Source organism: Cibotium barometz, chromosome 12 (assembly GCF_041138505.1).
Source record: "Cibotium barometz isolate CiBa-2024 chromosome 12, ASM4113850v1, whole genome shotgun sequence".
NCBI lineage: Eukaryota > Viridiplantae > Streptophyta > Polypodiopsida > Cyatheales > Cibotiaceae > Cibotium > Cibotium barometz.
In genome coordinates, this window is record NC_141057.1 from 16,803,799 (window position 1) to 16,867,438 (window position 63,640).

Consider the following 63,640-nt stretch of genomic DNA (forward strand, 5'->3'; position numbering starts at 1 on the left):
TACATGTGCTCTTATGTGCGCAGTTCATACTACCTACTAGCATCGACCATTGTGCAAATAAGAGTTTGAAAAAATGTATTTATAAGATGGGCGAGCTTGTGAGGTATGTAAAATCCATGTCAGATCACCCTTCATTATACCTTGCAAAATGAACGTGCATGAGGTATAACGTACTATTCATTTATTTTTCAGATATGTCAATTGATCCAGCCACGTTGGATGATCCGCGTGTTATGGCAGTGGAGGTGGTTTGTTTGGTAGAGCGAACCATTCTCACAAGTCAACTACATCTCATTGTGCATTTAGTGGACGAAATTGCTTTATATGGCACTGTGCATGCACGTTGGATGTTCTTCCTAGAGCGCTTCATGAAGATCTTAAAAGACTTTGTGAGGCAAAGTGCAAGGCCCGAAGGAAGCATGGCCGAGGGTTGGTTGATACAAGAGTCTCTTGTATATATTTTAGAATTTCTTGGTCAGGTGGACAGCTCTTTGCCACGACTATGGAGCAATGAAGAGGACTTGAGGATGACCTCTATTGTGCCTCAAGGAAAAGGACAGAGTAAAGTAATTGACAGAACATTGATTGATGATCTCAATTTCATTTGCATCCTTAATAGTGATATGATGAGCAGATGGGTTACAAGATATGAGGATGCAAAGATAAAAAGGCAAGCAGAAAGAGCTCTCTTTCGGAGGTAATATGGCTCTCGTAAGGCGTACCCTAAGCATCTAGCAACACTTCTGAATGATATCCATGTTGATTGGTTACATGAAGAAATGGAGAGAGCAGAGAGTGGCGAGGGGCTGCATATCACGGCGGAAGAATGAAATATGCACGAGGATGCATGTTAAAGGTACATAGAACTAATGTTTTGCATTAGTTGTAAGTGATTTGCTTTTAATATTTATTCACATTGCTTACATAAATATTGCTTCTATTTTGGTCCAGTGCACTATGTTCAATGCTATATGGTGTGAAGGCAAGCATTTTCGAACACAAAGAATTGATGAAAAGAGGAATACACAAGATTGCGGTGTCATTAGTAGCTTTGAGGGAGCTAATGGAAAAATGGATGATTATTGTGGCACAATCCAAGACATATTTAGGCTTGACTTTCGTCGTTTCTTTGTGTATGTTTTGGATGTCAAATGGCAAATGAATATGGTGGAAAAAGGGCCTAATGCAACGATAAAACGCCATGCAAGTGGCTATGTAACTATTGACTCTACAAAGTTTTGGCAAACAAAGAAAGATAGGCTCATATTGCCACAACAATGTGAGCAGGTATGCATTTTTTTACTAATGTATTTCATGTACATATATTTTTAAGCTCGCGTACCCCTTGACTTTTGGTATATATGCTAATTACTGCAGTATGTGTATTTGAGTAGGTTATCTATCTGCCAATGGTGCATGACATTAAATGGTGGCACGTCATCCCTATTGCACCACGTTCCAAAGTGATGTATCACTGATATGGAGCATATGGAGGAGTAACAAGCCGCAATGAAGATGATGTCGAACATGCCAATGAAGATGTTGTGATCGATGATCAAGAAATAAGAGATGATTATGATAATGAAGAGGATGAGCGTGACATTTCTCATGATCATGAGAATGACCCTACCATTGAGGATGATGGTGATGTTGATGAGGATGATCAGGGCATCGATACCATTATCAATGGACAGAATATCGATAGTGGAAGAAATTTAATCGTAGCCTTACAAATTGATCAAATGGATACTGATGCTGATCGTTTGGCAAGGATGGATCTTATTGAAGATGAGATCCAATCCATCACTGTATCGTTCTAAATTGATGACATTTCTATTGTATATGCTGTCTTTTAATTATCATCTCATGATTTATTTTTGAATATATTTCATTGTTGTAAATGCATGTAGTGGGATTGTGAAATGATATATACTGTAATGTACTATGAGATGGTTTAAAGAAAATAGTTTTTAATTTTGTAAAGGAATGGAGTTTTTCTTAATAAAGTTCTCGCGTGTGATAATGCGTGTATAATTGCGTGTATATACACGCGCTGATACACACGTTTTTGAAACCAGTATACACGTGAATTTAGATGTAAATATACACGCCCTGGTAGACGCGTTTCTGAAACTTCAATACACGCGAATTTAGATGCCAATATACACGCGCCCGATACTACTCATATACATGCACGACCATACACACGCCTGTAACTTATCGCATGTATTGAACGCGTGTATGGTAGCAGTGTCTTGTAGTTCACCCCGAGGGTCAGCACATGGCAGTTATCCATCTTTGGATACCAATATGGTTGATCTGGATGTGGGTGATCACAGATTTGTGGATTTGCATGCACATACTTTATTAGAATCACGCACACAGCGTATTAAGAAAAGTTTACTTCTCCTTTCTCAAAGTTTACAGACCATGCAAGAGTCTCTTAAGCAGTTGGTCACTAGCTCACAGTTTCAGAGTTCACCGAAACGCCCTGGAATCAGGAAGTGGAAGCTATGCTTAAGAGCATGAAGCCTCCTGTGTTCCGCAGGGAAGAGAAGGAGCGTAATAAAAATACAGTGAATACTTTTTTAACGCTTGAGGGCAAGGCCTACAAGTGGTGGATGAGTCTTAGTGAGAGTGATTGACCTACGACATGGGTTGCTTTTGAGGCACTTTTTTCAGAAAGAATTAATGAGAAAGATCGCAATTAGGATACTTGGGACAATTGTAAGATGAAAGGTCTTACGTTAACCCAACATATTTCCAAGTATTGCGAATTCTCAAGCTTGAAGGTTTGGATGATTTCGAGAAGATACGAGGTTTTCTACGTGGTCTAGATAATGAATATAGGACTAAGGCTAAGACTCAATATCGTAAAACTTTGGAAGAGGCCATAAAAAGTACGTAGATCTTTGATGATAATATTGAGAAGAAACGCACAAAACAGAAAAACTCTCTCATACAAAACTTTGCCTAATTCCAACTCTAACCTAATAAAAAACCACTCACAAAAATGACTACCTAAAAATGACCAAAACCAAAAAATTTCTACAGTACAAAATTTTGTCAAAACATATTAGATGTTTTAACAAAACATTCTACACACTTTCTACAACAAAAATTTGTGAAAATATTTATACAAAATTATGAAGCGTCACAGTTTACGTCCTTATCCTATGCCCTTCTGGCTTTGGCAACATGTTCACCACGACTGAGGACACGCTATGTCAATATCCTTGTGGATCCCTTTGGTTTGAGGTAGTGGAAAATGGCTCTTTACCTCTCCCCATGTTCCCCATTCGTCATCTGAATTGAGTCTGAATAGAGAAGAACTAGACCTTATTCCATGGGTGAAGATGCTTTGGACTCCTGTGGAAAGTGGGACTCCTACTTGCACTTCTTGTGGTGGAAAGTGGGACTCATGTTTACACTGTTTGTGCTTTCTATTGGTTGTTTTGTGGAGCACTTCTCCCTAATGGTACATCAAAGAAGACATGTTGTGCTTGTTGTAATTGGACTTGTTGGGGTTGCTTGTTGATTTGGTCAGCTTGAGATAGCTAAGCTCAGGACTGACACTAAATGTTCAAAATATTATGGCATCCAACATGATTTACCACTTCTCGAGGGAGAAAACTTTGAGGTTCTGAAGCTCTGCCCAAATGTAGGCAGTTTAGTGTCCTTTTCACAAAGTTTATGGCATTGTTTGTGAAGCAATGTTTACAAAGCCAGTTGTTGGTGAATCTCGAGCTCGAAGGACCATGGTGACTCTTGTTTCTAGTTGTTTCAATTTTTCTCCTCTCACATTTGCATTTCATTGGCTCATATCTTCACAAAACTCCGGGCTTAAGGTGGATCGGAAGGAGTCTAGCCTTCTTAATAGGGGAGTACTTTGTTGAGTCCTCTTTCTAGGTATCCTGATGTTCCTCCTCTCACATTCATGTTTCTTGGCCCATTTCTTCACAAAGCTCTTCGCTTGAAGTGGATCTGAAGGAGTTTAGCCATCTTAAACAGGGGACCACTTTGCTAAGTGCTATGGTCATTTGTTGGGATCGAAGGCTAGGTGGGTTTGAGGGAGTGTGGTTTGATGCACTAAATTTCACTCTGATTAAATGTTCACTCTAGTGCTTCTTTGAAGTAAGTCTAAAACTGATTTAGAACATGCATATTCTGCTCAATAGCTATATATATATTTGTAACACACTATTCAAAAGTAGGTATTTTTTAAAGTTTCTTGGTTTTTTTAACCTTTTTTTTATACTAGAGTTCACACCTCTAGACTCACATATACACATTTTCATCCACCCATAGGCTTACGCCTCTAGACTCACATATGTAGGTTCACGAATGTAGGCTCCCACGCCTATAGGCTCACATCCTTTTTGTATGAACTAGACTCTTGTATTTTATTTTTATGTAATAGGCCTATTACAAGGTTGGTGGGGGTGCATTATTCTACTTTAATGTCCCAATAATTTATTATAGAGAACAAGAACTAGGCTCTCGTATTTTATTTTCATGAAATATGCATACTTGGGGCATTGACTTTTATGAAATAGGCATACCTAGGGCATAGATTTTTATTATGCAATAGGCCTATTACAAGGTTGGTGTGCAATTGGGCAATCATTGTACTTCAATGCTCCAATAATTACAAAGGATAATAATTTTTCTTGGAAATTGTAGCTCGGTATATAGATTGTATGATAAGAAAATCCTTCAAGGACATGGGTAGGTATGTCATATACGTCATTACGACAGTAATAATTCATTGATACAATATTAGATATACCTAACTCTAGACTCAGTCACAGTCTCACATCTATAAGCTTATGTGTTTAGACTCACGCCTCATGTCTCCAATGCCACATAGCTTATGTCTCTAGATTCATGACTGTAGGCTCACGTGTACAAGCTTACGTATGTAGGCTCATGCCTTTTTTCGCGGGACTATAGACTCATGCCTCCCAATTTGAGAGGTCCTTTTAAAGGTTTTTGGGACTTGATGTGGAGTGATTAAGGGTCATAATCCTAGTTAATGGGTTATGTAAGTAATTAAGTGTTTTTGATTTTTGGTTGATTTTGTATGCTTTTAAAGCTACCAATTCAAACAATGTATGAAAAAATATAAAATGAATGGAGCTCACATATATAGGCTCACGTGTCTAGGCTCACAACTCACATCTCTAGGCTTATGGCTCACATCTCTAGACTTATGTGTGTAAGCTCTTATCTTTTTCTGTAGGACTATGGGCTCACGTCTCCCAATCTAAGAGCTCGTTTAGCCTAGTTTTTAGAGTTTTTGGAGGTTTTTTTGGACTTGATGGGGAGTGACTTAATCCTAGTTAATGATAGTTATGTAAGTAATTAAGTGATTTTTAATTATTTTTTGTTGATATTGCATGCTCCAAAGCTACCAATTCAAACAATGCATGAAAAAATATGAAAACATGAACAAAAGTTAAGTATCCTATTCTAACCCACACCTAATGGAGCTTCATGATTATTTTTCAAACTAGATTTCACTCCTAATCACAATTCTAAGCTATTCTTTGCCTTAATACAATTTCAAAGCCTTATGGGCTTAGAAATCATGCAAAAGGCCAATCAAAAACCCTTCTAAGATATGAAAATGTAATGCCCTAATGCGAAAGGCCAATGAAAAACCCTTCCGAGATGTGAAAATAAAATTCCCTAATGCAAATAAACTTCAAATCAAAATAAAAACAACAAACTAAACACATCCAAGACATTAAAACCGTATGTTTTTTGGAATGTGACCTCCAAATTAGCACTGGGCAATACCGAGTTGATCCTAATAGCTTGGAATGGATAGATGAATGAAGCTAAGCCCCCGTATAATGGCGGTAAATATGTTCAAGTCAAGAGCTTACCTTAGCCTTGCCAAATCATATGTCATTGGGTCTTGTCTTAGAGCTTGCAATGCAACTACCCGTGATGTGGGTGCGCTAACTCGTCCATTGCATCCTCACTTCGTTGTCACACCGGATTGCTCCTTACTAAGGAGTAAAGAAAGAGCTCTCTTCGTCTAGATGGAGGCAAAAAGAGATTCATCTTAATGGTGGTTCTCTCTCACAAAAGACAGAGATTCATCTTAATGGTGGTTCTCTCTCACAAAAGACAAGGGAAGAAGAAGTAGCTAATGTAAGTGGGAAACCTATAAACAATCCTATCTAGCAAGCATCCACCATCAAGCATGCGAGATTCAATAAAGCACAAGCAAGAAAGAGTAGAGAAGAAAGGAAGCTCATGAGTGTTCAATTGCAAAAGGGAATGATTGTGTATTGTTTAGTGTAAAAAATGACATATACAAATGGCTAGTTTTTACACTAGTTTGGCCAAACTTAAAAATGGACTGACCTCTATGACTAGTCTATTGTTGCAAGGGAATGATTGTATATTGCTTAGTGTAAAAAATGACATATACAAATGATTGGTTCGTACACTAGGCTAGCCAAACTTAAAAATGGACCGACCTTTATTAGTCTTAAGCAAGTATGTACATAAGTCCGTTTCCTGTTTGACATTAAGCTCAAGGTAAGACCACTTTATATATTCTAATGTCATCTTACAAAAGGTAAGTGCCCGTTTGGGCAAGTAAGATGGCAAAATATCTTACTGTAAGTCAAGAAAATGAAACCATGTTAACCTACAGAGTGGTTAACATGTATAAACAAGGTATTTAATGCTCTATAGTCGATGCGCATGCGATATATTTTGTTCTGTTTCCAAACTAGAAGTCTTGGGACTCTAAAGGGTAAACTACTAGTTGTATGAGGCCTTAGTCTAAGAGTCCTTTGATTTTCCATTGAATTAGTGACAAATCCTGTGCTAAATCTACTAGAAAAGCTACCAAAATTTAAGAAGCCCGTCGAAGTCATCACCTGATGCCCATGGATTTGTTGTTGCTGAAATCCTAATGTAGGAAGGATGCCCCATGGCATACAAGTCTCAAAAATTGAGGGCACATAAAAGGAATTATGATATCCATGATTTAGAGTTACTTATGATAATGCATGCCTTAACACTTGGCGACACTATCTTCTTAGGAAGAAGTTCACATTAGTAACTAATCATAAGATCTTAAAGTAAATTTTAGCTTAAAATTATCTTAACATGAGATAAAGAAAATGGTTGTAAACTCTTCAAGAGTTTAATTTTGAGATCAAATATAGGTCAGCAAAAGAGAATTTGGTCGCGCAGATGCACTTAGCAAGAAAGCCTCCTAGAGCCTCCTTACTCGCTCTATAATTACAATTTCAAATCCCTTACCCATTGAGATTAAGGAGAAGATTGGGTCATATAAATTCTTTGCTCTTATTATTGCCTTGCTCAACTAGGAAAGCAAAAAGACCCAAGAAATAAACAAAGTTTAAGGATTGAGGTTAAAGGCTACTACTTGTACTTCAACAATCAACTATGTTCTCGAAGGACTTTTTATAAGGACAAGGATTCTAAATGAGGCTCGTGATATCCATATTGTTGAAAATACAAGTGAATAGGGTGTGTGCGGGAACAAGCCCTTGGTTAGAGGCTGTAAAAGAGGATGTGTAAATGTGAAAGAACCTGTGAAAAGGTGAAAAGAATCTACTGGGAGAGAATAAAGGGTAGCATGAGAAGATTTAGGAAGTGTGGAGATATTCTGGGAGATATTTTGGGAAAAGTGAAGAGGTGGAGAGAATCAGGAAAAGAGGTGGAGAGAATCAGGGAAAAGAGGTGGAGTGAATCATGGAGAAATCAATGGGATTTGATGCTTGATGTAAACTCTATAAATTGAGGCATAGCCCTAATGAGAATTTGCTGGTTTTTGAGTATCCATGTCTACATTAATCTATTTGTTAATTATCTACTAATTACGTCTTAATTATTTACTAATCACTTTGTTAATGATGTTGATTCTAGTGTTTGATCCACCATAGCTCATCACAATGCTCAAATTTCAACATGGTATCAGAGCCATGCCTAGAATCCATCAGATTTATGAGCCCATTATCTAATTAATTAGGATTAGTAGATAATTAGAAAATAATCAAAATTTTAGTTATTTTTCACTTCACTCCTTCACCCCCAACCAGTGGAGGATCTCATTCACCTTGCACACTAACAATTAGCTTAAACCCTTCTAGCATATGGTAGCCAACCCATTTGCCTTCAAGCTCATCAAAACGGCGCAGCAAACCGCCAACGCGTTGAGGAGAAATCGACGATTTTATAGGCGCATTTTTTCTGAGGAAAATAAACATTGCAGCTTCCACAAATCAAAGCTCTCTAATTCCTCTTAGCCCAAGGTGTTTTCAAGCATGCTCTACAAGCTGGTGAAGACAAAAATTAGTTTCATTAAGTCTACAGTGAGATCCAAGCTCTTCATCAAATCTGCAGGTGACTTTGGTAAAACAGAGATTAAGCTTTCAATATTTGGTCAAATCTTGTGTTTCTTGGCTTAATCCTCTACTAGACTCATTGCTATTGATGCCTTTGAAAGCATTTGAGCTCATTTGAAGTCTAAGGCACCAGATCTGGACTCCCCGCATACTCTATTTTTTGCACACAAAACAGAGCATTAATTTGCTAATCAGTGATTAATCAATGCTAATCACTATATTTTGATACAATTGAGGGTTCAAATTAACCATTAGGTATCTGATACAGATCCCTATAACTTCAGATTGCAATTCGGAGTTGGTTTGATACTCCAACCATTCCGTACAAGTTGGTTACCCTTGATTTAATGTAATTTCTGGTGATTTTATGCTGATAAATTTGTTGTAATCATCTATTAAACACCAGATTGAGTTGTAAAAGGGTAGACACTGCCCTTGAATCTTGAAATTGGATCAAGAGGTAAGACCCCCTTCACATCACCATGAGTACAGCACAGGAAATAGCCAAATTTAATGGGGAGCAGTTTTATACATGGCAGACAAAAACCATGTATTTGCTCATGAGAAAAAATCTATGGGGATTAGTTGAAGGGAGATATGAATGCCCAGAGAGAGGGGAAAATGAGTGGAAGAGCAGGAATGAAAAAGCATTGGGATTATTGCACTCAGTTTAAATGATGAAATCATTCATCACATCACAGGGATACAATGGGCAAAAGATACATGGGATGAACTCAATAAATTATTTGGTACACAAGCAAAAAATTCAAAGTCTGATAAATTTGTTAATGCAATTCTACAAATTGGACATGAAGGAAAGTGAACCTTTAATCACACACTTGAACAAATATAAAAGCATTAAGCAATAACTGGCAGCTATTGGCAAAAAGATCGAAGATGATGAGGCACTAGCAGTGCTTCTGAAGAGTGTGGACAAAGGTGATTATGAAAACATTGTAGCAACACTAAAGAATGTACCTAAATTGAAGCTACACGAGATAGAAGCAGCTCACCTGTGAAAAGGTGAGAAGAATCTACTGGGAGAGAATAAAGGGTAGCATGAGAAGATTTAGGAAGTGTGGAGATATTCTGGGAGATATTCTGGGAAAGTGAAGAGGTGGAGAGAATCAGGGAAAAGAGGTGGAGTGAATCATGGAGAAATCAATGGGATTTGATGCTTGATGTAAACTCTATAAATTGAGGCATAGCCCTAATGAGAATTTGCTGGTTTTTGAGTATCCATGCCTACATTAATCTATTTGTTAATTATCCACTAATTATATCTTAATTATTTTTTAATCACTTTGTTAATGATGTTGATTCTAGTGTTTGATCCACCATAGCTCATCACAATGCTCAAATTTCAACACATATAGTAAGATATCTTGGATATGCGAAGACTTTCATGGCTGTAAAGTTTCTTTTGGCCTAAACTTGAGAACGATGTTGTACATGTTCACCAATGCTTGGTTTGCGAAAGGACAAAATAATTAAAAATGCAAGGAAAGCTGCATCCCTTAGACATCCCACATACTAAATGGGAGTGCATAAGCATGGATTTCATCACCCTAATTATCTTCAATTAATATAAGGTATGACTCCATCTTGGTCATGCTAGATCGTCTAACACAGTGAAAAAGATCTATACTGCACTTGATGTTGCTAAAATCTTTTTAAAGATAGTATTCAGAGTCCATGGATTGCCTAAAAGGATAGCCATTAGTGATCGAGATGCTAAATTTATGTCCTGATTTTGGATTGCTTCTTTGAAGCTCTGGTGGATAGCTCTCTAGATCTTAGTCATGCCTATCATCCAAAAACTGATGTTGCTAGATAGAGAGGGTGAACCACGTGATCAAGGATATTCTTTGAGCATTCTGTGGAGAGGTCCCAGGAGATGGATGAATTATCTACATCTATTAAATTTGTTGATAATGCATCTCATCATCATCAAAGCATTAGGATGAGTCCATTTAAGGCACTTTATGGATAAGATTACATAATGGTATTAAATTGGTCCGATCATTGATCATAGTGAAAGTGTCAAAGTTTATGCTAAATGAAATGGATCATCAAATGCAATCTATAGAGAAGAACATTAAAGTTTCCTAGGATAGACAAAAGTAGCATGTCGATATGAAGCAAACTACCAAGGAGTTTAATGAAGGTGATATGTTTTTTCTTCGTATACAACCCAAGAGAAATCTTTCCTTGGGTAAGTATAGGAAACTATCACCCAGATATTATAGACCACATGTGATTACGCGGAGAGTCAGAGATCAAGCTTATAAACTGTTACTCCCTCCATATTTGAAAATCCACAATGTTTTACATATTAGTCTGCTGAAGAAATATATCCTAGATCCTGTTCTTATATTGGATGATGAATAAGTTGCTTTTCCCACTCAAGGACAAGTAGAATTAGAACTAGAAACAATTTTGGATCATAGAGAAAAGCCCCTTAAAAATAGAATCTGAATAGAATATTCAATCGAGTGGAAGTTTTTCCCAATTGAATTTGCTACTTAGGAGAAAGAGGAAGAATTAGGGAAAGATCCCTAGTCTATAACACGAGGACTATAGCCTTTTATGGTAGTAATGTGTGGATGTAGGCTAATAATGGGACGATGCACTTTTTCCCTCCTTAGGAGGTTTTCTTCTCTCTGTCTCTCCTTATTTGGTGCATCTATGTGTGTGTTATTACCTTCATCTTTACTCCATTAGAGCGGGTTCTCTTGGCCCTCACCCTCTTGTCATCTTCTCCTCAAGCTACTTTGAGCGTTGTGCTTCTCCCTATCTGTCCTTTTTTAGTGCATCTATGTGTGTGTTGTTACCTTCATCTTCACTCCATGAGAGCGGGTTCTCTTGGCCCAAACCTCCTTGTCATCTTCTACTCAAGCTACTTGTCTCAAATTGAGCTATCCTTTTAGGTAGAGAAGGTATACCCTATAGTGTGTTGTAACTATGTTGATAGTAACTTTAACACATTTTGGTGTGTTTAAGGCATGTTATAAGGTTTCCATAAACATCTCGGAGGAGTTTCAAGTCAAACTCTTCCATTTTTTATACACTTGTAGGTTTCCTTCATCATTAGTGATCTACTGGTAGCCATCTCGATTGCATTTAGTGGGCATTGCTGCATGGAGCTATAGTATTTGCATTTTGTATCATTCGCTATTTACAAACTATATGGCACATGAAGTGATGTATTTAGGATGCTTTCTTGCTAAGGATAAGATTGATGACACTAATTACTCGTTGTTGTCCTATATGATACGTCATGTATTGGTTACCAAAGGGCTTTGGAATGTTGTTACTAGCATTGAGGCATGCCCTATCTTGCTATCACACGATAGTATAGGTTTTTTGGATGGTGATACAAGTTCAGATGTAACTATGGCATTTGGCTTTGCACCTTACACAATGGAACAAGCTAGGTGGGATGGAAAGGATGTATAGGCATATGCATTAGTGGCACTTTTTGTGAAAAGGAGCATTATTCCTCATATTCATGCATGTAAAATTACCGAGCAAGCTTGGGATGCACTAGTATGCTTTACCAAGTACACAACAAGGCACGAGGGGCCTACTTGTTAAAATTACACCAATGTGATGAGCTATGGTGGATCAAATGCTAGAATCAACATCATTAACAAAGTGATTAGATACTAATTAAGATGTGATTAGTGAGTAATTAACTGACTAATAGCTTAATGTAGGCATGGATAATCAAAAACCATCAAATTCTCATTAGGCCAATGCCTCAATTTATAGAGCTTACATCCAAGCATCTAATCCCACTGATTTCTCCTTGATTCACTCCACCTCTTTTGCTTGATTCTCTCCACCTGTCCTAGAATATCTCCACACTTCCTAAATCTTCTCATGCTACCCTTTATTCTCTCCCAGTAGATTCTTCTCACCTTTTCATAGGTTCTCTCACATTTACAGATTCTCTTTTACAGCCTCTAGCTAAGAGCTTGTTCCCGCACACACTCTATTCACTTGTATATTTCAACACCTCCCCTCAAGTGAACACTCCTAGCACACCTGGACTCTATACCAAGTTTCCCTCTTACTTGATAGTCCGTGACCAGTGCCTAGCACACCTCCCCTCAAGTGAACAATCTTAGCACACCTGGACCCTATACCAAGTTTCTCTCTTACTTGATAGTCCGCGACCAGTGCCTCAAGTCCCTAAACTCATAGCCCTTGACACTCTCTCTCTCTATGTGTCCAAGGCTACTATAAGTGCCCGTGACCTTGACTAAAGTGCTCACACATACATCTACCACATGGCCTACATCATCGGTGGCTCAGAGGTGGTTTTACTTTGTTGGGGCAGGTTACATTGGGTTGTGGGACCTCTCTCTCTCTCTCTCTCTCTCTCTCTCTCTCTCAGAGATTTTCACATGGCTCCTCACTCTTTGGAGCCTCACATCTTCTCTTGTCTTTAGTCTTCTTGTTCTGGCAGCTTCTCTTTACGCATCCATGTCTTCCTCTTCTTTCAATCTTCTTGTTGTGGCAGCTTCTCTTCTCGTGTCCATGTCTTCCTTCAATGCTTCCTCTAGCTCTTCTTCTTGGAGTGGATCCTCCTCTTGGAAAGAGATGTTCTTCTTCTTTCATGGCTGGGGCCATGAGCTTGTCCGTCAGTTCTTGGTCCATGTGAGCAACATGTTTAAATGTTTTGTTGACAGTTCTTTTGGGTTTTTGATGTTTATCTTGTGTCATTATGCAATGCAAACCCAAATCTATGTAGGAGGTCTTACCTCTTGCCTTATTTTGGACAAGGGCAGTGTCTGATCCCATTTTTACACTGATGTAATGTGCCCAATACATAATGCATATAGCATTCATTCTTATGCACATTCCCAAATGCAACTCTAGTTGTGAATAATCTTGAATTTGAGTGTGATTTGCAGGCATTAACCAAGGGTTAAATGCAAAATGATGATTACCACAAATTTATCAGCATAATTTTACCAAAAATTACATTAAATCAAGGGTAACCAATTTGTACGGAATGGTTGGAGTATCAAACCATCTCCGAATTGCAATCTGAAGTTATAGAGATCTGTATCAGATACCTAATGGTTAATTTGAACCCTCAATTGCACCAAAATACAGTGATTAGCACTGATTAATCATTGATTAACAAATTAATCCTCTGTTTTGTGTGTAAAAAACAAAGTATGCGAGGAGCCCAGATCTGAGGCCTTAGAGTTCAAATGAGCTAAAATCCTTTCAAGGCCATCAATAGCAATTAGTCTTGAAGAGGATTAAGCTAAGAAACACAAGATTTGACCAAATATTGAATGCTTAATCTGTGTTTTACCAAAGTCACCTGCTGCAGATTTGATGAAGAGCTTGGATCTCACTGTAGACTTGATCAAATAAAATTTTGACTTCACTAGCTTGTAGAGCATGCTTGAAAACCCCTGGGGCTAAGAGGAATTAGACCCATTTGATTTGAAGAAGTAAAAATCATTAATTTGCTATGCAGAAAAACGACGCCCACTAATAAGTGAAAATTGGCTGCGTTTCTTGGTGGTTTGCACTTCTGATTAGCTTGGCTGGAGCACCACTGAAGTAGCTATCTATGGCTAGAGAGAAAAATTGATTATTTTCTAATTATCTACTAATTCTAATTAACTAGATAATGGGCTCATAAACTTGATGGATTCTAGGCTTGGCTCTGATACCATGTTAAAATTACAGCAATGTGATGAGCTATGGTGGATCAAATGCTAGAATCAACATCATTAACAAAGTGATTAGATGATAATTAAGATATGATTAGTGAGTAATTAACTAATAGCTTAATGTAGGCATGGATAATAAAAAACCAGCAAATTCTCATTAGGCCAATACCTCAATTTATAGAGTTTACATCTAATCCCACTGATTTCTCCTTGATTCACTCCACCTCTTTTGCTTGATTCTCTCCACCTCTCCCAGAATATCTCCACACTTCCTAAATCTTCTCATGCTACCCTTTATTCTCTCCTAGTAGATTCTTTTCACCTTTTCACAGGTTCTCTCACATTTATAGATTCTCTTTTAGAGCCTCTAGCTAAGAGTTTGTTTCCGCACACACCCTATTCACTTGTATATTTCAACACTACTTGTGCAAGCAATTAGAGTCTTTGCATATGAATGAGGGAGATTTAATGGATGAATTTATCACAAGGATCAAAGATCTTAGGGAGCAACTTACGGATAAGCCTATCCGACAAGACAATTTATTAGTGTCTACTATTCTCACACCTTTACCAAATCATACTAGGTTTTGCATCCACACTTGAAACCCCAATGATAAGTTGGTTACAATGATCTTGCAAGAGAGAAGGAATCTTGACAAAAATGAACTAGTATGTGTATGAGAAATCATGCATTCAGTGCCAGTCAAAAAGATAAAGGCAAAGCCTTTTCGTAGGGCAACGACGATAAGCTAAAGACAAAATTAGCCTGTTCTTTTGAAGGGGGTTGATAAGCCTAAGAAGAAAGGAAAATGCAACTATTGTAAGAAGCCAAGGCATTAAATCATGAATCTAAAAAAAGGCTAGAGAAGGAGAAGAAGAAAGAGTCAGGCATAGCTATGGATGATGTATCAGTGCAACAAGCACATATTATAGTTATGACCCTTATGTCCATGATGTATGCATAGTGACATATCAACATGTCTAGTATTTTGATAGTGGTGCTAGCAAGCATATTACTTCTAGATTTTATTTGTTTTCCTCCCTTGAGACTACTTCTCAAAGGAGACACAATTACATGTGCAAACAACTCCTCATATCTAATGAATGGAGTTGGTAAGGTAATAGTCTCCCATCTTGGTGGAATAATCACTCTCTCATAAATCTTGTTTATGCACTTATTGTTAGTCTCTGCCATATTATTAGGGTAGGCCTAGTGGTCAGATTTATCGATGTGACTGGTGTACAATTCATGACCAGAATTCATGACCAGAGTGATGGACCTAGCATTGTGGTATTTGGTACTCTAAGCTATGGGCTTTCCATGTTAGACAGTTATGAGAGATTGGCACATAATGCTTGTTCAATCATTGCCACACGTGCTAAGAGTGATGTGGGGCTATGGCCTTCTACCCGATTTGGTCACTTAAATGTTGGCAATTTTTTTTGTGACTTAAAAGGCAAGAGATGGTGTTAGAGTTACCAAAGCTTGAGGCCCCTGTCAAACATGTATGTGAGGGGTGCATTTTGGGAAAGATGCAATGAGCAACATTCCCAAACGATGGATCAATAAGAGTTGTCCAAAAATTATAGCCTGTACATTTGTACAATGCCAAACAACCATATGTGGAGGAAATGAATACGCAATAAGGTGAGACAAATCAGCCTATATTATCAGCTGAAAAACAGCTCAAATTTTAGCCCACAGATCAACCTAGTGATGAGGCAAGATGTAGTGGATGAGGAAAGGGTAGCCATGCCAAAAATGGTTAATGCATACATTATGAGATAGCAAATTAACTACTCCTTTGCTTAGCAGGACACACGCGTGTTCTCATCATGCATCTTATTCTTTGGTGGATCATGCTCTCATTGTGAGTATATTCAATGAAGAGGAACTTGTTACCTTTGATAAAATGATCATTAATTTGGATGCATGCCATAAGGATTATTCTAACAGGAGCTGATGGAATAGCCAAGTGTTAGGATATTATGAGCTCCCTAGTGAGTTGATACCCTTAGTGTAATCTGGCTGCCATATTATTATATAAATAGAGGGGTAGGGGTCTCACACTTATGATCCCTTGGTATGATAAGAAATCATTCAAGTCACTTATATGTGTAAGAAAAAATATTTATATTAAATAAAAATAACATGTTTTGCTGATATTAAATTTCTCCAATTCCCTTTCTAATATATATATATATATATATATATATATATATATATATATATATATATATATATAAACTCCAACGAGAATTTCTCAATTCCCTTTCTAATATATATTAACTCCAGTGAGAATTCCTCAATTCCCTTTCTAATATATACTAACTCCAATGAAAAATTTCTCAATTCCCTTTCTAATATATATTAACTCCAACGAGAATTCCTCAATTCCCTTTCTAATATATATTTACTCCAATGAAAATAGTTTCATGAGATATACTAGAAAAAGCATAGAAGGTTTAGGATGTAAAAGTATCTTCGCACATTTAATTTCCAAGTACCAACTTAGTTTTAATAGAAGGATATTTGAGGGAGATAAGAAGATTGTTCAAGCAAAGATATTCCTCAATAAAGGAGCTGATAAAAATGCTAAAAAATGTAACCATAGACCAACATTTATTGTTGTAACCAAAAATTGGGTGAGAACTCTGAAGGTAAAAGACTAGGTTCAAACAAAAAGGCAAACCAATCATTGTCACTTGAGAAACAAAAGTCTATAAGACCATGTGAGCTATATACACGATCCCCAAGACAAACTCACTGCTAGGACTCACATCCCAATGTGATAATCAACTATAACGTGGGACTTGAATTTCATGCCTAGAGAGGATTAGGATGTGTAGATGCATTAATGTCAACATTTTAACATACTAAGAATGCAACAATGAGATTAAGGCAAGTGCTATGACATAATGACAAGATGAAAGATCGATAAAAACTCATCTATTATTCCATTATATTGAGGCCTTTATATAGGGTTGAGTACATCTCCATTAGCTACTAATTGTGCGACTCATAACTTGATTAATCTTGCCTAGATTTAAGGACCATCTCCCTTGAAGTGGGCCTCTTCACACCTAATTTGAGGTGCCTTCTTTTGGGCACCCTTTTGGGGTGGACACATTCTCCTCCACTTTTACGGATCTTTTGGACCTTTGGACCTTTGTCATATGACTAGTACAATTGTTACTTCATTTGAGTGTCAAATAACACTCCCCCTTGTTTATTCACCCAACATCACTTACTATTCTCAATGCTCCCCCTCAATAAGTGATGAACTCATACCACCATACATACACTGGATCTACACTCTTAGTCATTTACTAGAGTGGACTATCACATGTGCCTCTTTTGGCTACAATGTTGGCTTAGGGATTGAATTTTTGCACAAGGGTAGGTAGGTATACAATACAATGAGTGGGTTGGTGAAAGAGGTTGGGGAATGACCCAATGCAGTGTCTAATCCCTTACAAAGAGAGAGAGATGCTATAGTAATTTTGTATGATTAGCTCTTCCTAATTTCAAAAAATTATTAAACCAGAGAATACCCTGTTTGTTAGAACACCAAACCAAAGGGGAAATGAATTTAATGATGCACAAGGCTTTAGAAACACCTAAATGATAAAGAGTTAAGCCACCCTTAATGGCTCAAAAAACCAGCTTGACTAGCACTAATCACATTGTTAAAAGATTGATATTTTTAGTTTACAAACTAGAGAATGATTTGATGACTAAAGCACAAATATTTGTTGTTTGTGATAAAAAAATATCCTCCACAAGCTATATGATGAAGCCATGGCTCAAACAAGCATGCTAGATATGACAAAAATGATTAATTTTACCCTCTTATGTTGGAAATTTTTCCGTTGCCTTTAATGATTTGCTTGCTCACATCACACCTCCTTTGATATGTTGAAGGCTTTGGGAATGTTGTAAATGCACCAAGTGAAGCCTCCTTGCTATAAATGTGCCTAAACACCTTGATTTTTTTGAATTTGAGAGCTTGGGAAAAGAGGGAAAAATTAGATTAATGGTGCTAATTAGGTTGCTAATGATTTAGCTAACTAAAGTTATCCTAGAATGCTATCCTAGGGTGCCTAGATGATCAAGGGATGATGGTTGGCTTTGATATTAACTTAAATTTCATGCCCAGAGAGGATTCAGGTGTGTAGAAATGGATTAACATCAACATTTTGCATAATAAGAATTAAAGAATGAGATTAAGGCAAATGACAAGCTATGGCATAATGATAAGATCAAAGATTAGCAAAATTTTGATAAGATGAAATATATAATTCCGTTAGATTGAGGTCTTCCTATAGGATTGAGTACATCTCCTTTAGTGACTCATAAACTTGATTATGCCATCCCCTAATCTTGCCTAGATTTGACGACCATCTCCTCGAAGAGAGCACCCACTTGGGGCCTCTTCTCACCTAATTCTAGATGTTTCTTTTGGGCAACCCTTTTGGGCTGGACATTCCATATTTTCCTCCACTTTTACATATCTTTTGGACCTATCCTATGACTAGTACAATTGTTACTTCATTTGAGGACCACAAAACTCTCCCCCTTGCTTCTAACATTCACCCAACATCACTTGCTATTCTCAAAACTCCCCCTCAAGTGATGAACTCCACCACCATACATACACTAAATCTACACTCTTAGTCATTTATTATCACATGTGCCTCTTTGGGCCTATTTGCCACAAAGGTTGCACTTTGCTTCGGCTTGGCAAAGAATTCCTTCTCATGTGTCCTTATGTGATGAAGGTCCCCCCCATTTTGGCATTAAGTATTTTCTCCTCTTCAATCAAGAGACACACCATGTGTGGAAACTTGTCATGATTTCTCTATGATGATGGGAAGGTCTTAGCAATGGAATGACCAAGTGCTAGTGTCTAGTCCCTTACAAAGAGAGGAGATGTTATAGGAGTAATTCTGTATGATTAACTCTTTAAAATTTCAAAAAATTGTTAAACCAGAGAATACTATGTTTGGAGAGAGCGAGTTAGAGCACCAAACCAAAGGGGAAAAGGAATTTGATGCACAAGGCTTTAGCAACACCCCAATGGTAGAGTTCAAAACCAATTGTGATTAGCACTAATCACACTATTAATAGAGGCAATTTTTTGCTAGCTAGAGAATGATTTGAAGATTAAAGCTCAAATATTTGTTATTTGTGCTCAACAAAGGGGAAAAGCAATTTGATGCACAAGGCTTTAGTAATATCCCAATGGTAGAGCTGAATACACAAAACCAATTGTGATTAGCACTAATCACATAATTAATAGATATAATTTTTTATTAACAAACTAAAGAATGATTTAAAGGTTAAAGCTCAAATATTTATTGTTTGTGCTCAACAAAGTAACATATACATCCTCCACAAGCTATATGATGAAGCCATGGCTCAAACAACCATGCTGCATATATGATGAAAAGGATCAATTTTTACTCTCTTGTGCTAAAGATTTTGCCGTCACCTTGAGGGATGTTTTTGAATGATTTTCTTGATCACATCACACCCTCCTTTGATGTCTTGAAGCCTTGGGGAATGTTATAGATGCATCAAGTGAAGCCTCCTTGCTACAGATGTGCCCAAACACCTTGATTTTTGATGATTTGAGAGCTTGGGAAAAGAGGGAAAATTTTGGGTTAATGACTAATTATGATAATAATGATTTAGCTAACTGAAGTTACCCTAGGATGCATGGATGATCAAGGGATGATGGTTGGCTCCAATACTAACTTGAATTGCCTAGAGAGGATTATGGTGTGTAGAAATGGATTAACATTAACATTTTGACATGCAAGAATGAGATTAAGGTAAATGACAAACTGTGGCATCATGACAAGATGAAAGATAAAACAAAAACTCATATATCATTACATTAGATTGAGGCCTATCTATAAGCTCGAGTACATCTTCATTATCCACTAATTGTGACTCATAAACTTGATTAAGTCATCCCTTAATCTTGTCTAGATTTGAGGACCATCTCCCTTAAAGTGAGCACCCACTTGGGTCCTCTTCTCACTTGATTCTAGACGCCTTCCTTTGGGCACCCTTTGAGTTGGACATTCCAAATTTTCCTCCACTTTTACATCACTTTTGGGGACCTTTGAACCTATGACTAACATTTGCTACTTCACTTGAGGATCACATAACACTTCCCCTTGCTCTCAACATTCACCCAACATCACTTGCTATTCTCAACTGTGGGGATGTAAGCTTCTCTCTCCTTAAGCGTCCTCTTGAGGCCTGAGAGAGAGAGAGGGAGAGAGAGAGAGAGAGAGAGAGAGAGAGAGAGAGAGATTAGGGCCCTCATGAGGTCCCAAAGAAAAACCCATAGACATTAGTTGACAAAAGAGAAAGACAACATAGGAGAGCATTGCTGCAGCCCCAGACACACAACCAAAGAAAAAGAGAAGGCATGCAAAGAGACTAAATGGCACACATACAAATTGCTATATCATTTATTTTGATAAGTTGTAAAAAACCCTCTTAAACCCTTTTAAATTTAATTCTTTGCCTCAGACATTCATAAAAAATAAATGGAAACCAAAAAATAACACTTTGGTATTTATTCACAACAACTAATATACTTAATTCTATACACGTAATAAATCGTCATTGATGTGCCAAGATCAAATGGAAGGTTTACCTCAATTTATGAAGGTATGAATCCCATCTACCCTAAAATCTTTAATAGAAAAAACTGATGTCAAATGCAAAGGGGAGATGGCAATAAGCAAGACATGGCCAACAATGTGATCCAACTTTTGAGGTAAATTATTTGTTGATTTTAAAGTAAATGCATAGGTAAAAATGAGAACCTTGGAGTTCCATAGGGTGGATACACACTGTCCCTTGTTGCCAAGTACTTGGGAAAAAAAAGCTACAATGCTAAAAATGTTAGAGAATCCATCAAAAACATCAATAAACTCTGCTCGCCCCAGCCCTTAGACATCTAGTTTTCTTAGGGTCTCCACCCAAACTCTTGGACATCTAGTTTTCCCCACCCAAGGAAACTTGAGAGAACATCCACGCCAGAAACATTTCAGGGAGAGGCTGGTAGATGAGCGGTTTGATCATTGATGGTTTGCAAGTTCTCTGTGTGAGACACTATTAGCAATTTATATCTATCTATTCTATTAAGCACAAGTTTCTCCCCCTACCATGTGTCACTCTCTCTAGCCATCTCCCTTTCCACGAGCCAAGGAGAGGAGTGAGTGAGCCAAGTAGAGGAGCGATATATAAATACATTCATACACATATGTACGCATACACACAATCACACACGTCCATGTGGAGGGCACGTGTGTGTGGGTGGATGTATATATGTGTGTGTGTGTGAGAGAGTGTATATGTGAGACGAGTGTGAGAAGAGAGAGAGAGTACATGTGTGTGAGCGAGGGTTGTGTCTATGCACGTGACAGAGACATAAAGAGAATGCATGTGAGAGAGAGACTTACACATCTATGTGAGAGAGTCACCATAGACACATACACACATACACACATCTATGTGAGAGAGTCACCATAGACACATACACACATACACACATGCACATAAACATATACAAACACACACACACACTCACACTCGCTGGCACACATACATATGCATAGATGTATACACAAACGTGGGTCACCTACATTATTATAAATTGAGAAAATATTAGTTGAAGTATGACTGGGAAGCAATGCTAGAAGAGGACTGCACATAAGCTAGCCTCAGTGAGTACTTGTTCACGCGCAGCATGCGCTTGCTTCAATTCAACTAGTAAGTGGGCTACAGTAGCAACATCAACAGGAGTTTCAGGGTTTCTCAGCATGCTGGCTGTGTCTTGCCTAAGAGCACCCATATTTGCTGCTGCTACCTCTTCTGTTGAACCACAGTCAACCGTTTCTGCACCAGATTCACGCAGAGCTTTCAGCTACAGCCGTGCTTCTCCTTCAGTCAGGTGGCCTGACCTGCAGGTCAAAGAGCCCGAGAAGACTTTAGATTGGATAACCCTTGCCAAAGAAGCTGATGTTCATCGTGCCCTTGATGATGCCCATCATGCCCATGACGATGGCGTTGATGCCCTTACTGATGGCCATGACCATAATCCCATCGATCCCCCCCGCAGTACGATCACAGGCTTCACACCCCCCCTGAACCCGTACATTGCTGCACATGGTAAATCTCACCCATCCATTGCAGCACAGAGCTCCTTTGTTGCCGACCTGATTGAACCTAAGGCCCGCCCACGCCGTCCTAATGGTAGGTTGATCAGATTGTCCAAATTAGCCCTCAAGAAAGCCAAGGATTGGAGAGAGAGGGTGCAGAGGCTGTCATCGGCAATATGTAACTTAGGGCCGAAGGATTCTGTGGCAGATTTGTTGAAGGAGTGGCATGAGCAACTTGCACCGACTGACATGTGTTTTGTGCTGAAACGCGTTGGGGACACTGACTGGCATCGAGCCCTGGAGTTATATGAGTGGTACAACCTAAGGCATTGGTATAAGCCGAATGCTAGAATGCTTGCAGGAATGTTGAGTATTTTAAGTAGAGTTCACCAAGTCTCTCTTGCCAAAGAAATTTTTGATAGGGCAGAGCCGGGTGTAGGCAATTGTGTCCAGGTCTACAATGCTATGATGAGTGTGTATGCAAGACAAGGCTACTGCCACAAAGTGCAAGAGCTTCTCACTCTTATGAAGGAGAAGGGTTGTGACCCAGACCTGATTACTTATAACACAGTCATCAATGCCCGTTGCAAAGCTGGATTGTTGCCTGGAATGGCTGTACAACTACTGAAGGATATGAAGAAGGACCGATTGACACCCGATGTCATTACTTACAACACTCTTATCAGTGCGTGCGCTTCAAGAAACGATTGTGCTGAGGCTGAGAAGATATTTCACAACATGAAAATCTACGGATGTGAACCTGATCTATGGACATACAATGCCATGATCTCACTATATGGAAGATCATCAGGTAAAGAAGACATTGCTATAGAATATTTTGACGTCATTCAAAGAAAAGGTTTGGTTCCAGATGCGGTGACGTACAATTCGGTCCTCTATGCATTTGCCAAGGGTGGAAGGGTGGATGATGTTGATAAAGTTCGGATGCAGATGAGTGAAGCTGGTTGCAGAGCAGATGAGATCACTTACAATACAATGATATCCATGTATGGGAAGCTTGGATTGCATGAGAAAGCTCTCTCATTGTATCATGAGATGAGAAACGAGGGCTGTCGTCCTGATGCGGTGACTTTCACGGTGCTGATTGATGCATTGGGAAAAGCTGAAGTGGTCAATGAAGCAGAGAACGTTTTCCAGGAAATGGCAGACTCTGAGGTTAGACCCACATTGCAAGCATTCAGTGCTATGATCTATGCTTATGCAAAGGTGGGCAAGTCTGCTGAAGCACAATCCACGTATGACTGCATGCTCCAAACAGGGATCGTTCCAGACAATCTCGCATTCTGTCTCATGCTAGACGTCTTGCAGAAGGCCAGCCAGCCGCAGAAAGGAATGGCAATGTACCAGAGGGCTGTCAAGCGGAGTTTTGTGCCCGAGTTGGGTGTTTATGGAACCTTGTTGCAGTGGTTCTCAAAGGAGGGCCTGTCAAAGGAAGTGGAAGTTGTTAGCAATGATTTAATCAGCTCTGGGTTCACGTGTGCTGAAATGTGTGCCACATTCATGAATGCTGATTTACCCGAAAGAGCCTCGCAGTTGTTGGAATCTGCTCTTGCACAAGGATCAGGCGTCAGTGAGCAGCTACTTCTTGATGTATTGCAATCTTTTGGTGCTTTACGAAAGTACCATGAAGCACAATTATTTGTTGGTTCTTTGTCCAGCTTGGCCCCTCAGCTGGGCCCTTTGATGCACGAGGCTGTAATTGCAATGCTTGCCAAAGCCAAGCAGGTTGTTGCAGTCAAAGATGAACTTGAGAAGGTTAGAACCAGTGCAAAACCTTTAAGTTTGGATACTTATAGAATCCTAATCACTTTGTTTGATGATGCTGAGATGCTAGATCAAGTCATGCTAGTGTCTTCTGAAATGCAATCTTTTGGCATTGAACTGGATGAGGTATGCGAGAAGTGTGTAACATCTGCGTATGGCAAGCTAGGTGCTGTAGACTCAGGGCATGGATCGGTGAGTAGCTTGACACGTGAAGCGAATACACACTTGACCTTAGGTTCATTTATCTCTCGGATTGAAGCATTTGGCAAGCAACATCTTTGGGAGAGGGCGGAAAGCACATTTAGAGAGATGCAAGAAGCAGGCTACAGACCCTCTCTCAAAGCTTGGAATACATTGATTTCTGCATTTGCAATCTGTGGAGAGTATGAGAATGCCAGATTTGCTGTTGCTGAAATGATTGCTGATGGGAAAATGCCAACAGCATGTACGTGTATTGCTATGTTGCAAGCAGTTATCAATGCTGGAAGACCTAGGGAAATCTGCAATGTCCTTCAAGAGATGCGCCAATATGGAGTCAGTCCAAGCAAGAACATTTTCTTGGCCATTCTTGATTCTTCTGTGAATGAGGGCAAGGTCCAAGTGGCAAAAGTAGTATTCCAAGAGCTAAAAGGCGCTGGCTACCTCCCAAACATGCAGGTGTATAAGAGCTTGATTCTGTTGTTTGCAAGGGTAAAACTTGTAAGGGATGCTGAGAACATGATCAAAGAGATGGAGTCAGACAGTTTCTCCCCAGACGTTACCATCTATAACAGTATGATTACACTTTATGGAAAATTGGGGTACTACAGGAAAGGAGCTGAAGTGTTTACTGGAATGCAGGCTGCGGGGTGCTCCCCTGACAGTTACACGTTCAACTCTTTGATCTGGCTTTATAGCAAGTGCTTGAAAATTCAAGAAGCACTAGCTATAGTTCGGCAGATGGAGAAGGCAGGATTTGCGCCTGATGTTGAGTCATATACCGCATTGATATCAGCATGCGGACGGCTGCGCATGCTAGAGGCTGCAGAGGTCCTCTTCAAGGATGCATATGAATCTGGCTGCAAGCTGAACTATAAGGTGTTCCATGCCATGATGAACGTCTACCGGAATGTGGGTCAGCCTGAACAGGTTAAGAAGATACTTAGTAAAATGAGAGCTGCCAATATTGCCCCAACACTTGGAACATTCCACGTGCTTATGGACTCCTATGGAAAGGGAGGTGATCCAAAGCAGGCAGAAGCAGTTTTAGATGTTATGCAGGAAGCAGGATTTAGCCCAGGACCTTTACAGTATGCTGGTGTTGTTAATGCATACCTGAGGAACAAAGATAATGAGCAGGCCATTGGAAAGCTGTTAAGTATGAAACACGAAGGGTTTGAGCCTGACTATATGATATGGACAGCAGTAGTAGGTGCAGCAAGCCATTGTAAGGAAAGCTGTGAAGCAGTCAGGCTCTTGAGTGTATTGGCTGATGTGGGGTTTTCGCTTCCACTAAGGTAATTACGACTAATCATAAGATTAGTGCAATGTTTGGATGAATCCTTTGGACTTTTTCTGATTCTTCTCTCTTGTCGTGATCCAGCAGATTGCTAAAAGAGAAAAATCTTGGCCTTGTAGCTGAGTTTGACCAGATCTTGCAAGGGCTGGAGGATTTTGGACAGGAGGCTGGTTTAGGTTTGGCAAATGTTCTCTTAGATCTTCTATGGGCATTCCAAATGCGTGCCACTGCTGGAAGACTTTTCACGGTGGCTATTCAGAGGAAGATATATTCCTCAACAATGGCAAGGTAAGACTGCTTTTGAGGTTAGTTTGATTTTTGAGGTTAGTTTGATTTTTGCAAATTACTTATTAGAACTAGGCAGTTTTGTGAGTGATTTCCTTTTTTCAAATCATTTTGTCTACCTGGAAGTGGAGGGAAGGTATGCTTGCTTGAGGATCACCTCTCGTTATGGCAGTTGGAGTTTGCAGCCATAATTGACAACAAGGTTGGCACGGTTGCGGGTTTAATCCAGAGGCAAGGTGGGCAGCCTCCAATCAAGGCAGGCTGGCCAAGTGAGCAACGTTGGCAGGTGGGTGGCCGGACAGTAGGTGGATGTGGGCTGGTTATGTATAAATGATGACCTTGGTGAAGTTATACTTTTTTTAATGGCCAAATCAGGTCGTATGCAGCCAACTTGCACTTGGAGGCCTGCCACTTCCCTTTTTGGCCATCCAACCCCTGAGAACCCAGCGATTAGCAGCAGACTCTCTAACAGGCAACTTGGACACAGATACATCCAACGAAATGGATGGCAGCTAGGAATGCATTTTGAATGAAATACATATCAAGTGTTCATGATTAATGAGTGGTCTCTTTAGAAGTCATCAAATTGTGTCACCTTGAGAAGAAAGAGACTTATGCATTGCTGATCAGGATAATAAATTGCTAAAGAGGAGTCTAGCAGCTCCTCTTGGGATCCGATGGGGAGGTGAAGACCCTGTGATCTGGTCCCCTGGGCTGACAAAAAAGTGCTCATGGCCTCTGCAACAAAGAGGAAGAGGAAGGGAGTGAGTGGACACCCTGGCAGACTGATCTGGAAACAGGAATCTGGCTTCTTTGGCCCCCTGAATGAGGACCTCGTTGGGGCGGATGAATCAGGACTCAGCCTGCTGGGAATCCCAATCCAAGCATGGTGCCCTCTAGGAAAGCCCAATCTACTTTGTAGGCTTTCTCAAAGTCCAAGAACAGCACTGCGGTTTGGGTGCCATGAATCAAATCTAGAAAGTGAGGCTGAACGTGGTGGCTGATGGCTTTGGCAAAGCACTGTCAAGGAGCGTGATGGCGCCCCACTATCGTATCTACAAACAGTCACCACCCTCCTTGGGAATCAGGTGAATGAGCCCCTCCTGGCATGAAGCGAGTGATCATGATCTCATTGAAGGCAGCCCGAACGGCGAAAACCATCTTCCATGAGGTCCCAATGATGAAGGAAGAGGGAAGCTGGAAGGCCGTCCACTCCGGGGCACTTGCCGCTTGGAGGCATGGCCCAAAGAGCCTCTCTTAACTTTTCACTCGAGAAAGGGGAAGTCACAAAAGGTGGCGGACAGCCCTATTCAGGCTGTAGGACAGCACACAGTAGGCGCCCAGATTCAGCAAAAGCGCAGCCCCTTTGTAACTATTTGGCCCTCCTAGCTCTTTTTCACATAATGGAACTCATGCCCGGACACATGGACAGCATGGAAACAAGGTCCGTAAAATTGGCACAGGAAAAAGCACTAGTTTTGGTCAAAAAGCAGGGAAAAGCAAAAAAGTCAAACTTAGTTGACCGCAAGCCAAGGGCACATTGCAAAGAGGAGACTAAGTTGGATCAAAAAGCTAAAAGTCGCTTTTTCAAAAAGTAGCTCCAGGGCCAAAAAGCAAGGCCCTGAAGCTAGAAAGGCAATAAATCAAGAACTTTGGCAAAAGATGAGCAATATTTTATTATTACTAAAATATTAAAGCAAAAAGAGAAAAGCAAAGCATAAAGTATTGCTTTTGGCAAAAAGCAAGGCCCTCCCCAAGTTTAAAAGAAGCTAGAGCCCTCTTGTTTGGGCATCAAGTGGGTGAAGTTTGTGGAGATCATCATCAACATCACCATCTTCAGCCTCACCATCCTCTTCATTCGTTTGGAAATGTCTGCGCCTTCTTGTTGCACCGCCCTGGTGACCCATAGTCACAAGGGAATGGGAAAGAAGTTTTGGGGAATGGACAACTGTTTGGAATGGGAATAGCAAGCTTAAATAAAAGGGAACGGAATCGAGAAAGCCACATCATTGCATAAATGTGTTTATAAATTTACCTTAGATATCTGTAAATGCTTTGGAAAGAGACATAGTAAAGAAAACCTCAAACTATCTCATTAATGGCCATGATAATGAATAGATGTGTTCTACATGATACATAGTTCACTTACATTTCTTACACGTTCTGCGGTGCCCTTTCGGAACGGGATTGGGAACGACTCTCTCTATGGAACGCGTTCCTCCATTCCAAGAGCTAGGAACGACGTTCCCTTGTGACTATGCCCTTGTCAGTTGTGTGCACCGTCCCCCGGCGCTACATCAAGCCTGTGTAGTGTCGGCGCTGCCGTATGTGCAGTGTTGCTCGCCGTATCAAGCTGCCAGCAACGTCCTCCTGATCCTCGACAAGGAGATTGGTAGTCGGGCACTCATATCCGCCACTTTGGTGTTTTGCTTTTTCGAGGTTCTTCTTCAGATATTGGGTATTGAGATCCCTTGGACATCTTTGAGGTTTAAGATTTGGACTTGGATTTGGGCTTGGATTTGGACTCAGATTCGGATTTGGACTTAGAATTGGATTTGGACTTGGACTTGGACTTGAACTTGACCCAATTTATACTTAGAGTGATGGCCATGTTGATGTGAAAAAAATAAATAAAATGAAAGAAATTAAAAAGGCTTCTCACCAAAAAAACAACGAAATAATTAAAATTTAAGAAATTTGAAACGCTTCTCACTCTACAAAATTTGAAATGCTTCTCATCACCACATAAATTTATTCTTTGAAGAGGAGGGGAGAGAGTGATGGATCAAGTGAAGAGGAGACATAGAGAGGTAAAGTTATAGAAAGTGAGAGAGACACATAAACAGAGAGGGAGATATATATATATATATATATATATATATAGAGAGAGAGAGAGAGAGAGAGAGAGAGAGAGAGAGGGGAGAAGTTTTATATGTTAAATTTTTAGTGGGTGCTCGATCCTTTTTTTTTGTTGTCCGCCTACAGTACTTTGCAAGCAACAAACACTTCACTTGCCCATGGGATGAACACTAGCATTTCATCTCTTCACAGACCCGAGGATTCCATCTCTTTGCTTTACCTCATCCTTGTGGTGTGCTCGGCATTAGAGATCTTGTGTCTTGACATCGACTTCGACTTAGATTTCTTCATCGACATATTTGTTTGATATTGTATTCATTGATTGTATTGGTCCTGGCTTGGAAAAGCCCGTGGATTGTTCCTAAATAAATTCCTGAAGGGGGTCGGGGTCTTTTCTCCGCTCAGTGTGGTGTACTGTGTAAGTTTTCTATACCCTTCTCTCTCCCCTCTCCCTCTATCTTTTTCTCTTGGACAATTAGTTGAATCTGTCACGGCACGGCCCGTTGGGCTTACAGTGGTATCAGAGCAAGATTTCTCTTGAAGAAACTTTCTTGGGTAGAGGGATACCAATGGCCTAATGAAGGGAACAATTATGAGGCCAATAGAGGACTTCAAGATGGGAACCAAGGCCATCAATCTATTTCTCATGAGACCGCGACCATGACATCGGGTAGAGTACTGAGATTTTCAGCAGATCAAACAGTTTCTTCAAGACCAAGAATTCCTTGCTTGGAGAGCCAAGAAGGAACAAGACATAGAAGGGCTCGGATGTTTGAAGATTTCATCAAGGATTAAGCCACCGAAGCCGAAGGAGTTGAAGCTGCTAAAGCTTATCTTCGAGGCAAAGGAGAAGAATCTAGAGCTACCCGTTCCCGCTTCTCGTGGAGGAGACATGGAGGCTATTCCCAGGCGTGCTTTCTCATATGCAGATTGATCGGAACAGGTAAAGAAAAGAAAGGAAGGAGCCTACATCAATCGGAAAGATGGACTTCAAGCCGGAAGAGAAGAGTGTCAAGTTTGATGCTCTTCATGGAAAACAGGATACACAAAAAGCATTATCTTTTGTTAAATAATTTGATGCTGCTTTTGGAGGAGATGACTACTCTGCAAAGTCAAAGCTTCGAATGGTTCGTATGCATTTGAAGGATGCCACCTTGAATTGGTGGCTTAATGTGATACAAGAAGGGACCAAGCCGAAGACATGGACTTACTTCAAGGCTATGTTCAACAAGAAGTTTTTACCCGCAAACTTTGAAGTAGATGTGCAGAAAGAATCGGATGAGGTAAAGGAGAAAGTTGGTGAGAATGTGGCATCTTACCTTAATAATTTTTCAGTAGTTTCTTTGAAGTTTGTTAGACATCATCCCCTACTTGCTGGCTTCCTATTTTGTGTCCTATTTTTGTTAGTCAGAGGGAGTGGTCACCCCTCACATATATTTTACCCATATTTATTCCCCATTTTATGGTCTTGGGATTTTCCCCAGTCGTGGAGGTATTTATCACCAGTCGGCTTCCTTCATTTAGGGGTATATATAGCCGGCATGCCTCCCTCATATTTCACTGCTTGCATTGCTTGCCTAGCTTGTCTAGTTGCAGTCCCGCACTTAAGAGGTTCTCCCCTCTTGCTCAAGCACATGTATTCTTTTTGGTGATGTTATTGAGAGCAAGTTCTCACCTGTGTTTCCTCTCTCTCTCTCTCTCTCTCTCTCTCTCTCTCTCTCTCTCTCTCGTGTTTCCACTTTCCCTTCTTCTGCTGCACATTCTATCATGGTATCAGAGCGTCGGTGATTTTCAGCGTTGGATGCTCCCTCCTCTACCTCTTCATATCTGCGTTTTTCCGCCCATGGACAGATCTGCGTTTTTTGTGTTCATGCGTTGAAGCTTGCGTTTCTTCAAGGGCTGATTGATCCCCATCCAGTGGGCTGCAGTTTTCTCTTTTCAGGGCGTCAGTTTGCTGCTTCTTCGCAGCTTGACAAGGGTGTTTTTTTTTGGACAGCATACCTGTCCTTCTTGGTGGCACCTTCCAGGGGTTTTTAGGCGTTTTTTTTTTCAAGATTGGACAACAACATAGCTGTACCAAACAGGCTGCGTTTTTTGGCCTGTTTGGGCTTGCTTTCCCAGCCCTGATCTTGGAGCTCTCTGGGCTTCCTTTTGCCTATTCTTTCTGGTTATCTTGTGCCATCCCTCCCACCCCCTGATTGTTCTCTGCAACAGTTCTTGATCTGAGGCTTCAGCGTTTCCATATTCAGCCCGTTCTGCAGCCCCTTATACCTCTGCATTTTCAGATTTGCAGCCATGGTTGCTGTGTTTTTCTGAACCGATTTTGCTGGTAGCTCTACCTTCACTTGGGCTTCATCTGTTGGACCCGAAGGTACCTTCTCTTCAGCGTTTTTCCTCATAGGAGGTGTGGACACTGGTTGACCTGAATTTTCAGGTTTGTAGCCCCTTGTTTGGCTGCGTTTTCTTCTCCAGTGGACACAGATCACTTGCAGAGAGGGTTTCCTGTTTGGATTGTGGCTTTGGAGGCAATTTGGTACTCGAGGAGGATTCTGAATTTCAGATTTCAGTCAGCGTTTTGCTGATTTTGGAGCATATATACTTGTGTTTTGTTCTTGGCCTACACGGTTTCCCGGTTTCTACATGTCCTTGCCTTCTATTGGCGGTGTGTTGCTGGATAGCAGTGTTTTGGCTGCGTTTTGCTTCCCACAAGAGTTTCTGCACTCAGAGGGGGCCTATCTCCAGCTACTTCACTTGAGGATTAGTTTCAGAAGCTGTTTTGTATATGTGGAGACTTTCTTTTGTGACAGGAGTTTCCAGTTTTTTGGAGGAGAGCAGTGATCTTTTCAGAGAACCTGAGTAGAGTTTATTTATTTCTGCACTCTGCGCAAGTGAGAGTACGTCTTCAAAGGTGGCTGGCCTAAACATACGCACCTCCCACTGGATTTGCGTGTCAAGGCCATACAAAAATTGCCCTTTCTTGTCTAAATCAGATAAGCCTAATTGCAAACATAAATTCAAAATTCTATTGGCAAACTGAAGGACTGGTTGTGCGTTCTGACGCGCTCCCCTGAACTCGTCTTGGAGTCGCTCAAGCTAGTGGGGCGGTAGAAACCGCTGCTTAAGGTCGCGGACAAACTCGTCCCACACATAAGCTGCCATACCTAATCTAGTGTGGGCATGAGCCCACTGAGTCCACCAAGGGATGGCCTCACCTTCCAAGTACCAACTAGCTAAGATCACTCTGTCAGTATTTGTCTTTCTAATTGTGGCAAAGTAAGCTTCAAACTAATGCAACCATGAATAAAGAGTTGTGGGGTCGAGTTTACCATTATACTTACTGAAGTTCATTTTCTCGGGAAAATGAGTCGAGGGTGCCGCCGGTGTCAATTTGGCGTCCAAAGCTGCTAGGTAACGCTCGTGTTCTACTCGTCGCATGGCTTCGTCTTCACGTTGTCGGATCTCCAATGCACGCATCTGCAACTCAAGCAAAGAGCTCGGTTGCAGTCGTGACCCCGCGAGAGGATCCGTGTGTCGAGATTATATTCCTGCTTCCCTTTCTCATTGTGAGGAGTCTACCTCCGCCTCTCTTTGTGATGCTTCTGAGGATGCTCCTCCCCTTGCCAGTTCTGCAAGCTTGTTGTTTTGGAGGATGGTTTTTTGGACCCGGTGGGATGCTTTGGATCTGTGGTTGCTAATCGTGCCTGGGGCACAGTGGTACTTCCAGAGTTTTTTGGATTTGGATCAGAATCAAGTTGGGCTTATATTAGTCCGACGATATCTTTTTTCAGAGGGGGATGTGGAGTCCTTTCATCTTGCGATGCCCACCTCAGTGGCGTGTACTTATGTACAGTATTGGGCAACTCATGTTATGGAGTTTGAGTAGATGGACCCCATCTTTTCTAGAGAGTCTTTATATCTTGCGATGCCGACCTTTTCAGAGGATGCTTTTATACAACATTTGGCTACTCTTGGTACAGAGTTGGAGCAAATTGACTCTTTCTTTTGAGGGTTCCTGTGAGGAGCAATTTGCTTCTCCCAGGATTGATTATCTACAGGATTTGATCTTGGTTGATTATGGGGTTTTTCTTATCTTCTCCAGGCAGGATACACGACATTCGACTTCGGTGAGTGTTCTTACACTTGGGTTTGGAACCATTATTTGGAGTAGCACGTCATAGCCTATATGGTTGTTTTCTTCCAGAGGAGCGGTGTACCTGGTAGCTTGTTCTGTTGCTTTTGTAGTTGAGTTGCTGATGAGATTGCTTGTGGAGCTTTCTTGGTACCTGTTTCTACAGTCTTTCATCTTTGATCGAGGACGGCGTCTCTGGCTTCTTGGAGTTTGCTCAGCATTCGGTGCTGAGAGGGGGTGTTAGACATCATCCCCTACTTGTTGGCTTCCTATTTTGTGTCCTATTTTAGCCTCTAGGACTGACCATGTTAGTTAGAGGGGCTGGTCACCCCTCACATATATTTTACCTATATTTATTCCCCATTTTATGGTCTTGGGATTTTCCCTAGTCGTGGAGGTATTTATCACCAGTCGGCTTCCTTCATTTAGGAGTATATATAGCCGGCATGCCTCCCTCATATTTCACTGCTTGCATTGCTTGCCTAGCTTGTCTAGCTGCAGTCCCTCACTTACGAGGTTCTCCCCTCTTGCTCAGAGACATGTATTCCTTTTGGTGATGTTATTGAGAGCAGGTTCTAGGCTACCGTGTCATCTGCAAACGCTGAGTCTTGTAGCTCCTCCTGAGTGCGGATTGGGAGACGCAATCCCTGGAGCCCCGTCTCCTAAGCTAAGAGAAAACTGCTCATGGCCTCGGCGACGATTAGGAAGAGGTATGGTGCTAGTGTGGACAGCCCTGCCAGACCGAGCAAGAAAGGGGGAATCTATCACCTCGGGCTCCTTGAATGAGAACCTGACTTGGGAGGCTGAGTAGAGGCCTGAAACACTGTGGATCCACTCCACTCGGAACCCCATTTAGTACATCGTGCCCTCCAGAAAGCCCAATCAACTCTATCATAAGCTTTCTCAAAATCGAGGAGGAGCACAATGAGGTCCTGTTGCCGCATCCTGGCCGAAGCTTTCGCCTCCCAGAAAGTGAAGATGTTGTCGAGAATGCTCGGATCCGTAGCAAAACCTGTCTGAGTGTCATGGATCAAGTTGGGGAGGAAAGGCTAAAGTCTCCGGCTGATGACCTTGGCCAAAATCTTGTAGGCGGTCCCAAGGAGGGTGATGGGTCTGCGCTGTCGAATCTCCGATCTGTCACCACCCTCCTTAGGAATCAAGCGAATCAGACCCTCTGAGAGCTTGTCTAGCATGGCACGTGCAGTCATAATCTCATTGAAGGTTGCTCGAAGGCCGCCTTCCATGAGAATCTCATAGTTATTGGGGAATGCCGTTCCCCCTCTAGGGAAAGAGGGAATGTCGTTCCCCAATCCTAGACATTCCAGAATGTCTCCCCACAAGGAATGGCCAGGGGGAAACGTTCCGGAATGTTCCCCCAAGTTCCAAAACGTCCCCTTGGTAACATATGGTAACAGACCCAAAAATCCTTTAAAAAAAGGACAATGTGTTTTAAAAAAAAGCATTTTTCCTCTATTTTTATGCATACATAACATAAATTTTCAAAGTTTTAGCCTATCCTACTTAAAATTCATCATTTGAAATGACATTTTTAAGAATTCCATTAGTTTTGTTTGCTGATGTGGCGTTCCCGTTCCTGTTCTGAGGGTTCAAAATGTTCCCGTTCCCAGGGGCCAAAACATTCCCGCGTTCCCGTTTCCTAGTAACTATACATGAGATCCCAGTGGCGAAGAAAGAAGGAAACTGGAAGCCCGTCCGCGCTCGGGCATTTGCCCCTAGGAAGAGCTGTCAAGGCCCTTGTTATATTTATTAACTTTCCTGCTTTATTTATAAGCTTTTAGCCATTATTAGCCCTAGGCTAGTATTTGCAGGGCCCTTAGCCCATGTGTGAACCCTCCAGGTGCACACGTCCCAACTAATCCTTAAACCTAATCCTAGGTTAACCCTAACCCTAATCTTGCGTCCCTAGTTCTAATCCTAGGACTGTTGGGACGTACCGACGTATGGTTTGTGGAAGCGTACTGAAATTTATCACTTTAACACCCCATGAACAAACACAAGGGACTTTTTTGCCAACATTGTTGATGAAGCCTAAATCCTAATCTTCCAAAGCAAAAGCACATTATTTCTACACATGCGGCTTGCTCTGGAGCAGTAGACATGTGGTGTTTGTATGCGCAACAGGTCACTTGGACTTTGCCACAAGGACAGCCTCTTCGGATCCCTTCACGTGTAAAAGCAACCTGCTTTGCCTACACATGTTTTTAGCCATTTTATTATAACACATATCCATCTGTATAGCTTCAGCCTCTCCTTGGAGCTCATGATGGTCTTATCTAGGTAGCTAGTTTTTTTCCCATGATACAGTTACTTCATGGATTCATTTGTATGTAAAGCTTTTGGTCTCATGCAGCCTTTCGTCCTTTGGAGACGTAAATATAACTTTCTTTCTTTCTTTTTTTCGTTGCTGCCACCATCTTGTTTCTTACATCTAATGCTTTGTTAAATCTTATTTGGGGGCTGGATTGTCATTCTTTAGAGTGCAGGTTAAGGATTGGCGTGCTGATTTGAGGCGGTTGTCAGCCGGAGCTGCGCTTGTTGCTTTGACACTGTGGCTTGACCAGATGCAGGTATTTTTCTTGCAAATGAGGGATTTTACTGTTCAGAAAAAAGAAACGTGTATATCTTCCCCTAAAACCAAAACGCGCACACATTTTTTTGTATAATTACGTAGAACAGTTCCAAATCACATTCATTTTGATGTACAATACATTCTGGATGTATAGGATGCTGCACTTCAAGGATTCCCTGAATCACCAAAGTTTGTAACGCTTGTCACGGGTTGCAATCAAAGTGCAAGCAACCGGATCTCTGTTGAGCAAACTGTAAAAGTTCATCTCTGGACAATGGGGTCTCCGTTTTTAAAATCAGAATCACGAACAGGCTTATTCGAAGCAAAAGGCTACTCTTTACGCCACTGGCTGAAAGATTCCCCTCACTGTATGGATATGAAGCTCAGAAACTTCTCTGTGCTGCCTGAGATAAACTCCATGCAAGTGCATGGTGGTGCTTTCATGCCGGCGAGGCTGGTATCCGGATTACAGCAGATAGAGGAAAGCATGGGTTCTTTGGGACCTAAGAAGTTCCGCAGGCTGATACATCTGACTGAGATGAAGCGTAACCAAGTGATAGTTGCAGAGCTCAAGTCTAGAGAGGAGATGAGACAAAAGGGAAGGGTAAACTTGAAGGGCAAAAGGAGAGCCAAGTTGAGGAAGCGACTACACAGGATACAGCCAATTATGTGACACTTATCTCCTGCCTGGTGTTGGCAAAGGTGACATCAAAATGACTGGCTCAAAGCCCTCTACAGAAGAATGGGTGATTGTAATTCTCAAAAAACATACAGACACTCTCACCATTGTGGCTGATCAAATGAGACGTGAGGTGAAGCATGGAGCCAAGGTAATCCTGCGTAGGCGAAAGAAGGAAAGGCAAGGGAAAAAAGTGCACAAAATAGGAAGCCCATTCATTGTAACAGAAAGTATCAAAGTCATGGATTTATTTTGCATGTGTCAGAAAGGCGACTCATTGCAAAAGGGAGTAAGTATCAAAGGCATGCATTTATTTTGCATGTCTCAAAGAAAAGCACATAGGGCCTGGTTTAGAAGAAATGGGTGATAACCTTGATGCCATAAGGACTTGGATGCCTTTTTATGGTAAATCAAAAACACAAAACGGCTGGATACTGAAGAAATTGATGGGATTCATGATCTTGCAACTGGCATGTTTTCCTGTCATATCAACTGTATGCATGAGCAAAAGCTAGCAAAGCAATCAATGGGTTGGCATATAGTTGTCCTGCACACTTGCAACCTTACCTTCCAATGGTTCCTTGGAGCTTATATCTGCTTGACACACCAACTGCAAAGCTGATGTTTAGCACGCCTTGAACAAGAAAGTAAGGCTCCCCGTGAGCCTCCATCCTCATCTACTAGTGGAGAGGTATTTTCAACAGACAGCTTCACATAGCCCTTTATCCGGTAACCGACTTCCTTACATACTCAAGGCCTTTAGTATCTACCCATCATATTTTTGCTAAGAGATGAATATACTATCTGATTGTTGGCATACTTTGTTTCCCAAACAAAAATGCATGAGCCCAAGATGTGTGATTTCAAACCCTGTCACATAGCTATTCTTTTTGTGTGATCTTTTCTTCATGGTTTCTGATAAAAAATGAAGTATTTTCCACACAAAGATGACCATCACATGCTTGCCTTGCTCAAATAAAATACATCAATTTTTGCATTTGAAGGGATTTTGGTGAAACCACTACACAGAATAGATTAATTTGTATATAGAACACTTGAGGAGCTTGTTTTAGCCTGTACACGGCTTTGCGTAGCTTGTAAAAAATTATTATTTTTTATTTTTTTGAATTCAAGACCTCAAATCTTGACGTTTATCTTCTTGAGGTTTCCATTGAGGAAAGTAGACTTCTTACCATCTCAGGGTAAAACACAAGAGGTCAATATCAAGGTATAAATATAGATAGGTTGGTAAATGTATTTTCTATATAAACTCTAAAGTATAAAAATATTGAGTGAATCTTTAAAATTCACAACTTATGTGCTTATGTGAAGTGTAATTTTTGAAACTTTATTTACTCTAAACTAGTAATTTTGGGCGTTAAAAGGGAATCTAAAGATTTTCATGTAAAATAACCGAGTCCTCTCCTAGGAGTCAAATTATTTGATTTATAAAATCCCTTGGCCACTAGTCAAGCCTTGTACTTCTCCAAAGATTCATTAAAGCCTTACTTGGCTTTGTAGACACGTTGATGACATTGCGTTTGATAAGGTGTCCAAGGTCTCTAGTGTAGTTCTTAAGATCATCATCATGTACAACTCCGCGTGTGTGCAACCAGTTGATTGTTGTGATAGAATGTACGTTAGTATTCTTGCAATCTTGATCTTGTAAATGGTAAAGCAAGATGGGTATGCTTAGTTGAACCAAACATTTTGATAGACAGATGTACAACCGTAAGTAGAGATAGATACAAAGAGTAGAGTAGAGCTTACAGTATTGTGCATAGTAGAGCCAGGGCCACCAGAGGTGCCAGTTCGCTCCTCAAAGCAAGACTCAATCTGCATAACGGAGGGGAGAACTTCCTCCCAAGTAACTGGAACAGGACGAGGAGAAGAAACAAGAGACTGAAAGTATGCATCAAACCTCTCTGGAAGTTTGGAGAGCAGCCAAATAGCCATATCCTCTGTGGAGATGTCCTTGCCACAAATAGCAAGCTCGTCCCGTAGATCTTTCATCTTCGAGATGAAAGCAGATAAAGATGGAAAGGTAGAAACTGATAAGTTCATAAGTTGCTTTTCCAACGCCAAAATCCGACCCGGAGACTTAATCTCATAGAGATCTGCAAAAGCCTTCCAAACTTCATGTGCAGCATCTGCTGTACGCACATGAGAGAGAACAACATCTTGACAGTTCAACATCAGAAAGGAGAAAATGCGTCGATCCTTCGACTGCCACATATCAATCTGTGGCCTGAGTCGCACCACCGGAAGCAAGGGTGGGAGGGGTGGCATTGGCTGGTGTAACAAGCCAATCCCAAAGATCTATGTCACGCAAGGCCGATTTCACCTTCACCTTCACCTTCCATAGGGTGTAGTTGGAACCATCCAACTTGGCAGACTCAGCAAACATATGAAGAGAAGTCTGTGTGCAGCCATCACAAAATCTTGGGCTCAATCTCAAAAAATGCACAAACTCTGAAGAAGAAGTGTCCTCCACATGTACCAAGAGTGCCACCAAAGCCTGCAACACCACAAACCCCCTTTGCAAAGGGGAAAGGCCACTGGAGAGGAAAATGCAGCACAGAAGGCTGCTGTCCTAAAGAAAACAGGCCGCCTATTTCCAATCTCCAAGTGGGAAGAAAAACGTTGATCAGAAAACACTTGATGGCTGCAATTGGTGAAGCCAAACTGGAAGAGAAGTGACCAGAAGGTGCTGTCCAGAAAACGCAGAGGTAAGGGCTGTAGATCTGAGAGAAAACGCAAAGGAGAAGGTGCTGAAAACACGGCTGAATTTGGGGCAGCAAAGAGGTTGCTACACCGGGAGCGATGATACCATGAAAGAGTGCACAGAGTGGAAGCAAAGTGGCACTAGAGTGTGCTGAACAGAGAGTGCAAGAGAGAGAGAGAGATATGGAGAGAACTATGCTGAATATATTGAAGCAAAATAGTCCCAAGCAAGAGACACAGATAGTCTCATAAGTGAGGGAGGAAAATATGTACAAAGACTGAATGGGAAAAGAGAGGCCAGCACCCACTATTTATAGTAAGGGAAGGCTGGCCGATTGGAGCTGCAAAACAAGCCGACTGGTGGAGCTATTGGACATGGCCGACTAGTAAATGCCAGAAAGGCTGGGAAAAATCCTAGAAAAATAGTAGAAAAAGGGGTGGCCAACCCACAAGCAAGGGCCATGCAAAAGGGACCAAGTGGGCACCATAAAAGAGCGGAATCTGGGGATGAATATGCTAACATAAGGGAGTGTCTTGTAAGCCAGCAATGTGGAGGATGACGACGACTGGTAGAATCAACTATGCGCTGACATAGTTTAAGAAGAATAGCAAGAAGATCAACATCAAGACCAAGCCTCCGATGTGGAGAATGACGACTAGTAGAATCAGCTACCCTACGAGCTGACATAGTTCAAGAAGAACAGCAAGAAGATCAACATCAAGAGCATGGTGAGCCAAAAGTGCTAATGGCAATTGGTAGGAAGCCAGACTTCCCAAAGTTCTCAAGGGTAAGAAGACCAAAGATTATGATATGCATGTCATGAAGTTTGATGATACATGGAAGGCTATGCTGATCAGAAGAAAAGGGAGTGGCCACAACCTTTGGTGATATTCTGCTGGACAGAGTGGTACTCACAGTTTGGGGATGCTCACTTTGGAAATTAAGAGCAGCCGAAGATTGCATTTCTCAAACAAGTTACTTAAATGAGCTCCATGACACAAAAGGAAGTTGAAGTTTCAGAAAAGTGAAGACCACAAGTTAGTTAGTTGTCTGATTCAATGAGTTTAATGACACAGAAAGGCATGGATGTTGATGCCTATGCTATCAAGTTTAGATTGCTTAGGAATAGATTAGATGTTGCCAACACACCTCATATGAGCTAATGGGATAATGGTTCATAAAAGGGATGGACAATAGGCTAAAGCCAACAGTTGCTTTAATTGTGACGTGCAAAAAATGATGGCTTTGATGATCTGGTTCATAAAAAATATCAAAAAAGAATTTGGATGTTGAAAAGAAGAAAAAGAAGAAAAAGAAGAAGAGGGAAAAGGTGATAAAGAAGTCAGACACAACGAATTTTACCAAGAGGATGAGTCAAAGCAAGACAATTCTGATGAGGAGTCAGACACAAAGAGACAAAGGGGAAGCACAAAGGCAAGAAAGAGACACTGGCAAGTGAATAGGCCTTACTCAAGAAGACGAAGGACCTAACAGCCACAACACCCAAGCTAGCGAGTGGAAGTGCTAAAACCTCCAAAGCCTCTGATGAGTTTGAATATCGGAAGGGAGTCATCTACTCACAATGCATCAATGAAGGACATTACAAGACTAAATGTGAGTTGCTGCTTATGCCATCTGCGAGACTTAATGGATGATGCTGATAAAGTCAATAATGTGTCGTGCTGAGTTGAGTTAGCAAGAGGCAAAGTTAGAGGCAATCTGATATGGAATGTACATGTGCTACATTAGGGAAAATGTGGACTCATTTTTGGGCCCTCTAAAAAATGCCAAGTCATCATTCTATTACAAAAAGGGGGATCGTGGATAACTCTATCCATAGTACCTCAAAACTATATCATGTAACATATCATTGGAAAGATCTTGATGAGAGGATTCTAACGCATCAACCTCCGACAAATTTGGAGTTTTTATGCTCAAGTTATGGCTTCCCCACCAAAAAGTAACCTCAAAAGTTCCGTAAACCAGATCCATAGGCTCAGCCTAGCTATCACGTAGCCCGTGTGGTGGCATGGAGCTTGGCCGGAACCCGGACAGTGGAGCATGTTCGGCGAGTTCTAGTGGGGTCTAGGGGTGAGGGCACCCAAGTCAAAGCACTTGGGTGGTTGGGCAGGCTTATGGGTAGGCAGGCCTTTGTAAGTGCCCGAGAGTGTAGAGTTATCCATATTCTCCTCTATGGCTAGGTGGTGACTAGAGCTCCTTGCTCTCTTGTGCTATATATTTAAGTACACCAAGAGGAAGCATGGCTCACTCTTATGTGGGGGCAGATTGGACCCAATATTGAGTATTGAGTATATTCTATTTATTTTCCAATATTCTTTGTTCTATTTATTTTTCAATATTGAGTATATTCTTTGTTCTATTTATTTTTTAATTTTTTATTTATTACAATCGTTTTTACGGATTCATGTCAACCTCCCACAACAGTGTGTGTGGCTATACACGGCATCTACATCGAGTTATCTTTGGAATCATGGGTGCGTAGCCACACACGGTAGTATCATAGCACGATCAACGGAACTTGTCCGCAAAAGTTGCCATCGCTACATAAACAATTTGATTATTAGGTTCTGGATATCAGTATTGCAACCTAACACGGGCCTTCTAAGGAGAGCTTTGGCTTGGATGCACTTTTGAAGCTCAAACGAGAGTGCACAGGTGAGAAGTGCTTTGTTTTGAAGATGTCCACCATTGGAGCCGCTTCTAGGTTAGATTTGGTGAATCGAATGCGATGGACCCCGGCTCTAGGGACCTACGACATGCATGGATACAGTTCGACCATATTCGATGAACATCAGATTGGGTGACCATGGGTTGTTATGTGTGTATGACCCAAGGTAGCATATTTCAAATGTCAATATAAATGTAGTCAAAGGTGGTCAAGTGTGTTACATCGTGAATGTAGCATATTTAAAATGTCAATATAAATGTAGTTAGAGGTGGTCAACTATGTTACATCGTAAATAACTTGAGTTTTCATGTTGTGAGAGGCATTTTTGTGATGAATGTTATAGGGATCAGAACCCCAGCAGAAGTATCTTGTGTTTGTGAGCTTTATTAGGGTTAAGCTTACCCTCTCTAACTTCTATCCTTTGATAATCTCACAGTTATCGAGTTTTAATACAAACTTTAGTGTATTATCATAATCTTAAACTATCATGTTATAGAACTTGACAATTGCACTTTACACCTTACATACATTTAACACAAAATTGTTAACTTTTATTAGCTTAAATATAACCTCTATCTTACATTTATGTGTATGTGGCATAGATGCATAGGCTCACCACCAATAAGCTCTAGAACTTTACCATTCAATAATTTTCTTGCTTGTTCTATATGATATGATTTTGGGAGAGATTAGAAAGCCTTCTTGTATAACCTAATGGGTTGATTTGTGAACATAATGGGTTTGGTTAGAAAGCCTTCTTGTATAACCTAAGAGACCTATATGACCATCACTTACATACTTGATAAAAGAGGTTAATCCTGAAAACACAGGGGATTGCTTTGATAGAGGTTCAATAAGATATATCGATCCCTCTAACCATAAATCCACATGCTTTTTCTATGCATCTCTATTATCTTTCATTATTGATTGTTGCATCAAGGCAACCTCTATCCTCTTATATATAGGTGCATACTCAATATCAAGTTGAAAGCTAATGCCTCTTTTATTACTTTCATTGTGTATCTTGCAACTCCATTAAATCATCGATATATATAAGTAATTTATATAGGTGCATACTCAATATCAAGTTGAAAGCTAATGCCTCTTTTATTACTTTCATTGTGTATCTTGCAACTCCATTAAATCATCGATATATATAAGTAATTTATAACAATATTGACTCAAAATTAGCTACAATAATCAAAACCATTGAACTTTAAAAAAATATTTTTTTCTTAAAACATTAACAAAAGCATTAATATTACATATTATTAATCAAAATATTTTGTTAAATCCTTCAAATAAACATAACATTCAAATCTATAAGATTTAAAAAATATATAATATTGACTTCCATAGCCAAATTCTTCTGTGAACTTATAGTGTGATAGGAAAGATCAATGAAGAGTAAGATGGTTTCTAAACTTTGTTATTCTCTAAACTTGTAGTGTGATAGGAAAAATCAATCAAGATTAAGATGGTTTTTGGTTCTAACTTTATGGTACCAGAAAACCAGCACTCTCTTCATCTTTAATCCTTTTTTCTTATCCTAGTCTCTATCGCGTAAATGGAAACATCTATTACTATTAATGTGAGGAAAAAGGAAAAAGAGAGAGAGCTACACACAAAAAACGAAGGGAAACTAGAAATTCATACTATGAAGTCAATAGTATTTTAAAACACCAAAGATAAACATCGAATGATAAAAATAACCTTGCAATCAAAGAATATACTCATAGAATTGCCTAATTCAAAAATTATATAAATTGTTTAAATCCAATACATTTAAGATAGTTAGAATATATCAATAGTATTAGACGTTAGATTTTACCCCAGACTTAGTCAGATAGGGTGGTTGAGGCCAAGATACATGGAAAGATTAGACATGGCACCACATGGCAAGATTAGACATGTGATGCCATTTGGCAATGTTGCCACATGGCACTAGGTGGCAACAAGGATGGTGGACATGATGTAGTGAGGTTTGATGGAGTATATAAGGGTGGTTTCCAAGAAGGAAATGGATAGGTCACGGAGGGAGAGGGAAATGTCCCTGATCTTCACAATAAACGACATATTCTCATTAAGACAAATATTGTTCGCTACTTTCTTTTCTTGTAATTTTCTTACGATAACGGGTTTTGTGTAAATTCCAGATTCATAATACAAGGCAATGATTATATGTAACAATAAAAAGCTAAATGCCATGATTATATGTAACAATAAAAAAACTAAATGCCAAAACAGTTGTGGAGATGCCTCCATATGTGTGTGCGCGTGCGCGCGCGCGCGCGCGTGTGTGTGTGTGTGTGTGAGAGAGAGAGAGAGAGAGAGAGAGAGAGAGAGAGAGAGAGAGAGAGAGAGAGAGAGAGAGAGAGAGAGAGAGAGAGAGAGAGGAATATAAGGGAGGCGAGAAAAGGAATATGGTTTTGTTTTGGTTTTTGGTTTGGTTTTGGAAAAATTATCAACAAGGGCTCTACCTTACAATAGGCTACCAACAATGTGTGTGTGTGTGTGTGGAGAGAGAGAGAGAGAGAGAGAGAGAGAGAGAGAGAGAGAGAGAGAGAGAGAGAGAGAGAGAGACACACACACACAAGGGGGAAATATCAAGGAGGTGAGAAAAGTTGGACGTAGCTTTGAAAAAACGTTTGCAATTATTGTTGTTGCTTAGCGACATAATGTCCTTTATGATTGTGGCGTCTAGTGACATAAATTCGACAACTTGTCGAGTGCGACTTTATACATGTGTCACTTATAATGATGCTACAACTATAGTGTTTGTCAAGGTATTAGTGAGAAAATAAATCAAATGTTAAATCACACAACTGTGAGAAAACATAGATGTTAATGGGAATCCACTTGAAGTATGTACTAATATGCATACCTACATAAAACATGAAAGTTATGGGAAGCTACCTAAAACATGTACTAATATGCATACCAATCCTTACCCACTAATAGAAGAGAATTAATGAGAGTCAAAATACATGATTTAAAATAATTGGCTTTTTTGTCCTCACAAAATATTATGCATTTCACAATATCTCTTAAACATGACTATCTATTCTTCTTAAGATCTTGTAAATACTTGGCCATGTTTACTTCTAGATATTTATGGAATGTATAATTTTGATTCCGCATACCATATATTTATATAATTTGATCTTGATGCACAAATATGTTCATCTAGATGTATCCATTTCTTATTTGAGAAATGTATCTGACCTTGTTGAGGAAATGTATATGATATGCAACCTTGTTGATGAATGCCCAAAAAATCATGAGAGGATGATGTTACAAAATAAGCCATGCATGCTTTAACTTGTTCAAAAAGGGATATCATGCATCACAACATAAAATTTCAAAAGAAAAATATAGGGCAACTTGCTTAGATATGATTCAAAATCGCAAGTTAATAAAGTGATTGATTATACCAAAACTTACATGTCCATAAATGGGAATCGTTGATAGGATTGATTGTGACCACCATTGAAGCTTGTATTAAGTTCATAAAGAGTACTTGCATCAGTTCCAAAGGCCATGTCCATGCCAGGATTTCTTTTGTCACCAAGGCAGTTGAGAATGTCTTGAGATGTCAGTGCTTGGCTAGAGAAGGTGGTGTTGAAGCTTGGTGTATCGTTGATGGATCCGGGTGGTGGTGAGATAAAATCTTCAACAAGGGTGGCATTGATGAAGCTTTGGTTTTCTTCTAGAGGAGGGTGATAGAAAAGGGCACTAGATGATGGTGCATTATTGAAGGTTGGTATATTGTCTAGCCTATGGTTACTTTGACGAGGGTTAATATTAGGGTTACTTTGACTAGGGCTTATGCTAGGGTTACTTTGACTAGGGCTAAAACTTGGTGGTGGTGGCGGTGGTGGAGTTAGGTTGCGTTGAGCGAGGAGGCGGTGATATTCGACGCTGGCGTTCACCTTGGCGAGTTGCAACTTGAGCGTGTGGACGTATTGCTGTAGATGAGCGAGGGTGCGGAGGCAGCCGTAGACGGAGTCTTGCTGCCACTGCTGCGCTTCGAGCTTCATGGTGAGGGCTGCAACGCCACGCTGTTGAGATGGCACCTGCTTGAGCAGGCGCACGAAGTTCTTCACCCCGAAGAGCCTGTGCACCGCGTCGAACTCGTTCTCCTCGTGAGGTGGAAAATATGGCGCCAGATCACACGCCTCCGAGCACTTGCGCCTCTGGAAACGGCACCCAGCGCATGCAGATTGACCCGACGCCGCACCACCACCACCAGCACTGGCTCCTCTGAGAGGTGGTGGCATAAGCCGTGTTGCAGTACCGCCACCGCCACCGCCACCGCTACCTCCACCTCGCCACGCCTTCTTCTTCTTCTTCTTGCCGTTCTGCTGCTCACGTTGGCTCATGCTGTGCATGCTGTCGAGAAAATGTCCATAAACCTAGGGCACTTCGAGCCTCGCCTCGCTAATCATAGGAACTACGTGTCACTTTCTGGAAAAACTTTTTTGCCTTTATTAAAGGATGTCAAAATTAGAGGGAGAAAAAACATCGAAGGTGCAAAAAATAATATAATTACAAATGCACGATTAGCCTTTGGTTTTTTTCCAACTTTTTGTGTTATTTCGTATTTATACAATAAATGTGATATAATTACCATCATAATACAAATTTCAATATAGAAAAACTTTATTAAAAATCTTAATTTTTATGATGCATTTCATAGGGTATGGGGGTGTGGGGAGTGTGGTGTGCACATAGGAATGGTTTTTGGAAAGTGTGATTTACTAAAAACAAAAAAGGTCGCTTGCAAATGGCATGCTAAAAATTCAATTTTGGAACATACATGTAAAAAGATAAAGGACTTAGAAATTGTATGGGCATAATAATCAAGTTATGCTAAAATTGAATACATCAACCCTCTCAACAATTATGCATCTCTCGTAAAACGCTAATGCGAACCATGTGCAATGTAGACTATTTTTGATGTACTCTCAACTTAAGTAAGCTTGTTTTTATTATATATGCATTCATGCATACATGCGCAATTGATTCTAAAATTGATTCATCAATATTATATATAGAAAAACCTCATAGAAAATATGGATCCTCTCTACCTTAACTTTAAGACTCAATGTCATGTGCTATAGATTAGCACATGATGCTTACAATGCTCCCAATTTTCTTAGCTCTTAAGTAAATTTGTACCATATATGTGCGATGTCTTTTTCTTCTACTTGAGTTGATGACTAAGTTGATGACAAGCAAAGGTCCCAGGGAAGTCCATGATGTACTCCCCCTTGTGCTAACACACGTCCAGTTGCAAAGATTGAAGTGTCTATATACACATGGAAGATTAGATCCCATCGGGGTGGGTGTGCTTGCTAATGCCTTCTTCGGTTTCTCGTATGCCCATTTGCATTTATCTATCCATTCAAAGATAATCAAGAAGATTAATCTCCCTACCGTGTCCCATGAATCTCTGCAACCCTTTGTAGTTAACAAGTGGTGCCAAACTCGAAGATCACGCAAATCTTGTTTTCATCATTGGAGATGCCGTTCTTAGAGATGGTATGTCCAAGGATGACATTGTGTTTAAGCCAAAATTAACATTTGAGTGGGTTTTAACGAGATGTGGTACCTAGAGTCTACACCTTTCGAAGATAAGCAAGATGCTCCTTCCACTTAGAGTATACGCATAAGTCGTCAATGAATATCTCCAAGATCTTCCAAAGGAGATGCTTAAAGGCTTTACACAACATCAGGACTTGGAAGATGGCAGGGGCATTGGGTCAGTCCAAATGGCATGACACAATATATGTAGGTTCCCCATTCTATACCAAACACCACCTTGTCTTGGTCAAGTGGGTCAATCATGACTTGGTTCAATCATGGTCAATGCATGGGAAGAAATGCATATTACACACACCATGGCAACAAACAATCTTAGTTTTTTTTTCTTGGTAATAAATGACCTTTCTAACATGTACTTTGAAAGTAAATTCAATTATAATACTTATCTTCCTTGTTTTCCATCATATATTGTATCAACATGGTCCCTTTTTTCTTGATGAACACGGGTCACTTGCCTTCTGAAGCACACAAGGAATGGAGCATTCCCACTACCTCACAAAAGCAATGTTTTTTAAGAACAACAAGTAGCATAGCAGTAGAACAAGGAGGAGCAACACCCTCCATGACATGTTCACTTGGATTTTTAGAAGCTTGGTGGGAGAAAACACATATAATCACATAAAACAAAAGCACCCCCTTACATTCTGTGGTTAGAAAGGTCATAAGCACATAAAGAAGTTCAGCATGGGTAGCCTCACATGCACGAGAAAAGCAACAACAATGGTTTTGCAACACGTTGTCAGCATGGCAAGATGAGGTTACCATTAAATTCTTAGGGTTTTTAATAGGATCACTTATAAAGTCGTTACTTATAAATAATTTTCACTATTTATTTTATTCATTGTATAGCTAGGACAAAGCAATCTGTATGTCCTAATCCATATTTCCTATTATCTCTACACCCACACATACTATGTTGAAAAAAGCTATGGTGAAGTGTGCTCGCTCACAAAGAAAGCATTAGCTCAAAGTGTGACCATGAGCAACCCATGTTCTACTTGTCAAGACAAGCTTTCTCCTAAGCCTCATCTCAGCATGCTAAACCCCTCTACAACTATCATCGATCTATCCCATAAACCTAGCACCTCTCAATCTTAACTCCATCAAGGCATGTTTAGATTTGATTCAAGACATAATTGATGAAGGGAATCCCTAATTAATCACCAATATGCTCTTTTGGGAGATTATCCTAGGTTTTCACAACTATGCTCTCAAGTTTATGGGATTATCCTAGGCTTTCACGGTTATAATCGTGTTTGTACCATAAGATGACAACCACTTCTTAGTTATAATGACACGGAACCCTTTTGAACTTCTTGAAGAAATAATTAAAAACTCATAGAATATATCAAAAATTAAAACAAAGACTTGAATTAAATTGAAATCAAATAACATAGCATAACACAAGGCAAGAGAAATAGAATAATATCACCATCAAGACAAGATTGGGTGCAATCTCTCCACCCCATGCCGTGTAGCTCCCTTCCATGACATGAGTATTTAGAGAATTTTGATTCATTAAAATATTCCAAGGAGCTAAGAATAGATGAGCGTACCAATTAGGCTTGCTTTTCCCACTTTTGGGGTATTGCTTTACATATTTTCAACCATATCAAAATCCCTAAGGTTTGTACAACCTTTGCCTAAATATAATTGCTAATGGGCCTTGTTACATAAAATAACTTTGTGTACATTTGCACACATATTAATCTTGTACTCACTTGCACATTCCATTAAGCTGAATCCTGCACAAATTACATTAAACATATTTTTGTACGATTATTAATTCATCAAAAATATGATAAAATATATACCTGTATAACAGTCCTCCTGTTTGAGGAAGCAACTATTCTCAGTTGTGTAAGAAAAATGTCGAGAGAATAAGATTATTGATGTCATAACCTACAAGGTAAACTCAGAGATCCGAACATAGCTCAGAGGTACAAAGGCACGGCTTAGAGGTTCTTATGGACATGGAATACCAACAAGAAAAAATCGTGCAACACCAAAATTGGTGATCATCACACTGATAAAAAATAATATGCAAAAAAGTCTAATACATTATTCACAAAAGAAAAATGATCATGATCTTCACACCACCGCTCAATCCACCAGCCATACGATACCTCAATCGGTACCCTCGTATAGTGCGACACAACAATCGATACCCTCGCACATCTCATGCAGTGCGACACCTCAATCGATACCCTCATACTTCTCGTTGCTATACTCACACACTGTGCATGTTAGTTAAATAATTAATTGAACACGTCAATTAATCTTGTCATCATCTTGAGATATAGACAACCCATAAATATTCAAATAACAGCCACACACATGTTTGCCAGGCGTAAGTACCCCAGGAATCACCCCTCCATAGGAACCAACTGAAACAAATAGTGGAGGCTCACAAGCATGCCATATACGGGCATCCTCGATATATAATTACATAAATGCATGAGAGGATGGCTTCATGATTGGTGTGGAAGACTAGATCTACACATAATTACATGAGAGGATGGCTTTATGATTGGTGTGGAAGACTAGATCTATACATAATGTATATGCAATGAACCAATCAAATGAATGTATGTAAGACGAGTCTAAGTGTCCCATACCACATAGGCACGTTGCATATACACACATAGGATGGTAAAAGATAGAAGACATAAATGTATCTGGAGTAAGTATATGAAACCAATCTGATGTCCCATACCACCAGATTAATTCCATACATCACTTCCTTCAGAATAGAAGTTTGAGGTGGAGTGGTCAGTTCCCTCTGAAACTTAAATTCCGACACAAATTTTCTCAATCTAGAAATTTTATTTAAGTTACTGAACTTGAACTAATCTTAATGTTGAATCTTTGGTTTATTAATTAGGTTCTTAAGTTGGAAAGATATTATAGAAATACTTATTTAAAAAAAGGCAGTAAATATATACATATATATGTAACTTTCATCGTTGCAATAATCTGTCAAAAAGAATATTAACACTCGAAAGAGATGTGAGTCGTTATTACTTCTATGGATAGGATATATAAAGTTATTAAACAAAATCTCATAAGAAACTTAACATCATAAGAATAAAAGTTAAACTGGTTGAGGATATAAGGATAGGAAAATGCTAAGCTTGAGTTGGAAAGGTTGTTTGAGGGGGTATGAGATTATAAATGAAGAATGGATAAATTTGATAAAATATGAAGAATGACTAGTAATGATTCTAAACATTTTGATTAAGTGAACAAGTCTAGATGATAAAAGATTAATTTACATTTATAGTTAAAATAGACTTAAATAATAAACATAAAACTGAAGTGTAAGAGAGTCGTACCTTTTATATATATATCCAATTGCAATGATGTTTTGGAAGGTCTTCGAATCACTGTTTGCAAGTGTCAGATAGCTTTGTTGGGAGTGGTGGAATCATTCTGAAAGAGAAATATTATTGCACATGCTACATGGTACCAATCAATTTAAAAGTAGTTCCAAGATTCATATATCTTGAATTAATTATTGTCAATTGTAAGCACATAATGCAAGTAATGAATGGGTATATGATGTTGGGGAAGCACATCTATATGGTAAAGTGTTAGATAAACAAATGTAGATATGACTGATGCAATTAATAATCACATATAAGAAAAATTACCTCAAGGTGTGATGAGTTGAGAATAAAACAATAAAAGTGGTGTTCAAATATCACAACAATAAAAATTTGAAAACTCTTAAGGTTTCGCACATTGTTGTAGTAGATATCCTGAAAATATTATAATCTCACACGAAAAGCTTGTTTGTGTATATGTTGTAAAGAATGTGTCTAATGCCTCAAAATTTCAGCAACATCTAGAGGTGAGGATCCCTTAATGGCTTTCTCATTACTTCTTGGGAAACTCTCTTCATTGGCCTCAAGTACACTAACAACCACATCTGAACCTCCATTTGATAGAGCATGGCAAAAGAAGAACATATTAGAGAGTTCATGAAAATCCCAATTCCCATTTTGCAAGATTAAAAAGGGGGGCATGGTGAATCCTTTTAATATTTTCTCAAAACTCCCTCATGTGACATATCATTGGAAAGCTCTTGAAGAGTAGGTTATAAATCCACATTCTCCAACAACTTTGGAATTGGTATGCTCAATCAAGATACACCAAAAATTAGATTGAAAATTAAATTCCCAAAGTAATGGGATGTTCCTAAACTCCCTAATATGGTATTAAAGCCATTATTAAGTTCTATTGAATTTATCTGGTCAATCCTGAGGCTAGCAGGGGCTTCTTCCGTTGTTACAGGAAGATAACTCATTTGAAGAAGCACTGGAGCTTCTGTCAGTATGAGATCTTCAATAGGTCTAGATGCTAACTTCTCATGATATCTGACTAATAAGTAACTCTCCCAGAGATGAGATGCTCTGTTCACGGACAGTGACTTATGCTCTTCAAGATAACTTTCAGAACCATTTCGCCACTCTCTAATCAGACGACCCTCTCTCTCTCTGATTTCTGGGTTCCTAAAGTTTGTCTAACTCTTGGTGCAAGTACGCTCTATACGCTCTATACTCTGTAATCTAGAGATTTTGCCGAAAATCTCTAGATTGTCCTGCATCAAAGATAGGCCAAACCCCACCCCAGCGAAATCCTTGCCAGACTCGGCGGGGCCACGAAGAGCGATAAGCAGGTCGAAGTGAAGGAGGTTTTCACCCATGCGTGGATTGGAATGCCCTGATCATCCAATCCCAGGAGAAGGCAATTGGTGTACAGTGCGGCTTGTCGTTGGGGAGGAGAAAAATATTCCCACCGAATTGGAGAGCTGCCGCCGTCGCCATGCCCAGGGAATGGTGGAGGGAAATAGAAATAGAAATAGAAATAGAAATATATATAATTTTAAGCTTGAAAGAAATTAGAGCTCAGCACTCAAATGAGGAGAAGAAAAGAAGCCAAAAAGTAATAATGTATTCTTCTTCAATTTAAATTGAAAAACTACCAAATTAAATTGAAAATTTACCAAAATCACCTGTGCCTTTGTCTCTTTCACCTCTTTGTCCACAAGTCTTTGACCGCTTCAAGAAGATTAAATTAAACCAAAGCTCTAATACCACTGACACATGACCCTTTTGAACTTTTTGAAGAAATAATTAAAAACTCATAAAATATATCAAAAATTAAAACAAAGACTTGAATTAAATTGAAATCAAATAAAATAGCATAACACAAGGCAAGAGAAATAGAATAACATCACCATCAAGACAAGATTGGGTGCAATCTCTCCCCCCCATGCCCTGTAGCTCCCTTCCACGACATGAGTATTTAGAGAATTTTTATTCATTAAAATATTCCAAGGATCTAAGAATAGATGAGCGTACCAATTGGGCTTGCTTTTCCCACTTTTGGGGTATTGCTTTACATATTTTTAACCATATCAGAATCCCTGAGGTTTGTATATATAAAAAACGTTACCCAAATATAATTACTAATGGGCCTTGTTACATAAAATAACTTTGTGTACATTTACACATATATTAATCTTGTGCTCACTTGCACATTCCATTAAGCTGAATCCTGCACAAATTAAATTAAACATATTTTTATACGATTATTAATTCATCAAAAATATGATACAATATATACCTATAACATATAACCCCATTTGTACCACAAGATGATAAAACCACTTCTTGCACTCCTTCTCTCTCTAAATTCTGGGGGCTATTGATGATGGTGGTTAAGATTTACAGCTAGATTCTCTTTTTGTAGTGAACTCTTCTTTCATGTGAGAACTTAATCATAGGTTTAAATTATACCTATCCATGTCGGAGCTAGTTTATGTTATGTTGTATGTATTTATTTATTTTATATTATGAGTATCGATTAAAAAGCCATATACACTATTTAAGTTAGTAAATAAAAGAAAAAAAAATTGTATATTTGTGAAATATGCAAGAGTAAACAATAACGTTCTTGTAACAACCTATGAGGATGTCTATTATTTTATTTTGGGATAATTTATTTTGGATGCACCTTTTATTTATATCATCTACCATGATTAATGTGTTTAATCAAGCTGTGTGCACTAACTAATATTATTTTGGATGAAGGTAATGATTGAGTGGAATATTTTGTATTAATCTTCACAGGTGGAACATGTGTTGGATGAAGGTAATGATTGAGTGAAATATTTTGTGTTAATCTTCACAGGTGGAACATGTGTTGGAACACTATGGAATATTTTGGAAGACATGTGAACACCTTTTATAGTTTCATATTTAGGCATCAATATTTTTGTAAGGCTAGGGTCTCATACCTTTGTACGTACCAAATAGTATTTTATACTTTTGGTAGGCCTAAGACTTTATATTAATGCTTGCTATATTTTTATAGAGCTTGCGCGCTCATAAACTCAAAAGCACTTGTGCTTTATTTTTGGAAGTGCTTTTTCTAATACATATAAGTATGGGGAATGGTAGAAGGGCCACACTCATCCCAAAGGAGATTCAATCCACTCTTGTATCGATGGTGACCCCTACTCTATTCTCCATCTCTCTCTCTTATTTATGTAATTTGGTTTATTAAGGTTTATGCTCTTAATTTGTGCAAATATATGTTATGCTCTAATTTTTGTGTTGAGAAATTAGAATTCCTTCTCCAAGGGTCTTAAAGGTCTATCCAATGGTATTAGAGCTTTACAGACCACTCAAGGAGAAGGGTTTTTGAAGAGAAATTCAAAAATCAAGGTTTACGTAATTTACTTGGTGCAAAGAAGGCCAAAGGTTTGATTGTTGGGAATTATTAAAGCTTCAACGAATCAAAGGAGAATTATTTATCATGGGAAAAAGAAAGGCCTGCAAAAAGCAGCAGAGAGGTACAAGTGCTTGGACAAAGAGAGGAGTTCACCAAAAATCCAAAGAGTAAAGAGAAGAAGATAATAAAATCCATTGGGCAAAGGTGGCATGGTTTATGGAAATTTTATGGGCCATCGGATGAAGAATAAGATCAAGGGCTAGAATTTAATGTCACCTTTTTCAAAAACCACTTTCCACCTTCCTAAAACCACTTTCCATCTTCTTAAAACCACTTTCCATCTTATCACTCTCTTCTTGAAAAAGCACCTTTCTTCAATCCTTCACCAATTGGTAATCCAACTATATGGATTGTTTTAGTAAGGACGAAGATTATCGCTCTATTCTCAATTTCACAGAAACTTCATCATTAAACTTTTCTATATTCAAGGGCTTATAATCGCTCACCATTGTTCTTTTTTTCAAAAAATAATAAAATAAAAATTTTCCCTCTATGCTAACGCACCCCGGCTGTCTTTCACTGGCTACCAATTCCCTTTATTCAATTTCTCTCTTCTCATTTTTTGCCACAGCCCATCGGCCACCTTCATTCTTTCTCTCCTCGCCTTGCGCCAAATTGCCATTGCCTCTTTGTTTTCTTTTTGGGCTATTCATTGAGCACTGCAGTGACTAGCAACAAGCTTTAGTCTTAAATCTTTGTTTATTAAAAGCTTTAAGCTTTTATATTAAAGCTTTTGTTACAAAGCTTTAAGATTTTGTTTCAAAGTTTAAGCTTTTGATTCAAAGCTTTTATATCAAAGCTTTAAGCTTTAAAAACTTGGTACAAAAAGCTTTATATTAAAAGCTTATAACTAAAAGCCCTCATCAAAAGTTTATACTTCCACCTTTTTAAAAGGTGCAATCTTCTACTTCCTCTCACACACCTTACTACCAGAAGAAGAAGAAGTTTCTAGCAATTAACAACATTGGGAAGAGAAAATCAGTCTTTGGACACTGGCCCCTCTATAGCATCCAACTCACTTAAAACATCTAGCCCAAGGCACATAGAAGCCCTACAACTATCCTCTGAATCTATGATAACACAATCGAACACCTTACCCTCTTCAGCCTAAATCAGGTGACCCTCTTGAATATCCTCTTAGGCTAGATCTAACTCTAAATAGCTCTGATCTTCAACCTTATCTCCTCAGCATACCTTCTCTGATAACATACTGACCTAATCTGACCCAAGCTAACTCTCATCTAACCACTGTCTACCTATAATCTGATTCAGCTAGCCGCTCTGCTGACATCTATCAGATTCTTATCCTCCAGACCCTTAGATCCTACTCTCTAGAACCCTGCTGGACATGTCCAACTAACCTCTCCTTCCTCCTACCTTATCAGGCATGATTGAACTGATTAAGCTAACTTAGCTAATTCAAATCTCCTCACCGTTGTGTCCTCTGACACACATAGACCTTCAAACACCTCAAATCTTACCTAGATTCAACACTATAGTCACTTACCTCACTCCATCTGACCTTTAGTTGAAGACTAACCGATTCCTCTAGTTCAGCTCCTGGACTGGCTCAGATCTCTACACTTCTATAGCCTCTGGGACTCATAAACATCCAAACACTCTAGACCTCACAAAGATTTAGCTTAACAAACCCCAAATTAACAACTACTGACTCACAGCCACTAAGATACCATCCACAACACTATTTGACTGACCCAGACTATCCTCTGACTATCAGACTAAACCCAAAGTAGCTTCCTCTCAGCCCAAAAAGACTAGTTCCAGCCCTCTACACACTCAGTTGATTGATTTTGATACTCAACTGACCCTGTTAGACACTGAAGACTTTGAGTTGATGCTATCTGACTCAGACCTAACTCAATAGACTTCATATCTTCACTCATAAGTATTTTTTCTTAACAATCTCAATCAAAATAACACAAACAAACCACCATAGCACAAAAACTCATCAATTCACTCAAAGGACTCAAACTCCAACTCAACTCCAAGCACTTTGTCTACTGCAATTAGATGAAATCAAATCAGTCTTAATAACCCTAAGACTCTAGGCTCAAACAAGAGTATACAAACACAAAAACAAAGAGAACCTCCATAGTTTCAAAGGACCTTGATGGACTCTACATGTACCTCTACAAATCTTCTTTTTCAAACACAAAACTGCAGCTGAGACAAGTCTCAGGTTGCACCAAGTTCCAACAGAGATGCCATCAGAGTTACTAGGCTTGCCTCTGCAACCTATAGTTGTCTCTTTGATTCTCAAGCACTCCCTCTGCTCTAGTCTAGCTCAAACCTACTCACACTATTTTTCCTCTTCAAAAGGAGAACACTCGATCTCCTCTTCTCTTCCCCTTCTCTTGCCTTCTACTCACTCATTTACCCCTAAAAAACCCTTTCATTCCACCAACCAAAAGTGATGTTGTTACACAGGACCAATGTACATGGAGATTTGAATATTCCACAAATATAATAATAAAGCAAATAAACTATAAACACCATAGCATAACTCAAGAGCACAAAAATCAGAGAATACAAGATTAGGTGCAATCTTCCCCCTCGACGTGTGTGGGTCCACTCCCACACATGGTATTTAAATCATATTTTATAAATTTAGTCCTTGGAGCCATAAATAGCATAGCTTTTCCAAAATTGAGCTTTTACAAAATCAAACCATAGTCTAATGCTTTTAAAGTATCTCATCAAAAATAAACCTTGCCCAACATATGTAAAATGGGCCAAACCATAAAAAATTAATTATTTTGCACACATATGTATGGCTAGATAATTCCATCCAATGTCCACCTTCATTGTCCCAAATTTATGATTTATACTCAAAAACACTCCACAACTCACAAAAATAATAACGACAAGTGGTAAACATTATCTAGATTCACTCTCAATTATTCACTTCTATGTGAAACATAATTAATTAGATTTAGTCCCACATTGGATTCACTCACAATGTCTTCACACACGTTGCACGTGTCACAGAGTTGATCGGATTCACTCTCAATCAAACTCACACCACACATCTCACATGTGTTACCATTGATCAAATTCACTCACAATCAACTTAGCTTGGGCATGTCTCACATGTGTTACCGTTGTGATCGGATTCACTCACAATCAACTTAGCTTCTTGGACAACAAGATATTCTTTTCACTTGTTGGGTCACCCAACAATTAATAAATTAATTACCGTAACATCCCTCTTGCTTGGGTTGCAATTGACCTCAATTGCATATTTAATTTTAGCAAGTGAAAAGAGTTAGGATAGAGTATCCATTATAGATAGAATCTCTCTTAACACTTAATTCACAAACAACCTGTTAATTTTTCTTGGTATTATGATGAAGATAATTATAACAAATTAAATTAATTTTATGTATACTAAAATCTATGGGCTCAATGTGAAATGAAAATAAGTGACATATATCCTTCGGTGATCAATCGAAAAACATATGTGCATCATTGTTAGTTTATTGAGGTCTTAATAGTGAATGGTCTAATATGTATTTTCTTCCACATTTAGAAAGTACATATCAGTCATTGAAACTATTATGAATTGATGAATAATTTGAATTTATCTAAGCACTATTTTGGACTATTTATGAAATCAACAAACATATCGTAAAAGAATTTTTCCCCTCTTGCCTGGCAAAAAGGTTACCTATGGACTCTAAATTTCTTTTCAATGTATAAGAATGAGTTTTAGGCTTACCTAGCTAGTCGTAGAAGTTATGATTTAGAGTGCCCTTTTGATTTGATTAGTCGTCGTTGTCTTCGTCTTTAATCACGTTCACGGCCGCACCTCGATTCTTTGTTTTCTCTGGGCACTCGTATGCATAATTTCCTTCTTTGTCACATATGTAGCATGTAATTGCACGAGGCTTTTAGTCTCCATTATTCTTCTTCTTTGTTGGTTCAATGTTCTTTCCATTCACTTGTGCACCATTGTCCGCTGCTTCACTTTTACGTTGAAATTTCTCGTTCGCAAAATTCCAGTTGAAAGATTTTTGTCCTTGTTTGTCCTTTGTTAGTTAAAATCATTTATCTCATGGTTAGATTATTTGGATTGTTGCTCCTTGATGATGTATTGTCATTTGAAAACCTTAATTTAATTTGCAAAAAGCAAATCTTGACAAAACGATGAAACATTGTTGACTTTATAGATTTTGATGTTAAGCCTTGGATAAAGCCTTGAAAATCTACTCTTGATTGTACCCCTTGATGTTTGATTTTAAAGAAGCAAAATGTTAGTTTTAAAAAATCAATCTTGGATAAAGCTTTTGAAATCTTCAATTTAAAAAAAAAATCTTAACAAAATCTTTGATATTATCTTTTTTTACTTGTAGTCCTTGATGCTGAATTTATGCTTGAACCTCTTATTTAGTCTTTGCTTTAAAAAAAAAAAACTTGCTTTACTATAAAAGCTTTGAAACAAAGCTTTAAGGCTAAGACTTGAAGCTTTAAATAATAAAGTGCACAACCAGAGCATCAACACACAGCCACAAGGGGGTGATAGGCGGTTTTGGTGCAAAAAGAGGAGGGAAGACAAAAAAAGAGATAGCCAGAAGCTTCAGTGCACAAGGGAAAGCACACAATTATATATATATATATATAAGTTTGTTAACCTTATGAAGACTAGCACACACAGCAAAAAGAGAGAATTGATTGCACCATGGATAATATATACTAGTACTCAACCCGCACATTGTTGTGATATGTAAAAGGCATTAAGAAGCGAAATGCAAGAATGGAAGCTGGAATAAAAAGGGTCAATCGGAATACAAAAGGTCAATCGAATACAAAGAGTCAATGAGAATACAAAGGGTCAATCGAGGATTTCTTTTTTCTCTCATCTCCTTGTGCGTTGGTTGTCCATGGTTAATATGTAATAGATATATACTAGTATTGCACCCGTGCGTTGCTGCAGCCGACCAAGGTTCCAGAAAAGAACTATTCCCTCTCTACAACCATCTCTCTCTCTCTCTCACACACACACACACACACATGCCCTCTCCCTCTCTCTGTCACGTACACACACTCTCAAATGTTGAAACTCTCTCTCTCTCTCTCTCTCTCTCTCTCTCACATGCACACACATATACACACCTGCTCTCTCTCTCTCTCTCTCTCTCTCTCTCTCTCACACACACACACACACACACACATGCACACATACTCTCTCTCTTCTTACACTCTCCCACACATAGAAGCGCTCTCTCTCTCTCTCTCTCTCTCTCTCTCTCTCTCTCTCTCTCACGCACACATACACATATGTAAATATATAGTATATACAATATTATGTTTTAGATACATAAACCTATACATAGACACATATAATTATAAATATATACATGTATTTAAAAATATAAATACAAACATCGACATAATTTAATTAATTTTGATTAAATTTTAATGTACGGAGATGGGTGATAAGTTGTGGTCACTTTTAAATATATAGATAGATATATCATACACACATCTAAACACACACACACACACAAACATATATATATATATATATACACACATACATATATATATATATATATATATATATATACATATGTATATATGTATATATAAATGTAAATAAAAACACACACACACACACACATGTATACACACATATACATATATGTTTTCTATTTAATTTGTATTTTATTAAAAGATACTTTTTATTCTCTATCTCTCACTCTCTTTCTCTCTCTTTTCACCCTCCCTCATTACATCTCTCTCTCTCTCTCTCTCTCTCTCTCTCTCTCTCTCTCTCTCTCTCTCTCTCTCTCTCTAGGTTTGCCCCATCTCACTCTCTCTCTCTCTCTCTCTCTCTCGCACATTCTACACATAGATGCAGATGTACGCACATGCATGCATATACTCTCTCTCTCTCTCTCTCTCACACACACACACACATGTACACACCGCACATACACTAATCTAAACGCACACTCTCTCCTCCCACACAAACTATCTCCTACGTAGAAATTATATGTCGTCTCTCTCTCTCTCTCTCTCTCTCTCTCTCTCTCTCACACACACACACACACACACACATGTACACACCGCACATACACTAATGAAAACACACACTATCTCCTCCCACACAAACTATCTCCTACATAGAAATTCTGAGCCTCTCTCTCTCTCTTTCTCATGCACACACGTGTACACACTCTCTCTCTCTCTCTCTCTTCACGCACACTCTCTTACATAGAAACTCTCTCTCTCTCTCTCTCTCTCTCTCTCACACACACACACACACACACACGCACACACACACACACACTCTCTGTCTCTCTCTTCATGCACACTCTCACATAGAAACTCTCTCTCTCTCTCTCTCTCTCTCTCTCTCTCTCTCTCTCACACACACACACACACACACACACTTAAATAGATTTACACACATATATATAATTTTAATTTTAGATTAAATTTTAATGGTAGAGATGAGTGGTGAGGTGTGCTCACTCTCAAATAAATGCATCTTACATGTAATCTCTCTCTCTCTCTCTCACACACACACACACACACACACACACACATGCACATGCACACTATTTATATATACATGCTTACATACCTATAGATATACATACATACATAATATATATAAGTGTGTGTATCTATAGGTATGTAAGCATGTATACAAAGATTTCATTGAAAGATGTGAGATGAGATCTTCTTAGATTCAAATTCAAAATTGCATTGGAAGATGTGAGATTTGGCTCCTCCTCACGCTTGCAGGAGGAGTGGTTATTTTGAAATAGTCCCACCTCCTTTGCCCACGTGGAGGGAGGTGGGGTTGTGGTTAATCCTGTATAGATAGGTGAAAATGTATAAAACATATAGGTGTAGATATAAATAAAAATTCATTTAGCCAATTATTATATTAGGGTTTTCATACCTAATGTCCATGGTTAAGATATAAAACCCTAATGGCCTAATGCTTGCTTATAAATTTGAACACTCAAAAACCCTAATGGCTACTATTGCCTATATGCACATGCACATGCACACTATTTATATATACATGTTTTTTCTTTAAATGTCTTAAAAAAAAAGAGAGTCTTTCGCCGTAATTAACTATTTTCGATCTTGTTGAGGCATAATTGTTAAAAGAAAAACAGCGTTTCATTTTCTAGGAAAATTTTTAAATGATCAAATATTTTATTTTTTTCTCAAAAGCACGCGCATTTTATCTCTAAAAATACTATTTTTCCATATAATATTATGTTTTAGTTACATAAACCTATACATAGACACATATACTTATACATATATACATGTATTTAAAAATATAAATACAAACATCGACATAATTTAATTAATTTTGATTAAATTTTAATGTGCGGAGATGGGTGATAAGTTGTATAGATAGATATATCACACACATCTAAACACACACACACAAACATATATATGTATATATATATACATACATATGTATGTATGTATATATAAATGTAAATAAAAACACACACACACACACACACATGTATACACACATATACATATATGTTTTCTATTTAATTTATATTTTATTAAAAGATACTTTTTATTCTCTTTCTCTCTCTTTTCACCCTCCCTCATTACATCTCTCTCTCTCTCTCTCTCTCTCTCTCTCTCTCTCTCTCCAGGTCTGCCCCATCTCACTCTCTCTCTCAAGCACATTCTACACATAGATACAGATGTACGCACATGCATGCATATACTCTCTCTCTCTCTCTCTCTCTCTCTCTCTCTCTCACACACACACACACACACACACACATGTACACACCGCACATACACTAATCTAAACGCACACTCTCTCCTCCCACACAAACTATCTCCTACGTAGAAATTATCTGTCGCTTCTCTCTCTCTCTCTCTCTCTCTCTCTCTCTCACACACACACACACACACACATACATACATGTACACACCGCACATACACTAATGAAAACACACACTATCTCCTCCCACACAAACTATCTCCTACATAGAAATTCTCAGCCTCTCTCTCTCTCTCTCTCTCTCTCTCTCTCATATGCACACACACACACACTCTCTCTCTCTCTTCACGCACACTCTCTCACATAAAAACTCTCTCTCTCTCTCTCTCTCTCTCTCTCTCTCTCTCACACACACACACACACACACACACACTTAAATAGATTTACACATATATATAATTTTAATTAATTAAATTTTAATGGTAGGGATGAGTGGTGAGGTGTGCTCACTCTCAAACAAATGCATCTTTCATGTAATCTCTCTCTTTCTCTCTCTCTCTCACACACACACACACATGTACACTATTTATATATACATACTTATATACCTATAGATACACATACATACATAATATATATAAGTGTGTGTATCTATAGGTATGTAAGTATGTATACAAAGATTTCATTGAAAGATGTGAGATGAGATCTTCTTAGATTCAAATTCAAAATTGCATTGGAAGATGTGAGATTTGGCTCCTCCTCACGCTTGAAGGAGGAGTGGGTATTTTGAAATAGTCCCACCTCCTTTGCCCACGTGGAGGGAGGTGGGGTTGTGGTTAATCCTGTATAGATATTCGGCAAAGCTTAAGAAGGCAACGCTTCAATGTATATGGGAAAAAAAAAACCAATGGCAATTTTGAGCAAAAAGTAAATGAAGCGGGCCAACCCAGGAGGAAATAAAACTGGTCGGTAATGATATATATATAAAAACTTTAATAGCAAACTTTGAAAGCTAAGCTTTACAGCTTTGCAACTAGCGTCGCATAACAGAAAATCGAGCAACTTCCCGAGAAAAAGAGATTTTCCAACGAAGAGAGAGAGAGAGAGAGAGAGAGAGAGAGAGAGAGAGAGAGAGAGAGAGAGAGAGAGAGAGAGAGAGAAAAGAGAGATTTTGATTGAAGGAGGAATTCGTGCACCGATTGTTGTATAATCTCCATCGCTCTTGAGGCCTCCACTTAAAGACAATTTATAATTAAAATTAAGCACAATTTAAATCAATTCCTCCGATTTATTCAAAGGAAACAAAACTACCCCCTTTTAATTGAAGAAGAGAGAGGAGGAAAATCTTGAGCCCTCTATTATATAAATCTTGTTCTGGCCACCACTCTCCTGAAATTTGAGAATAGGAGAATGATTCTCAAGCCTTGCTCCATACATCCATCCGTAAAGAAGGATCTCCAAACCATCTTAAATTTTCTAAAACCACTTTTGTGAAACTAGGAGTGGTTCAAAGCTCCACAAAATTCCCATGATCCTTCCAAGCTTTATCCAAGATCCTTAAGTCTTTATACAAAGCCTTTGTACCTTTCCTTTGTTCCTTTCCTTGAGGCTTTTTGCAATTCTCGAATTGGAGGCTTTTTGCAATTCTCCAGTTCCACTTCAAGTATTTTGAATTTATAGAAAAGCCTTTAAATTTTCTCCAAGCCAATAACCTTTGAGAAAAAATCAATTTCTTTATTTTGATTCTTCAAGTCTCCATGACCCAACTTCAATACTTGAATTTGCCATGCTCTAATACCATTGTTTACAAGACCAAGGTACATGGAGATTGGAATATTCCACAAATATAATAATACATGAAATAAACTATAAACACCATAGCATAACTCAAGAGCATAAAAATCAAAGAACACAAGATTGGGTGCAGTCTTCCCCCCAAAGATGTGTGTGGCTCCACTCC

At 39.2% G+C, this 63,640-nt stretch overlaps 1 protein-coding gene across 2 annotated transcripts; it reads left to right on the plus strand.

Annotated features, from left to right (window-relative positions):
- The first annotated feature begins 21,756 nt into the window (after positions 1-21,756).
- EMB1270 (Pentatricopeptide repeat (PPR) superfamily protein) lies at positions 21,757-37,255 on the plus strand. Of its 2 annotated transcripts, none has more exons than XM_086806156.1 (4): positions 21,757-25,569; positions 25,659-25,859; positions 35,342-35,432; positions 35,589-37,255. In XM_086806156.1, the coding sequence occupies exons 1-4, from the start codon at positions 21,950-21,952 to the stop codon at positions 36,105-36,107; spliced, it is 4,431 nt and encodes a 1,476-aa protein (XP_086662282.1). In that variant the 5' UTR covers positions 21,757-21,949; the 3' UTR covers positions 36,108-37,255. The 2 variants fall into 2 exon arrangements, with proteins under 2 accessions (XP_086662282.1, XP_086662281.1); XM_086806155.1 differs by having other exon boundaries at positions 21,764-25,569; positions 25,656-25,859.
- Positions 37,256-63,640: the final 26,385 nt, after the last annotated feature.

Coding starts and splice junctions, on each gene's coding strand:
- EMB1270 (XM_086806155.1), top strand. CDS start 21,950: ATGCTGGCTGTGTCTTGCCTAAGAGCACCCATATTTGCTGCTGCTACC. Junction 25,860..35,341: donor TATTCCTCAACAATGGCAAG/GTAAGACTGCTT, acceptor GTCATTCTTTAG/AGTGCAGGTTAAGGATTGGC. Junction 35,433..35,588: donor TGTGGCTTGACCAGATGCAG/GTATTTTTCTTG, acceptor CTGGATGTATAG/GATGCTGCACTTCAAGGATT.